The sequence below is a fragment of the Molossus molossus genome, unplaced genomic scaffold, assembly GCF_014108415.1.
Source record: "Molossus molossus isolate mMolMol1 unplaced genomic scaffold, mMolMol1.p scaffold_m16_p_12, whole genome shotgun sequence".
NCBI classification, from domain to species: domain Eukaryota; kingdom Metazoa; phylum Chordata; class Mammalia; order Chiroptera; family Molossidae; genus Molossus; species Molossus molossus.
The window spans coordinates 102,933,323-102,995,889 of NW_023425347.1; the positions used below are offsets into that span (position 1 = coordinate 102,933,323).

The window sequence follows — 62,567 nt, forward strand, 5'->3', positions numbered from 1 at the left end:
TCCTCTGAGGGCCACCTTCTGCCCCCTTGGGGGCTCCACTGGGCGGCCGTCCCTACTTGAGTTCCTGCCTGTTTCCTCCTACTGGGTTCTAGAGGGAAGAGGTGAGCCCTGAGCACCTCCCACTGTCACCTCCCTGAGAAGGTCTGACCCCAGAGGGGCGCTGCCCCTGCCGTGGTCTCTCCCCTGTGGCTCTCATCGCCGTGGTAGATTTACGTTTGTTTCTGAGATGATCCCACCAACCCTCGTCCCCGCCCCACCCCTGGACAAAGAGCACTAAAGAGGCCGGCCGGGCGTCTGGCTGGGGCTCACGGCCACCGCAACCCTAGGCCCAGCTCCTGCCGGGCAGTCGGGAGCGCAGCGACCTCGGTGAATGAGTCAGTGAGTGAATCTGAGAGAAAGCCACCTGCCGCCACGTGCGGAAGGAAACACTCAGATCGTAAGAAATCGGAAACGGGCAGATTTCAAGGGGCGGGGGTGCGTCTGGTAATGTCCCCCAAAGACACACACTTGAAGCTGAGTTGAGGTGTGAAGAGTGGATTTGCCAGGCAAAACGGGGGAGCAGGGGAGAAGGGTCTCCAGGCAGAGGGCACGGTGCGGGCAAGGTGGGAAGGAGCATGCCACCGCGTGGGGCTGAGTGGGCGTGGGGAGGGCGGTGGGGCCGGGGTGTCTGCGGGCGGGCTGGGGGGGCTCGCAGGGCCTTCTCTGCGAGCATTCACAACCCCCACGGAGCTCCTGCTCAGTGCAGGCACCGTGCCGCGCCCCACAGGGCTCATTGCATCGGCTGCTCTTGATTCTGGAGGCAGCGGGAAGCCCTGGGGAGGTTTAGCAGGGGTCAGGCCACCACCAGTCGTGACCCCAGGGGCCATGGGCACTCCTGCAGGAGACAGCTGTGAAGCTTTGCAGGGTAGAGTCAGCAGGAATGGCTGCCGACTGGAAGTGGGCAACGAGAGAGAGAGAGAGAGAGAGAGAGAGAGAGATCAAAGGAGCAGCTGGAAATAGCATTCAGGTAACTGGGGTGGGGAGGGGGTGAGCGGGGAGCAGAGCGGGGTGCGAACAGAGACCAGGAGGATGCCACACTCCGCACGGCCGAGCCAGGCCTGCTGGGCAGAGCCGAGTTTCTGTCCCTCGACACTGACCATAAACAGCTGTAGAGCCCGCGACTGTCCGCTGGCCACCGCGGCCTGGTTCCTGAGGACTCTGTGCTCTGGAGGCCCCCAAACGGAAGTCACTGAACCCAGCTGACAGGAAAGCAGTTTCAGTGCAGACGGGCTGGGTTGGGTGTTAACGCTGTACTGATTCTCCCCCAGCAGCTGGCAGTGCGTTCGCTCCTTTTCCAGCGGGTTTCCTGCCAGTCCACGTTCGTCTCCTTCCCCTTCTGCCCCGGGAAGTAGGGCGGGAAGCACAGGCCCCGGGAGGGGAGAGGGTGCCGCCGCCAAGTAGGCGACTGCGTGCGCATGTGTGCGTGTGCATGCGTGTGTGCGCGTGCATGTACACACGAAGACGGCATGTGCCCTCACTCACTGCCAAGTGACCCCAAGCAGGAGGGCTGGCAGATCCTTAAGTATCCTCACTTTTTCTGCACTGAAGAGGCGTCAGCTGTACTTGCAGGCTTCGGGGGGTCGTTCCAGGCGAGCCCGGGACGTTGATGCTTTCGGAGAGCCTGAATCACGCCCCTGCGCCCGACAGCGCGCAGAGGGGCCTCGCTCGAGCGGTCCGGGAGGCCACGGCACAGCCTGGCTCACTCCAGCCTGTGCAGCTCTAACGGAAAACCTAACACTCCTGACAAAACTGCCCGACTGAAATGTTCTCACCTGTGGGGGAAAAAGGCACGAAAAGGAAGCACCGTGCTCATTTATTTGCAAAGCACGTGGCTGGTCCCTGGAGCGGCAGCAGCCAGCCGGCGGCGGTCACAGGGAGCGGCTGTCCTTCAGCTTGTCTGGGCTCTGTCACCCCCTCCTAGGCACGTCCTAGAGCCCGGGGACTGGAGGCCTGGGGTGCTTCAGGGCAAGGCTGGGTAGCACCTCTGTGAAAGCCTGAAGTACAGAGAAACGGCCACCGCCCTGGGCTGCCCGGAGCCAGCACGTTGCCAGGGGCCACGGGAAGGGGGCTGTGTGGCTCCCCTGACCTGTTCTCACTGAGGGAGGGGAGGGACAAGGAGAGGGACGCAGGGGGAAGGGGTCAGGCCCCCTCCTCCCTCTAAAACATCCTGTCAACGGACCCTCTTTGAAAATGAAAAAGCTGCCCTGGCCAGTTTGGCGTCAGACGGGTCTGAAGGGTCAAGCATTGGGCTCCCGGTCAAGGACACCAAGGGCACAGAGTTGAGTCGCAAGTTCAGTCCCCACCCCGGCTGGGGTCATGCGGGAGGCAACTCCCGCCGTTTCTCTCTCTCTTTCCCTCCCTCTCTATCTAAAACCAGTGGAAGAATATCCCCGGTGAGAATTAACAAAAAATAATAATAGTAAGTAAAACAAAAACGGAAAAGCTGCCTGGCACATCGCATGCCTCAAACCTTGGGGGTGTTAAAACAGGCAAAATGACCTTTGCAGGGGCCTCCACTCACGCCCCGAAGGGTTTGCAAAGACGAGGCGGAGGCAGGCGTGCGCCCCGGGCGGTGGCTGGGGGCTGACGCGCGGCACCTGCAGGGAGGGGGGCGCCTTCCCTCTGCGGGGTCCCGGCCCCTCTGCCTTCTGCGCACCGCCGCCCTCGGCGCTCCCCGCTCCCGAGGAACAGCTCTTAGATCGCGAATAAATAAACGCCGCCTGTGTCTCACGTCCAAAGTCTTCTGGCTTTTAGGGCAACACCAGGCCGGCGCCAGGGACCGGGGGCTGCCGTCCTTCCCCTCGAGGGCAAAGAAAAGGAGCCAGGGCCGGGAACACTCCTGCAACCCCACTGGGGCCGGCCCGGGGCCCGCCCACAGGCCGCACGTGGGTGCAGCCGGCCCAGGGCCCAGGGCGACGAGCCGCTCTGGCCAAGTTCCACCGGCGAGACACGCAGAGCCGGGCTGGGCTCGCGTCCCGCCTACAGGAGGCGGCTGCAGCCGGCCCGAGGCCAGGCGGCTGCGGCACCGCTCACGGCGCACGGAAACGGGGGCCAGAGAGACCACCCGCCACTTCCCGCCCAACTCCAGAGACGTGGCCCAGGGACTGCAAGGGGCGCCCCTCACAAACATGGCCGCCGCCCCTCTTAAAGATGGCGGCTGCAGAGGCAGCGGTGGGAGTGCCCCTCACAAACATGGCCGCTGCCCCGCTTAAAGGTGGCGGCCGCAGAGGCAGCGGTGGGAGTGCCCCTCACAAACATGGCCGCTGCCCCGCTTAAAGGTGGCGGCCCCAGAGGCAGCGGTGGGAGTGCCCCTCACAAACATGGCCGCTGCCCCTCTTAAAGGTGGCGGCCCCAGAGGCAGCGGTGGGAGTGCCCCTCACAAACATGGCCGCCACCAGCCCGCTACGCACAGCGCCAGCTTTGTTGGGTCACGTGACTGCGGACCCCGCACTGCGATTGGCCAGTAGCCTGGTGACGTCAGACGCCACAGCGCGGGCCTAGGGCTGGAGGGTTGCTGCTGTGCTGTAGAGCGTTAGGCCGGAGCGAGGGTACTTGGCGGCGCTGCTGGGGGCGGCATTGCGCCTCTCATACTCATGAGGAGCCGGAAGGTGAGCGGCCGAGGCCGGGCGGGAGCTGTGTTGGGTGAGGGGCCGCCGGTTGCCTGGGGAGCTGAGGAGGGACGCCTCGGACCAAGGGGCGACCTCTAGTTGGTCCTGACCTCGCTACGCTTTCTGGCCTCCCAGACCCCACCCCCGGGAACGGAGCTCACAGGCCACGCCCCCAGGGAGGACCCTCACCAGCCACGCCCCCAGGAACTGGTCTCTCGGGCCACGCCCCCGGGGAGGACCCTCACCGGCCACGCCCCTGGGAATGGTGTGCACAGGCCACGCCCCCAGGAACTGGTCTCTCGGGCCACGCCCCCGGGAATGGTGCGCTCAGACCACGCCCCCAGGAACTGGTCTCTCCGGCCACGCCCCTGGGAGTGGTGCGCACAGGCCACGCCCCCGGGATAGGGGCCCTCAGGCTTCATTGAGGCTCCCTCTCCAGAGCTGGCCTGGACCCCAGGCTTTTCTCATGCTGCCAAACAAGGGGTTCATGTTTTCCTGTTGCCACCGCTCAAGTCCAGGTGACCTCAGCTTGGCCCCCGTTACCTCATGGACAAAGTGGGGTGATATGGAATCCACCCCAGAGGGGCATGAGGAGTGAGGGGTGCCAGTTCCTGGCACTTGGTGACTGGAGCGGTGTGTGCACTGAGGCAAGGGACAGGGACCCCAGCCACCCCTGACCCTGGTGGATCCAGGCTGGGGGTCCCTCCTGGGGAGCACCGGCTGCGCCTGGGCTCTGGGTTTGCCCCAGAACCGGGTTTGCTCGGGAGTGGACTCCAGCTCATTTTCCCTTGTGTGGCTTTGCACCTGAGGTGCCCCCTGTGGGCAGCACGCCCGGCGCGTCTCGTGGGCGATGGGGGGGGCTTCCAGGCTGACATCTCTGCCTCCGATTAAATTGTTTGACCCTTCGCATTTAATGTGATCGGGACAGTGGGGTGCGCAGTGCACTTTACTTTTGTGTTCTTTATATTGTCTCTGTTTTGTTCTGTTTCTCACCGAAATGGGTTAAAGCGAATGTTTTTTATGTACCGTTTTAATGATTTCTTTCACTAATTAAAAAAAAAAAGTCTTTTCCAGTGGTCGCTATAGGTTTAATAAATACGTCGCAACAGCAGAATCAGCTTCAGATTTGCACCAGCTGAATTCCAGAGATAGAGAAATGTTACTCCTGTATGGTTCTATTTCCTTTACCCAGTTTTTTGGCGTGTTGTTATAAATATTACACCTGTTGTTACAGGCCCAGTAACACACTTTCATGACTACTTGGCCATCTGTAGCCATTTCTCAGCCCACTGCAGCCTTGCTCCCACCCGCCTCCCCTGAGCTGTCATTGCAAAGAGAACATTCCTGTAAACACTGTGGACAGGTTACGGTATGTCATTGCCTCTCACATGGTGAAGAGAAGGAGATACCATTCGTTGAAACTGACTTCTGTCAGGACACGATTACATTAACTGGTGCTTTCCTTTATTCTTTGGATTTGAATTGCCATCTGGGATCACTTCCTTCCAGCCTAAAGAACTTTGTTCAGTATTTCTCTAAAGGGGTCTACTGGCAACAAGTTCTCTCAGTTCTTGTTTATCCGGAAGCCTCGTAAGGAAGGAGTCCTTTTACTCGATGCGTCTGTGGATCTCTTTACATGTATCCTACTTGGAATTCAGTTCTTAGAGATTCCTGGATGTGTAGGCGGTGTTCTTTAGTACATTTGGGGAGTTTTCAGCCATTAAATAATGACTCTGTTTCTCTCTGTCCTTTCTTTCTGGTACTCCCATTATACATATGTTGGTTCACTTGGTTCACTTAGTGATGTCCAACATTTGTCTTAAGATTTTTTCATTTTCTTCATTCTTTTTTCTCTCTGTTCTCAGGCGTGCATATCTATCAACCTGTCTTCAAGTTCACTTATTCTTACTCCCAGTTCTTATCTACTCTTGAGCCCCTCTAGTGAATGTTTTATTTTAGTCATCCTTTTCACACGTGGCTGCCACCCACACAATCCAACCAGGGCCGGGGACAAAATGCAACCGAGGTACATGCCCTTAGCGGGAACTGAACCCAGGTCTCTCCGGACAGGAGACAAACCGGCCAGGGCTATCATCCAATCTTTACTTCTTTAATCATGGTTTTTCTTATCTGTTTATAATGGCTACTTCAGAGTCTTTTTCTGAGAAATCAAAGATATGGTCACTCACAGGAAGTGTTGTCTGTATTTATTCCAGTGTCTGGGTCTGCTTTCTAGTTTCCTTGCATGCTTCATAATGTTTGTGTTGAGACTGGACATTTTAGATAATATAGCAATTCTGGGGACTGACCTCCCAGCCCTACCCCAGGGCTTGTTACTGTTAATATTCTGTTTATTTGTTTAGTGACTTGGTGGATTACTCTGTTCGAGTCTGTGTCCCCTCCCGGCAGCATTGGGTTTGCCCACAGGCACCGAGGGGTGGCTGTGCTTTCCCTGACCACACCCAGCTGATAAACTCCATTAATTGCCAGCAGATTGCTTATTGTTTTCAACCGTGACTGGGGCATAAGTTCCTCTGCAAACAAATCCAGTCACCTTCTGGCTTTTTTGAAGGATGAGTTTGTAAGGTCAGTGTGATACTGCTCTGACCGCAGGAGGCCTCTCAGCTGTGCTGCGCCCTGGTCCTCGTGCGGGGGAGCTGGCCCGCAGGACCCCAGCTGACTTTCCCCTTAAACCACTATTCCGGAGGGCCCCTTTGGCGTGGACATAGCGCTGTGCTGTGAATAAGGTCAGCTCCTTGGGAAAGGAAGTCACGGAAAAACTGTCGTCCAGGCTCACTGCTCGCTGCGACAGGCGCGCCGTGGTGGTCTGACGTCAGGCACGCCAGTGAAGCGTGCACGGGGACCTGCACCAAAACCTAAAGTTGTTCCCAAGTACAGTGATTTTAAGTTTTAGCGTTTTAACTAACTTCTCCCTTATTATTAGAATACTTTCTTCGGCATTGAGAGTAGAAGGAAGTAGACCCATTTCTTACTGTTGAGGTTTACCAGACAGACATTAGCTGCATTAAACTAGTAAACTGAGGATGACTGAAGCTGTCATTTGATGGAGGGCGCTGGAAGGGGGCTTGCTTCCCACGCTCCCTCTCACCCAGAGCTCGGACACCGCGGAAGTGACCCTTCTGAGGAAGGCTCGGTGCTGTGTGATGGGGATGAGTCACCAAGTCCCCGAGACAGAGGGGGGAGTGTCTAGCGTCCGCACACTGGGGCCGCAGGTGCCCTCCGTGCTGGTGGAAACGGGAGCAGGAGGGACCTCTTCGGGTTCCTGCCTAGTGAGGAGCCCACCTGCACGTCCACGTTCGGAGCAGCTCTGACGGCCTTGCCCGTCCATGTCCCCGTCAGCTCGCAGGGGGAGTGCGGTCTTCGGCGCGCCTGAGAGCCCGGAGCTGCGCGGCCAGGCTGACCTCTGCCCAGGAAGTCGGGAGTGCCACGTCCATCAGGACGGCATGTCAGGTGAGCCTCCGACGCAGACAGGACCTGGGCCCGGGCGTCGTGTCTGCATGGTGTTCTGAGTGTGCCGCGCTGGGACAGCAGCAGGTGGCAGTGCCCAGTGCCGCCCAGTCCAGGGCTATGTGTCCGACTGCCGCGGTGGGCGCGTGTCTCGGGCCCCGTCTCCCAAACGGCCTTTTCAGTGGTGGTGGCACAGCACCCTCTGTCCACCCCGAGGGCTTGAAGAGGAAGGCACAGTGCTGCGGAGGCCCCGTGCCCGTTGCGCGTGGGCGGTGGCTGCCGAGGGGTCCTCCCCACATGCCGCCAGGTCGGCCGCCTGAGGCTGGGACTCGGTCAGACGGCGCAGCCAGCAGTCTCGCTCCCCACGCGCGGCTTGTTGAACCGGCTGAGGTCGCAGACAGGCTTGCTGAGCCCTCCAGCTTCTGAATTCCTAGGAAACGGACAGCCTGGAGAGAGGGCAGGTGTGGGAGCGGGGTGGGTCGTCCGGGTTCTCCCCTGGCTGTCCCTGGGGCGGGGGTGGTGACCCGGCCCTGACCCCACCCCGAGGCCGGCTTCAGCATCTCCAAGGTTGTAGACGTGAGGAATGCGGGCCTCGTCGGGCCTCTGTGTTTGCCGTCCGCTTGGCAACCCTGCCTGTCCCTGACCCCCTTCTTCCGACAGACGTCCTCGTCACACAGAGCCACGGACAAGCGAACTTCCAAGAAGTTCAAGTGCGACAAAGGCCAACTTGTGAAGTCGGAATTACAGAAACTGCTGCCGCGGAGCGAGAGCGCGGCCCTGCCCGGAGCGCCGCCAGAAACCCCTGGTAAGGATGAGCCGCCGCGCGTGGCCACACACGGCCCGGCGCCCCCGGGGCCGGAGGTGGGCGTCGCGGCGCCGCGGGAGACCGCAGGCCTTCCCTTCGGGCACGGCCGGGTGGTGAGTGACGCCCGCGTGGCGAGGACCGACGGCCTGCCCGGTGCCCTCCCGGGAAGAGACTCGGACGGCGGCTCCGCCGTCGGGGCCGCGTCCCCCCTGGAGACGGAGCGGGTCCGGCTGCCCCCGCTGCAGATGGACAGCAGCGTCTTCCTGGACGACGACAGCAACCAGCCGATGCCGGTGAGCCGCTTCTTCGGCAACGTGGAGCTCATGCAGGTGAGTGCGCAGGCGCCGCCCCGCCCCGCCCCGCCCCGCCCCGCCCCGCCCCGCCCCGCCCAATCCGCGCAGCCGCGGGGGTGGTGCAGCTGCTCACTGGGCACGCCCACGTCCCCACCCACTCGGACGTGAGCACGCTGCTGCCGGTGTCCCGCGATGTCGGCGGGTGGTGCGGGCTGTGTGGCCTCCGGACCTCACTGCAGGGTCGTGAAATCGCGTGTCTTTGTGAGCAGCCAGCCCGCACTTGGGGGGCTTGTTCCTCGCTGGGGAGCAGAGCTGCGCTGTCCCCCGCTGTCCGCAGGAAGGGCTGCGCTGGGCAGGCCCAGGTGCTGCTGCAGGGGCAGTGGTGGCTGACGACGGCCTGCTCTTTCCCCCAAGGACCTCCCGCCAGCGTCGTCCTCGTGTCCTTCCGTGAGCAGACGCGAATTCAGGAAGATGCACTTCAGAGCCAAAGACGACGAGGAGGAGGAGGATGCAGAAATGTAGAAATAAAGACACGCGACGACTTCTTTGCATTTAGTGCTGTTAATAATTGAGTTTAGCAAATTACGGGACTTAAAGAACTTATCTTCAAGAGGACGTGTCCTTAACCAGACTTCCGGTGGGGAGGCTCCGGGCACAGCCGCCTGGGGGCCGAAGCTGCTGCGGCGGCGGGAGGGCGGCATCTGCCGAGTGTGCAGCAGGCCGGGGCCTGGGTGTGGGTGGGACGCCGGGTGGAGGGGCTCCCGTGCTGACCACCCGCAGGGGTGCGTTCCACGGTCGGGGTCCGCTCGCTCCGTGATCGGTTCAGTGACCGCTCTTAACCGGTTTCTGTAGGCGAAGCTAACGTGCGCCTGGAAACCTGAGACACACGTGGAAACAAATAAACTGTATTTTGAGAATGTTTTTAAGAAGTCTTATGTCCCTGACATACTTCTTTCTAAGATGTGTGGGAGCAACATGGAGAAGCGAGTCCTGCCCTACCTCATCAAAGGCTGGTCAGCCTCCACCCAGCGCCCGGCTGCGGACCTGAGGCCTGGCCCTCAGTCGGGCGGCCTGAGACGGGCTCCGCACTCTCACTGTGGTGGGGAGGCGCCCCCTTGTGTTTACAAGGTCTTCACCTAGGGGTCCCTGCTCAGGGCTCTGCACACCTCTGGAGTTTGTAGTGTTGAGTGTTGTCCTGTGAATGAGGTGACTTTGGGACCCCAAAGGTGGGGCTGGTTGCCCAGAGACCCCACCTTGAGGTTAAGAGGGTTGGAACACTCAGACCCACCCCGAGCCTCCAGGGGGGAGGGCTGGAGTTGACTCAGTCTCCAAGGGCCAGGGACTTAGCCAGTCGTGACTCGGGGGGCTGACAGCTCGCTGGCCTTTGTTGGGAGATCTTCCTTCTGGGCGGGTGAACAGGTGGAGGAGCGGAGAGCGTGGCGAGCCCGGATGGCACAAGCCCCGTGCCCAACCCCACCCCCTGTGCGTCTCCTCACTGAGCTGAGGCTAACCTTGTACAGCGAGCCGGGGACAGGTTTCTCTGCAGAGGCCAGCCATGCAGCGAGGGCTGTGTGAGGGCCGAGCTGTGACCAGGCACAGCTGCCCAGCTGCCCCCCTGCCTTGCAGACCGCTCCCCAGCCCCCCGGGCATCAAGAAGCACGTGGTGATGCATTCTTGCCAGTGCCCAGAAACACGCGAAGGTTGGTCTTTGTGAAATGACATCCAGTCACATGGAGCCCACTGGGGGAGGGCCGTCGCCCTGCGGGAACAGCAGCACGGTGGGCGGCGAGTCCCCCTGTGCTATGTTGGAGGAGAGTCCATCCATCCCAACTCCCCCAGGACCGCCTGCCGCCAGGCAAGCTCATCACACACCCTAGAGCTGTGCTTCCAGGACCGGGAAACCGAACCTCCGTCCCCCAGACCCGCCCTTAGAGCGGGAAGGACCCAGGCGGCTGCCGGCCGGCCCTCCGTGCCCTGGGCCTGGGCCGAGATGCAGGCAGCCCTGTCCGCGCAGCCTGACCAGATGGGCGAACCCCGCCAAGGTGAGGCTCCTAGCGGCCCACACACCACTGGCTCCGCCCACGCTGCTCCTACACACCAGCGGAGAAGAGGGAACCCTGTGGGTCAGCTTCTAAACATCACTGATCCCTTACTTAGCCCTCACTTCCATCATTTCAATGAGTCAAGTTTCTGAGACGTCTATTTACAGGAAATCTTTATTGTTCTTCATGATTCTACAATAAATGTGAAAATTCAAATGTTAAAAAAATATAAAAAATACATTTTTAAAATTACAGAATAAATGCTCATTTCAAAAACTTCAAGTATGGTCATTCCTCGGTACCGTGGGGGACTGGTCCCAGGACCCCCACCAATACCGAGCTCCGGAGACACTTGGGTCCCCACCACGCAGGGCGAAGAACCGCACGAGCAGCCGCCCCCCCCCCCCAAGGGCCCCACACCTCGGATGCAAACCCACGGGCGCGGGGCCAACTGTACTATGAAACGCACGACTTAGCAAGTTCGCCCTTTGCAGTCCAGTGGCACCCAGCCTGCCCCCAGGATTACAGCTCACAGACCTGCTGTCTGCACACTGAGGTGTGTTAGGCCACGTGCCTTGTGCACTGGGCGGGCAGCTTCCTGTCTCTATCCAAACACTTCAAACTGCCGCACGGCTGAGCCTCACGTACGCCAGGCGGAGCCGTGACGTCGGCACCTGACCATTTCTGTCCGACAACAAACAGCACTTCCATAGGCCCGCAGGCACCAGTCGCCGGCTGCTGTGGACAGGTCGTGGGAGGCCCTCTGCCGTCACGGATGGCACAGCAGTGAACATCCTGGGTGTTCCTTATGGAGGGTGAGCATTTCACCCCGAAAGGAGGAGACCGAGGACAGAGCTTCCGTTTCTGGGGAGTGAAGACCCGGCAGGGCTGACACGAAACAACCTGTCCCTGAGGCGAGTGGCTGGCCTGGGCCATGATGCTGGTGAGCATGGCGACTGTGCCACCCAAGCACACAAAGCAGGTCACGTCAGAACAGGGGGTCCCTGACCCCGCCACCTGGACACCAGGCCCCAGCGTCCCATGGGGCACCTGACTGTCCTCTCCCGTGGACCCTCAGGTTCAGGAAGCAGGTTCAGAGACGTGCTGAGATCAGAATCTGTCGGAAGCGTGTGTAAAAGTGTTTTTCAGGAGCTACGGCAGTGGCAAAAAGAAACAGCACCTGTGCCCGGCCGGCGTGGCTCAGTGGTTGAGTGTCGACCCTGCACCAAGAGGCCAAGAGGTCATCAGTTCGATTCCCGGTCAGGGCACACGCCCAGGTTGTGGGCCCGATCCCTAGTGGGGGGCATGCAGGAGGAAGCTAATCAATGTTCTCTCTCATTGATGTTTCTCTCTCTCCCTTCCTCTCTCTCTAAAATCAATAAAGAAAAAAAAATAATAACAGAACAGTACCACCTCTTTAAAAAAGAAAGTAGCACCTGTTCAAGTTCCAGACGTCACCAGGCCGGGCGCCACGTGGAGGGCACATGCCCGCGTCATGGGCGCTTGCGAGCAGCCCGCCCCCGCTTGGGCTTCGCCTGGGGCCTGTAGACCCTGCGTGGGTCACAGCGGAGTCCGTGGCTGGTCTTCTTGTGGCAGGCGATGTGCACCAGCTTGAGGTTCTCGGAGGTGAAGAGCAGGCTGTAGAAATACTCCCAGTCCACCTGCCTCCCGTCCTGCTCCTCGACCGCCTCCGCCAGCGTGGGGATGACCGTGCGCTTCTTCTCTATTCTGCAAAGTGAGGTTGGAGACCGTCATTGCCTGCTGTCGCCCCCCGCGGCACGGGCCCCTTAACCACAGCCACGGTGCCTGTGCAGTTTCTGCGCGGGTGTAGCTACAACAGAAAACAGCGTTTGTCCACGTGTAGGAAAAGACAAGTGGAAAACGTAACCTATCAAAAGAAACCACACCCGGCAACATGCCAGGAGTGGGGTGGCAAGGATAGGGTGAGGCTCCCCCACTCCAGCCACAGGGGGAGCAGAGAAGCTGCGGGAAGTCCTGGGCTTTGGGAGGAGGAAGGACCAGGTCAGTTACTGGTTGTTGCACAACCAGGCCCCAAATCTTCCTGTTTTCCGTGGGTTGGCCTGGCCACTCTGGCTGTGCTCTGCTGGAGGGTCTAGGGGCTGACCCTCCCCTGGGGCGTCCTTCCTCATCCGGGAGGCCAGGCCAGGCTACCTCAGTGGCGATGGCAGCCTTCGGAGAAGGCAGGCCCCTCACGCCCAGACATTTATCAGGACTCCACTGGCATCCTGTCTGCTGGGGCCCCGCAGCCAGGCTGAATCCGCGTCGGGGGCACCGGGACCCTCGGCCTACCTCTCAGGCCAGCGCATGTCATATGGGGCCCACAAGCAGTAAATTAACGCAGTTGTTTCAGAAGCAAGGAAAGCCCGTGAGTCCGGCAGAAACAACCACAGAACCACTCTGCAGGGACGCCCGTGGACGAGCCAGGGCACAGGGCACAGGCACACGAGCTAGGCAGGGGCGAGGGTGGGCCCGAGGACCCCCAGGCAGCGGCAAGCCCGGCAGCGGTGGCCCGGACGTGTTCTCCGGGACAGGCCCTCCTGCCGCCGCGGACTCACATGTGGTCCAGGTTCCAGGTGCTGAAGAGGACTCGGCTCTCCCTGTTCCCGTAGGGGTTGATGGAGTGTCTGGATGCGCAGTCGGCCATGTCGAAAGGACCCTGTGCCGAGAGAACGGGTGACCCCCACAGTGAGCCTCTCCCTGCTGTCTGGGCCCAGGAGGCGCCATCTTGGTCTCTCCCAGCTCCGCAGGCTGGCACTCGCCGAAGCCCCGTGTCACGAGCACTCGAGGCTGGACCAGGCCTGACGCGCCAGAAGGGAAGGCCGGGGAGGCAGTGGAGGAGCCCACCTGTCCTGCAGAGGGCGCCGGCTGCGGGCCCCAGAGGTGGTGGCACCTGGGGAGTGGTGTCCGGTGACTCGCTCAGGGGTCTGGGAGGAGCGGCAACATCCGCCTGCACTGCCCACCCAGGGGGTCCCAGAATGTCCCGGCAGACACAGAGCCTGCGGCCCCAGAGCTCTCTGTCACCCAGAGGGCTCCCAGGGGGACAGGGCGCCTGCTTCCAGAGGCTCCCGACGTCCTTCCGGGACCAGCCCACCCGCGGCAGCGCTGCCTCCCCTCACCAGGACGAGGACTCTGCTCGGGCGACAGTGTCTGCTCGCCACAGCAGGGAGGTCCCCAACCAGGAGTGTCACCTGGGAACATGTCAGAAATGCAGGTTCCCAGGCCGTGCAGACTCCAGCAGGAGCTCTGGGGGCCCCACACCCTTCCACAGCCTTGGAGTCCAAGGCCTGCGGGCCAGCCTTCCCTCCCAGTGAAGGGGGGCTGACCGGGGCCCAGGGCAGGCGTCCTCCCCCTCTCCGTGGCGGGCAGGCTCGGCACACGCCTGGGTGGCTCTGGGGCAAAGGGCATGCAGCTCACCTGGCAGGAGAACCAGCCTTCGGGCGTGCAGAGCCGGCCCGTGGCCTCCGCGCCCCTGTCGAAGTAGCTGCCGTTGTACCGCGCAGCCCTGAGCCTCTGGCCCAGGGCGTCCACGATCCGCCCGTACTCCTTCCGAGCCTGCGCGCCCACCAGCGGCGTGTGCGAGCTCACCTGCAGGACAGCAAGGACGGCGCTGAGCTAGCGCACGACGCCCTAAGCCGGCCGCCGGGCTCCCGGTCCATGCAAGGCCACAGCCCTCGGGGTCCTGGCACTTTGGACAGGCCGGGGCTGGCTGTCCAACCCCGGGGGTTTCTCTGCAGATGGGGCTTTGGTCACAGTCGGGCAGACAACAAACTCAGGCTCCAGGCACCCTGCCCATCTCCATGGCACTGCCGCTGCTGCCCGGGCAGACTCAGAGGAGGGGGCAGGTGAGGGGCAACCGCCACGCCCCGCCCCCACCCCGCCCGCCATGCTGCCCGCTCCGGTGCAGGCGGACACTGGTCTCCAGGGGTGCACGGGCCGTGCCGAGCACCGGGGGGCCCTTCCTGAGCTGCCCCAAGCCAGCGCTCTACTGTGTCCTTCTGTAAAGGTCTGCATGGGTGGCAGACCCCCGTGCGGCGAAGTGCTGGCCAGTCCCCGGGACCCCATCCTCCAGAGCAGGGACAAGCCCTCTCGGCAGGGCACCTGCGCTCCCCTCGGCTTCCTCTCTGCCCTCCGCCTGGGCTGCTGCCGTGTGGAAGGAAGAGCAGAGACCACACTGGCCTGGCCCGAGGGCTGATTCCCACTGGGGGCGCTGAAGCTGCAACCCCCAGCTGCCTCCCAGCTCCCAGAGGGTGTCCGCCAAGTCAGAGCTCGAACCACAGGTGCTCAGAGCTTCCGTTCCTCCAGCGCTCAGACAACCACGCCGCACCCGGAGAGAAAACGACCGCTCTGGGGACAGGGAGGCATCTCCCGCCCGTGTGGCGTCCATGAGCGCAAACCGGGGCAAGAACAGATGAGCTCATGTCCACACTGAACCGAATGACAGACAGAAAGGCCCATTCCACCCAGAGCTCGCAGGGAAGACGCCCAAGGAAGGGCTCCGGGGAGCTGTCTGCGGCCACGCGCTCCCGTGGGCCCTACCTCTCTGAGGTAGCTCCGGATCCTGCTCTCACAGCTGAATCTCAGGTAGCTGCGCTTGCTCCTGAACCGGGACTCCAGACCTGCAGGAGGGAGTTCAGACGAGACCCTGCTGTCCCTGCCGTCCTGGGTGGGGTGCGGGGTGGGGGCGGGAGTGGGGCCGGGGCTGCATCTGAGACGCTCTGCCAGCCTGTGCGCATGGCCCCGGTGACGCTTGTGTGTGTGTGTGTGTGGGGGGCTTTGGTTCCCCAGGGGCATCTCAGACACCACCCAGGGGCTCCTGCCTGCTGCTGCCTTTTCAAGATGCCTCGAGTCTCTCAGGGTTGCCTCCGACGGGCTTAACAGGCCAGTCTGAAAAGTGGAAGCCAGCCCAGTGTCCGCCCACGGATGAACGGACAGAGAAAACGTGGTCGTCCACGCAGCAGACTATTACACACCTACAGGGTGGGGGGACGCCGGGGAGGTGAGGCTCAGCGAAACCCGCCCGTTAGAGACGAACACTACGACTCCACTCTGCTTGCTGGAGTGGCCGCACCCGCAGACGCAGACCCCGGGGTGTGCCAGAGCGGCTGGGGCTGCAGTTAGTGTTCAGTGGGGACAGAGGTCCGGTCTGGGAAGATGGGAAGTTCCGGGGAGGCCAGTGGTGATGGCTGCACCACAGTGGGAATGTCCCCAGTGACCCTGCGCTGTGCCCTGAACGGTGGTCAGGATGGTGGACTGTACGTCACGTGGACTCGACCACAGTGGACATGAATGTCCCCAGTGACCCTGTGCTGTGCCCTGAACAGTGGTTAGGATGGTGGACTGCACACCACGTGGTACGTCACGTGGACTCGACCACAATGGGAATGTCCCCAGTGACCCTGTGCTGTGCCCTGAACGGTGGTCAGGATGGTGGACTGTACGTCACATGGACTCGACCACAGTGGACATGAATGTCCCCAGTGACCCTGTGCTGTGCCCTGAACGGTGGTCAGGATGGTGGACTGTACGTCACGTGGACTCGACCACAGTGGACATGAATGTCCCCAGTGACCCTGCGCTGTGCCCTGAATGGTGGTCAGGATGGTGGACTGTACGTCACGTGGACTCGACCAGAGTCCTAGGCTGCCTGGAATCCAGCCCACCATGAACAGAGAAGCTAGGCAGGCCCCTGGTTTGGGGAGCCCCACCTTGGGGAGCCCCTCACTTTGAGAACTGAGACAGAATCTGGCCTCTCCCAGGATGTCGGCTCTGGGGAAGCCCTCCCACGCCCAGCTCCCTCCAGGCCCTGCACAAGGCACCTTGGAACCAGGGTGGGTCCTCGGCCCTGGTCTCAGCCATGATGTTCTCGCTGATGGTGTGCAGGAGGTCGGCCAGGAGCTTCTGCCGCAGCGGGGCCTGCTCGTCGGACAGCAGCTGCCGGGCGGCCTGGATGACCCCGGCATGCGGCTTGTGGAACACGCTGAGGAAGCGACTGATGTCACTCACATCTGCCAGCAGAAGGGGGGACAGCAGCAAAGCCATTAGCCACCTTGGGGACACAGTGCTGACAGCCTCCGTGAGAAAGGGCTCCCCCGCCTACCGTCCACACTCGGGAAACTGCCCACCTCCGCGCTGCCCTGGGCCCGGCCCTCGACCGACCCCGACTAGCCCGGTCCTCTAGGCCTTCGGCCAGGTGCGCACTCCTCGGATGGGGCGAGGACAGGGAGGAAGGCGCGGGAAGGTGCTATGGAAAACGAAGGCCACCAAGCAGACTGCCACCTCCTCTCGCCCTCTCTTCTCCAAACAAAATCATCGTCTCCGGACCTCCCAGGAGACCTCGCTCTCCAGATCTCCAAGTCCCTTCACCGTCTCCTGGAGCCTTCCCAGGCGTGCAGAGCAGCGAGCCACCAGCAGCGTGCAGGGCCCAGCGAGCGGAGGTCTGCCGAGACCCTCACAACGCCGTCCAACAGCTCGGCGCACGCAGCTGTGAACCGCGGCCCAGCGGGGTCATCAGGGGCTGAGGCTGCTCAGTGTTTGAAAACAAATCACTGCGACCCACGCTTAACCAGCAAAGGAAGAGAAGTCACACAGTCACAACACCTGATGCCAACAGACGGAAAACCTTCGGGACCTACGGCTGGGTGAAAACTTCTCAGACGTCACACCAACGGCGGAAGCGTAAAAGAAGAAAGTGGCCCGGCCGGTGTGGCTCGCTGGTTGAGCGTCGGCCCTGCACCAGGAGGTGGCTGGTTTGGTTCTCGGTCAGGGCACTTGCCCAGGCTGTGGGCCCGGTCCCCAGTGGGGGGCATGCAGGAGGCGGCCAATCGATGTTCTCTCTCATTGATGTTTCTATCTCTCCCTCCCTCTCCCTTCCTCTTTCTCTAAAATCAATAAAGAAAAAATATTAGAGTAAAAAAAAAAGAAAGTGGACCAATTGGCCTTCATCAAAATTTACAACTCTGGCTCTGTGAAAGACCCTTCCTCTTTGTAGAACGAAAAGACACGATGCAGAGAATAATTACAAACCACCCATCTGGCAGAAGTCTCCAATCTAGTGTGTTAGGAAAAACTCTCAAAGCTCAACATTGAAAAATAAAAACTATTAGAAACTGACAAAAGACACAAGGGACGTGCCACCAAGGAGGACACAGCCGTCAGAGGCCGCGTGGAGGACAGCGGGGAGCCCACGTCCCGGCTGTGGGTTCCATCTGTGATGTTCGCACCAGGACAGATCGACAAGGACGCACTTCTCAGAAAGACCGTGGTAAGTGACCCGTGACTGTATTCAGATGGCAAATGGTCACAAGAAAAGAGGGTCAGCGTCTTTAGCCTTCGGCGAAATGCAAACGAAGACACGATTGGACTCGGCACACCCGTGGGAGCGGCTGAACTGGTGCACGAAGCCAGCAGCAGGCGCCGTGCGTGGGCGCGAGGCCGCAGCAGCCGCCCGGACAGGGTGCCGGTGTCGTCGCGTCTTCTTTTCCTTCACGACTGTACTGACGTGTAATTTCCAGTCCCTACACATTCACCCAGCAAAGCACAACTTGGGGGGCTTCAGTTATTCACAGAGCTGTGTCCACGTCCGATGTCAGAGCGTTCTCTCGCCTGCAAAGGCGATCCTGTCCCCTTGGCGACCGAGCACCCTCGCCCTCCACTCGCACCCCAGCCCCGAACAGCCCCGATCTCTTTTCTGGCTCTACTGACTTCTCGGTTCTGGACATCCCGCGAGGGTGCAATCACGTTCTGTGTGGTCTTCTGTGACGGGCTGCTCCCCCCAACGGGATGTTCCCAGGGACCATCCGCGTTCTAGCGTGAGTCAGGACTCTCCTTTCCACGGTGGGGGAGCATCCCTGCCTGACTACACCGCTTGTCCCGACGGGCACCGGGCCGCTTCCACCGTCTGGCCCGGCGAGTCGAGCTGCGAGGGCGTCCCTGCACGAGCAGAGCCGCGAGGGCGTCTGTCCCTGCGCGAGGAGAGCCGCGAGGGCGTCCGTCCCTGCGGGTAGAGCCGGGAGGGTGTCCCTGCGCGAGGAGAGCCCCGAGGGTGTCCGTCCCTGCGCGAGGAGAGCTGCAAGGGCGTCCCTGCGCGAGCGACGTGTTTTCACTTCTCGGGTACACACCGGGAGAGAGACTGCCGAGTCACCTGGTGACTGTTCCATGGTTTCAGGAGCCACCAGACTCTCTCCCACAGCGGCTGTGCCACTGGACACCTGTCAGCGGTGTGAGGTCCCGCTGTCTCGGCGTACTCACGAGCACTCAGCATCCCGGTGGCTCTGAGATGCCATCTCAGCCTGGGTTTCCCTTGCCTGTCCCTGATGGCTGATGACACCGAGCCTCTTTCCAGGGGCTCACGGACGACCTGAGTGTCCCCCCAGGAGGAACATGCACCGGCTCCTTTCCCTCAGCAGCCCCAGGGCCCCGCCCGCCTCCTCGTCACTCTCCAAGGGCCCCGCCACTTACAGCCCTGCCAGGTCTGGCCGGTGGTGAGCAGCACCAGCTCCGAGTTGTCGGGGACACTCCAGAAGTAATCTCCAGCCAGCTCCGTGCCGTCTTCATAGAGGCACAGGCGGGAGCCGGGCACGGGCACCTGGGAGGGGGGACAGAGGGCAGGACGCTTACTTGTCGGGCCTCAGGCGGGCCCACCTCAGAGGAGTAGCAGGAGGTCTGGCCCCTGCAGCCCTCACAAAGAACAAGAATGAACATGTGGCCCTGGCCGGTTTGGCTCAGCGGTTGGAGCGTCGGCCTGCGGTCCTGAGAGACCCGGGTTCGGTTCCCGCTAGGGGCGCGTACCTCGGTTGCAGTTTGTCCCCGGCCCTGGTCGGTTGTGCGGGTGGCAGCCCCTCGATGCGTCCCTTCACATCGATGTTTCTCTCTCTCTCTCTCTCTTCCTCTCTCTCCCTCCCGCTCTATCTGAACAAAAAATGGAAAAATGTCCTCGGGTGAGGATTAAAAAAAAAAAAAAAAGAATGAACATGTGAAAGAACCACGCTCGACGTGCCGTCCACACTACAGCGGAGCGGACACCTGAGACAAGCGCGTGAGTCTGAGAATGAGCCTGTCGGAATGCCGGCACCCGCTGCAGGTCGTCCTACAACACAGAGAGGCGCGTAAAGGCATACGCGGTGGTATGCCTGCGCGTAAAGGTGTACGCGGTGGTATACTGTGCATGACACAGACCCTTTCCACCTGCTCCTCGGGGGCACTTAAAATCCAAACCCGTTTCCAAAAAGGACGCATGGCTGCTGCCACTGAGCCAGTACATGCACCCCATGGATGAGGGCACACTGACTGACAGGTGCCAGGACCCACCAGCTTGGCATGCCCCATCAATTTAAGAGAACATCTCACTGAAAACGATGCAGGGCCTCCATACAGAAGCGTGGCCAGCACACAAGACCAAATTTTTAGAGCGACTCCGGTCCCACCTGTCCCTGCACATGTACACATCCCAGAGCTGGTCTAGGCCCAGCCCCAGAAACAAATCCAGGAGTAAGAGTAACAGCCCGACGAACCGCAGCGTTCATGCCGCAGAGCCTCCAGGGGCCTCGGAGCCCAACCCCTCCACTGTACACAGCGGAAACTGAGCCCCAGAGGGGCCACTGGCTGTGTGCTAACTCACAGTGAGTTAGCAGATGTGTACTGGAAACAGGGCCTGAACCTCAAGCCAGAGCAGGGTCAGCAGAGGGACAGTGGTGTCCCCACGCCCTCCACAGCCCCATGCTCTGCATGGGCGGGGGGGCTGGAGAAAGAAGTTTCTGACACTGGGTCTCAAGAAACAAGCGGTGAGGAAATGGTTTCCCCTGAAGTCCCTCCACCCTCTCCCCACCACACACACCCTGGAGAGCAACACCTCTGATCCTCCCAAATTTCTCCCCAGGGGTCAGCACCTGAGCACCTGGCAGAGGCTTCTCTAGCTCTCTGTGGAGACTGCACCAGGCACCCCGAGGTCCGAGGACCCAAATCCCACCCACTCTGCAGCACCCGGTGAGTCCTCCGAGGCCCCGCGAATCGCCTCATGCCCCTGAAACGAAGGCGTTTGCATCCGATTCACAGGGTTCTGACAAGGACCACAGACAGCCCAGGTGGGGGTCCAGACAGTACCGCCCCGGCGTCCACCGAGGACCTGCTCAGGTTCTCCATCTCGGGACGGGTGTGGACAGTCCCCGCCTCACGCGGCAGCTGTCAGGACTCTGCCAGTGCTGATGGTGAGAGGCAGGTCCTCCAGGACCTGCAGGCGGAGGCCCCCAGGACCTGATCCCCGCCCAGGCCACACCGCACCTGGAAGTGGAGGCACCTGATCCCCGACCCCGGCCCCGCCGCACCTGGAAGTGGAGGCACCTGACCCCCGCCCCGGCCCCGCCGCACCTGGAAGCGCAGGCACCTGACCCCCGACCCCGGCTCCGGCCCTGCCGCACCTGGAAGTGGAGGCACCTGACCCCCGGCCCCGGCCCCGCCGCGCCTGGAAGTGCAGGCACCTGACCCCCGACCCCGGCCCCGCCGCACCTGGAAGTGCAGGCAGCTGACCCCCGGCCCCGGCCCCGGCCCCGGCCCCGCCGCACCTGGAAGTGCAGGCACCTGACCCCCGACCCCGGCCCCGCCGCACCTGGAAGCGCAGGCACCTGACCCTCGACCCCGGCTCCGGCCCCGCCGCACCTGGAAGTGGAGGCACCTGACCCCCGGCCCCGGCCCCGGCCCCGGCCCCGCCGCACCTGGAAGTGCAGGCACCTGACCCCCGGCCCCGGCCCCGCCGCACCTGGAAGTGCAGGCAGCTGACCCCCGGCCCCGGCCCCGCCGCACCTGGAAGTGCAGGCAGCTGACCCCCGGCCCCGGCCCCGCCGCACCTGGAAGTGCAGGCACCCCTTCCGCAGGACCTCCTGGCAGCTCCTCCCCGCTACCCCAAACTTCTGCTGGCTGTGCAAGGCCCGCAGCTTGAACGTCTTGGGCTTCCGGGACACAGACATGCTCAGGGCCTCCGGCCCGCGGGCAGCACCTGCTTGGCCGCTGCTCTGGCGCGTGCTCGGCCAGGTCGCCTCCCAATGGCCTCCGCGGAGGGGAAGAAGGCCACGCACCGCCCCCCACCCCGGAAACTACACTACCCAGAAGGCCGGGGGAAAAAAGGTGCAGTCCCGCCTTGTGCGCATGCGCCATTTCCCGGACACTCCGTTACCCAGAAGGCCAGGGAAAGCGGAGACGCTGTCCCGTCTTGTGCGCAGCCGCGGCGCAGCGGGGCGGGGTCGCGCAGGCGCGGAGGCCGGGCCGGGCCGGGCCGGCTCTGGTTGTCATGAGAGCGGCGGCCGCGGCCCCGGCGCTAGGCACAGGCGGCCGGGGCTGCTCCTCGGCGGCCACCGCTACTGCGACTCGGGGGTGCGGGCGGGCCCGGCGCGGCGGAGGCGGCACTACCTGAGCGAAGGCGCGGCGCTGCCGGCGTGGGCGGAGGGCCCTGGGGGTCGTGCGGACGCCGAGGTCCGGAGGCTTTCCTTCCCGACGGGTACCGGGGCCGGGCGCGCACTGGGCCGCGGGGCGGCGGGCTGAGCCGGGTGCGGGGCGCCCCCTGCTGGAGGGGCGGCCGCTGGCGCGGGGCCCGCGGTGGCGCCGCCGCGCTCGGTTCCCTGGATCTAACTGCGCTCGGGTGTCCCGACCTGTCGGTGCTGGACGCACGGCGGACGGTGACCCAGAACTGCGGGACCTGCTGCCGGGCGTCAGGATGGGCTCTGCCCCGCGCGGGTTCCGTTCGCACCCCGCTGCTTAGTGGTGTTGTGTGTCCTCGATGTCACGTACTCTCAACCCTTCCGATCCCCTGAGCAGAAGTCACTTACCTGTGGAACGTTTGCGCGAAGGGAAAAGTGGAAGCGAGTTTTCCCTCCGGGCCGTGTAGCAGAACGTTCGGAAGTTGCTACAATGTTTCCATTTAACTTACAAACGTCAGTACTCCCGGTCCCCATTGAAAAGCAGACTTCAGGGAAGGAACCCGAGTCACTCTTTTTCTGGGGACACTAACTAGCGTGTGTAGTGAGGGAGCCTTGGGGACATGTGCAGTCTGGCGCTGGCTGGAGATCAGGGTCCCACACCAGGGCAGTCGGGGTCCCACGGGCTGATAACTGAGCACTCTGCGGTTCTCCTCGAAACGTAGTAGTGGTTTTCATAGAGCCTATTGGTAGCATCCTTTAGTGACTCCCCAATATCTCATGTAACTCTTGAAGGTTTACACGACCTAGGGACAAAGCAGAAGGGCTTTGGAAGGGGGTGGCCAAAACGGAGCTTTTCAGTTACCCAAATTGTGACTGTCGGTGCTGTGTCCAGGCGTTCCTCCCACCCGGTTCCCAAGGCCGGTGCGTGGTTTTGGGTTTTTCAAGGCAAGGTGGTAGTGGGCGCACCCTCCACATGGGCTTAAAGGTCTTGTTTTCAAGTCTTCTGCCGTAGTGGAGGATAGTGGAACATGATCACCTAGCAGCTAGGAACACACGCTGCCTGCTTGGCTTACCAGCTGGATGACCCTGGGCATGGGCCTCACTGTGCCTCAGTTTCCTTGTCTCTGAAGTTGGGGTGGGCACTGAACCTGGTCCGTTGTTATGAAGGTATGGACACGTGTCCGGTGCTAAGGACAGCCCCTGGCACACAGTGCTCTCGAGGCCACGCCCACAGCAGTCACAAGTGCTGGGTGAGGGAGTAAGTCTACACACAGGTTGGCCAACACGAGTAGGATTTCAAATCTGTGCAGATTTGTGCTCGCCAATCACATCCAGCTGAGAAGATGAAAAGATATGCTGTGTTCAAGGTGGGGAGGAAGTAACAGGTCCTGCTCTTTTTTTTTTTTTTTTTTTTAATGTTTTTTATTGGTGTTTTGAGAGAAAGAGGAAAGGAGAGGGAGAAACATCCCTTGATATGCGAGAGGAACATCACCAGCTGCCTCCTGCACGCCCCCTACCGGGGATTGAGCCCACAACCCTTGGCATGTGAGCTGACTGGGAATCAAACCGGGACCTCTCGGTCCATGGGACGAGGCTCCATACACTGAGCCACACCGGCCAGGCGCAGGTCCTGCTCTTACAGACGATGGAAGGACTTGGAGAATTCAGAGCAGAGGGAAGTAACTTTGATCTTTAGTAAGTTTGGCTGGATTTGAGAATTTGTGACAGAAAGTGAGGGCTGGAACTGCAGCTTCGGTTAGGACACGACTTGGCCCTGCAGCCCATGAAGGGTTCCTGAGTTAGGACATAGTTGGTAATGACCTTCGCTGGGCTTGAGGGTTCATCCAGGGGGAGCGTAGGAGAGGGCGGGGCAGTGCTCCAGGTAGGGAGACCTGGCTGTTGTCTAGAAAAGACTGCGACCGAGAAGAGGGGATGTTTTCAACCACCTTTCCAAAAGCAAGACCCAGGAGTGGGCCCCCAGTGAGTGGGGCGGGGGAGATGCAGAAATGGAGGGAGAGTAGGTGGGGGTGCTGAGGTCAAGGGGAAAGTAAGGCCCGCTGACAGCCTGAGCCCGTGGGAGGAGCTACGGGCTGTACGAGGAACAGGTCCATTCCTGGAAACAGGTGGGTTCTGCAGCACGTGGCAGGTTAAACTGCACGTGTCCATTGTGTGGCTGCTTTTCATTACTTTCCGGGTTAGCTTCGCTTCCCTCTGTGTTGTGACATCACACAGGGAGCTTTGCGTGAGAAATAGCTGGGGTCTTTAATAATGACATCTCTCTCTGCGTTTAGTGCTTTCTTCACACACCCCAAGAAACACGAGCAGGTGCCAGGCAGTAATTAATCCATTGCCGGGGCCTCTTCAGGGTCTCAGGGCAAGCAAGGGAAGGCCAGAACCATGCACCGAGCATGTTAACTAGGCGTGTTTCACGGGGATTCATTTCTGTGTTACCTCCTGGGATAATGTCCATTAGCAGTATGTCCGGCCCCAGAGGACTTTCTAGAGAATTCCTGATCCTCTGCTCTAACGAGGACTGTCTTGGTTACAGACACTTAAGCCTCACTCAGCCTTGCTCACTGGAGAGGGATTTGATGGGCTTAGTAGCTGGAACGTAACCAGGAGGCCATGAGCGGTTTGGGCTGTAAGTGCAGCTGGCCCCGAGGCCTGAAAGACGGCCTGGCTCAGCATGCTGCCCATGTTAGCCGCGCTCTGGCAGGACCTTCCCGCTGCCGGCCCCCAGCAGCTCCCACAGATGCTGTCCTGCAGCCCGTCATGGCGGGAAGGAAGCCTTTCTTTCCCAGTAGCCCCAGCAAAGTCCTGGGGTTGAGTGGCACTGATCAGTTTGGGCCCTGTTACCACGGAGGGGTGTGGGACTCACAGACCGGCCAAGTCCAGGAAACGGGCCGCTGTGGGCGGGCTGAGGAGTGCAGGGCCCACAGATCCAGGCGGGGGGGCAGGTCACTGAGGGAGACGGGCCACTGTGGGCAGGGGGCTAAGGAGTGCAGGGCCCCACAGATCCAGGCGGGGGGACAGGTCACGGAGGGAAACGGGCCGCTGTGGCGGGCTGAGGAGTGCAGGGCCCCACAGATCCAGGCGGGGGGGCAGGTCACTGAGGGAAATGGTGACTGAAGTGCTGTTTTCAGACCAGGACAGGACAGACGCCGACAGGCAGAAGGAGACACCGCACACCCCCTCTTAAAACTATGGTGCGTGACTGCGACCAAAGTCCAGTTGGTTAAAAAGACATGATGTGCCCTGGCCGGTTGGCTCAGCGGTTAGCGCATTGGCCCGCGGACCAGAGAGTCCTGGGTTCGGTTTCTGCCAAGGGCACGGACCTCGGTTGCAGTTTGTCCCCGGACTCGGTTGGCATCATGTGGGTGGCGGCCAGTCAGCATGTCTCTCTCCCATCGATGTTTCTCTCTCTCTTCCTCTGTCTCTCCCTCCCACTCTGTCTGAAGATGAATGCAAAAACGTCCTCGGGTGAGGATAAAAAAAGAAAAGAAAAAAAAAGGCGTGACGTGAAAACAGCATCAGCCCTCCTGCACGTAACTGTCTGCGGGACTCGGCTGCCCGCCGCGCCGCGTGCCTGTCCCTACGCGTGATGTTCTGTCCGTAGCTCTGCTCTGCTGTCTCTGGTCCTGCGTTTTCAGTCAGTGGTTACCATGCTGTTGATTGAAAAGTCCCCTTCCCTCATTTCTGTGTGCCTTACTGACATACTGGTAGTATTTTAATGAATGTAAAAAACTTTGTATCTTATCCAAAAACTTTGTTTTTGCCATAACCAAGCACCACAGACTGGTTGACAAAAGTTTATTCTGGGGACTAGGAGTCCGGAAGCAAGGTATTGGCAGGTCCCTGCTATCTCCAAAGGCTCGGGAGAGGCTTCCCTGCCTCCTGCAGCTTCCGGTGCCTCCCGGCAGCCCTTGGTGCTCCCAGCAGCCCTTGGTGCTCCCAGCAGCCCTTGGTGCTCCCAGCAGCCCTTGGTGCTCCTGGGCTGGTAGACAGTGCTCCAGGGGCCTCCCTGTGTCCCAGGGCCTTCGGTGTGTCTGCCGTCTGCCTCTTATAAGGACATCTGTCATCGCAGAGTGGAGTCACCCCACTCCAGTATGACTTTATTTTAATTTTCATTACATCTACAAATGCCCTATTTCTAAATAAGAGCACAGTTCATAGGAGGGCGCCAACATGTTTTGGGGGGACCCAGTTCAACCCACAACATTGGTCAAACTTTTTGGACATACATTTAGAAAAAGTGCAAATAACTTAAATGATACCTTAAGTAGAATTAGAGGCTCCTATAAAAAGTGCTTAACAAAAACACAGATCCTTTCAAAGTAACGGGAAAATGTCGGATACATTGTGAGTTACTTTGTGCACACGCAAGGCCTAAACTAGCAGTTTCACTGCATAGCACTGTTACAATCCGTTACTGAGTTCCTTCATTTTCAAGTGCTTCCTGCTCTCATCAACAGCCCCAGTGCACAGGATGCCCCACAAGATCGGATTCGTCGTCGTCAGCTCGTCTGGGCACGAAGACGGCTTCAGCGCCCGGGAACTAATGATCCACGCACCGACTGTCAGCGGGTGGAGGTCACCAAGGTGGGCTGCACGGGGACCTCAGGCTAGCAGGGCAGGCGGGCTCCTTTCATTCTCATTTTGTTGTCACTCAGACGCCGGAACCGCAGGGTTGGCAGCCGCAGCTGCAGCCTCACCTGTCTGGTTACCTGATGCGTTTTCTTCCTTCTACTTGTTTTTAAAGAAAATGTATTACACCCTCTTCCCTCGTAACATTAACCCATGTTCACTTAAGAAATATGCAAATACAGCCCTGGCTGGTTTGGCTCAGCGGTTAGAGTGTAGGCCTGCGGTCCAGAGAGACCCGGGTTCGGTTCCCGCTAAGGGCACGTACCTCGGTTGCTGTTTGCCCCCGGCCCTGATTGGGTCGTGCGGGTGGCAACCACTCAATGTGTCCCTTTCACATCGATGTTTCTCTTCCCCCCCCCCCACTCTATCTGAACAAAAAATGGAAAAATGTCCTCGGGTGAGGACAAAAAAAATAGCAGAAATATGCAAATACAAAAGAAGGGAAGGAAGACAGTGACCCCCTACCCCGACCCCAGGTATTGAAGTGTGCTCAGGCCTGGTCTGTTCTGAGCAAGGCCTCCGTATGCAGGTTTCTTTCGTCCACAGCTGCGCCCGGGGGTAGGTTTTGCACCTGATCACTTTTACGGGCCACCAGGCGTTAATGAGGAAGTCTCCCAGGTGTGCCCTGGGTGTCTGCGCACGGTGTGGACGTGCTCACTGCACGAGGAATGGGTGCTAGTTTGTTTTTCTGAACGTGAGTCTTTTCCTGCGAGGTCTTTGTTGCTCGACAGAGTCGCCGTCATTGTTCAGTGGCCTGAGTGTCTGGTCAGGCCCGCATGCCGCTGTCCCACCGGTCCCTCGCTGCCTCAGTGTCCCTTGCTCTGCACAGCTAGTCCCAGTCTGAGGGGAGGGGACTGTTCACTCCCTGCTCACACACGTGTGATGTGCGTCGCAGTCTAAACTCCACCACACACCTGAGACTCGCTTCTGTTCAGTTTCACTGCTGACAAGTTGAATGTAGGTTTCATTTAAAATGAAAATGTAGCCCTGGCCAATTTGGCTCAGCAGTTAGAGCGTTGGCCTGCGGTCCAGAGAGACCCGGGTTCGGTTTCCGCTAAGGGCACATACCTTAGTTGCAGTTTGTCCCCGGCCCTGCTTGGGTCGTGTGGGTGGTGACCATTCGATGTGTCCCTTTCACGTCAATGTTTCTCTCTCTCTCTCTTCCTCTCTCTCCCTCTCACTCTATCTGAACAAAAAACAAAAAAATGTCCTCGGGTGAGGATAGAAAGATGAATAAAATGAAAGTGTATTTCTTTTTTTGGCGGTTTTTGAGGGAAGCCAACAAACCAGACTCAGTTCCCTTATCGAGTTCTGGAAGAATTGGAGTGAAACGGAAGAGTAAAGCCGATGGGGACAAACAGGCCTTTAGTGACCGTGAGGCCGAAGCTGGGGAGCAAGGGCTTTATCCACAGGAAGTGAGCATCACGGACTGAGCTGGCCGCAGCCGCTGCGGGGCGGGAGGCACACTTGGTGGCTGAGGGTCACCACACTCCCGTCCCACAGTCCTGCCTCTCCCTGGGCCAGGGCCTGGGCTGGGGCCACAGTGCCACCCGACACTTTCTTTCCACAGAGACCCTCATGCTCCTTCCTTAGTGTTCGTGTGGGTTAAAGGTACTTACACACGTGTGGGTTAAAGGTACTTACACACATGGACAAGGTACTTTTTGGTACTGTGTACAAAAAGAACTGATACGGTTCTTCTGCGCACGGACGTGGCAGGACATTTCTTTCAGGGCAGTGAGCACTCAGACCGCGCCGTGGCAAGGAGCCACGTGCCCGCCGCCACCACGCCACTCCCACGGCTCGGGTGGGGGTCCAGTCCTGCCTGGGCACAGGGAGCTCCTCCCGTGTCCGTCTCCCGCCCAGGACCGTGAGGAGGCAGCTCTCCAGAGGGCCAGGTGCTTCTCCGAGACAGCAGGAAGCTGACACCCACGGCGAGAGCCTCTGGGCATGAAGCCTCATCGCTGAGTTGTGCTCAGAAAGAAAGCGAGAGCTGCCGGTTGTCCCGAGGAGGTAGAGGTGACCAGCTTTTCTGGCTGCTGCAGTTTGCGGTCAGCCTGGAAGATATTTCTGATCCATCTATAAACTCTAACCCACATTGGAGTCGCTAATCATAGACCCTTTTTTTTTAAGGATTTTTAAATTATACAACTTGAAAGTTTTGTCCGTAAGCAGTGTCGGAGGGCTTTGTAATAATGGAATTTTCTCTGCTACGGATCCTTACATCTGTCTAGAGCGATCTCACCACCAACTGCGCTTCAGCACAGGGACGTCCTTCACGGCGGCAGCGCCCGACTGTCACAGGCTGCGGGGGTCCCGGTTTTCTAGCTGCCCTGCTCCCCACGTGCACCCTCGTACCTTCGCTTCGTGGAAGCTCAGAGTCAGGAAGTGCCAGGCGAGATACCCCAGAAGTCCGTCCGCTTCACCCCATGGTCACCAAACCCACTTCTTGTCTCACCCTCCCCGTTCACCCTTTTACGTCCCTCAGTTCAACAGACAGTCGTCCCCCCGTCCAGAGTTTTGGTTGCTCACGGTTCCACCATGGAATGGAAATTTCTAACGGACAGTTTCGGAAATGAACAGTTCATACATTTTAAATTGCTTGCTCTCTGAGTCGTGTGATGAAATCTTGAGCTGTCCAGCGGGACGTGCATCATCCCTCTGTCCAGCGTCCCCACGCTACCGATGCTCCCCACCCGTCAGTCCCTTAGCGGCCCCTCGGGGATCAGATCTCAGTGTCTCGGGCTTGTGTTCAAGGCTCCCTGACTTCCCTCAGTGAGGGCCCGAGCGCAGGGGTGCAGATGCAGGCGGTGCCGGGTCCCTGACTTCCCTCAGCGAGGGCCCGAGCGCAGGGGTGCAGATGCAGGCGGTGCCGGCTCCCTGACTTCCCTCAGCGAGGACCCGAGCGCAGGGGTGCAGATGCAGGCGGTGCCGGTTCCCAGACTTCCCTCAGCGAGGGCCCGAGCGCAGGGGTGCAGATGCAGGCGGTGCTGGCTCCCTGACTTCCCTCAGCGAGGACCCGAGCACAGGGGTGCAGATGCAGGTCGTGCCGGTGTCTGTAAGTGAAGGGAGAAAGTTCTCGGCTTCATAAGGAAAGAAAACATCCTCGGCTGAGGTTGCTGAGCTCCGCGGTAAGAACAAATCTCCCACCCGTGAAATTGTGAAGAAGGAAGAGGAGTCCGTGCTCGGTCGCTGTCTCGCCTCGGCCCGCGGGGGTTCCGGCCCAGGGCTCAGCTGGAGGGAAGGCGTAGACCTGTGGGTGGCAGGCAGACAAGTTCTGATGGGCAGCAGCGTCTCCCAGAAAGCTCCGAGCCTCTGCGGGGACCTCGGCAGGGACCCAGAGACAGTGGCCACACTGATGTGACTTTGTTAAGCGGACTGTTGGAATAGTTCTGTTTTATTGCCCATTACTGTTCATCCCTCTTTGGGCCTAGTGTGTGCGTTACACTTCGTCGCAGATGTGAGGGTGCAGGCGAGACGCAGCAGCTGCAGGTCTGTGCCGTCCAGGACTGGGAAGGGAGCCCTGATTCCGTCCGGTCAGCCCGAGACTCCTTTCTGTCCCTCCCTCCTCTGTCCACCAAGGGGAAGCTCCCCGCAGCCTGGTGTGCAGCCCAGTGAGATGCAGGAGCTTGGTGCCTGGGGCGGGGGGCTTGGGGAGGGGCCCACGCATCCTGTCAGAGGCTTAAAGATCGGTTGGACCACTGTGTGGCGGTGCCACCGCTGAGGGGGGGAGCTGGGACAGGACGAGGGTCATGGTCACAGGCCTTTCAGACGTCTGATGGGGAATGGCAGGCCGCCCACGGGCCGCAGGAGGGCTCAGGTGACGTTCAGTTGCGGTTCCTTGATGAGCAGGAGGGTTTACAGCCATGGGCTGACGGGACCCCCCATAGTGATCATGGAAAGAGGGAGACTGGAACCCAGCTCAGGGCATAGTCGATCTCACAGGGAGGGACCCTGAGGTAGAAGGCCAGGAGGCGGCTCGTGTGGGCTGAGCAAGGTCGCACGTGGCATTGTGGAGGTCACTGGGCCTTCACAGGAGTGCCCTGTGCCAGTGGGGCGGAAGCCACCCTGCAGGACATGGGCATGAGGAGCTGTCAGGGTGACTGACACCACTCCTGCGTGACGTTGGCTGAAGGTGTTTTAAAACGGGGGGTTTCTAGAGTGTGTCTGTGCCCTGACGGGAACGCTGTGGGGGAGAGAGGCCAGCTGGTCCGACCCGGGGCCCCGCTCTGCTGCGGCCCAGCTGGTCCGACCCGGGGCCCCGCTCTGCTGCGGCCCAGCTGGTCCGACCCGGGGCCCCGCTCTGCTGCGGCCCAGCTGGTCCGACCCGGGGCCCCGCTCTGCTGCGGCCCAGCTGGTCCGACCCGGGGCCCCGCTCTGCTGCGGCCCAGCTGGTCCGACCCGGGGCCCCGCTCTGCTGCGGCCCAGCGGTCCGACCGGGGCCCCGCTCTGCTGCGGCCCAGCTGGTCCGACCGGGGCCCCGCTCTGCTGCGGCCCAGCTGGTCCGACCCGGGGGCCCCGCTCTGCTGCGGCCCAGCTGGTCCGACCGGGGCCCCGCTCTGCTGCGGCCCAGCTGGTCCGACCGGGGCCCCGCTCTGCTGCGGCCCAGCTGGTCCGACCCGGGGCCCCGCTCTGCTGCGGCCCAGCTGGTCCGACCGGGGCCCGCTCTGCTGCGGCCCAGCTGTCCGACCGGGCCCCGCTCTGCTGCGGCCCAGCTGGTCCGACCCGGGGCCCCGCTCTGCTGCGGCCCAGCTGGTCCGACCCGGGGCCCCGCTCTGCTGCGGCCCAGCTGGTCCGACCCGGGGCCCCGCCCTGCTGCGGCCCAGCTGGTCCGACCCGGGGCCCTGCTCTGCTGCGGCCCAGCTGGTCCGACCTGGGGCCCTGCTCTGCTGCGGCCCAGCTGGGCGAGTCGGGAGCAGGGCACCGGTGGCCGGGAGAATTGGACAGAAGCCCATCTGATTGCTCGGGTGGTGAAGAGAGGCTGCTGGGAGAGAGGGTGGGGTGTGAGGGACAGGGCTAGTATGGCCCGTGGGCAGGAACTCCAGCACAGTGTCAGGCAGTGGCAGGGCCTCGCCCAACTGTTCCGTCCTGCGGTGTGTCCCCTGCTCCAGATGCCCACAGTGCCCGCTGCGGTGTGAACCCAGTGCTGGCCAGCTCGGCTCCCGTGGTGTCTGCCCACGGTCTCGGGCACTGTGCTTTGTGGCCGTGGCCATGGCCACGTCCAGGCCCCTGCTGCGGCCTGTGCACCTCACTCGGATCACGTGCCCTGTCGCTTCCCGGAGGCTAGAAGCTGCCCAAAGCCGAAACCATCTTCCTTCCAGGTTCTGCCGGTTCCCACAGGAGATCGTCCTCCAGACGGCGGAGCGCTGCCGCATGAAGAAGCTGCAGCTGCTGGCTCACCAGTACATGATCCCCAGCAAGGTCGAGTTCTACGTCAGCGAGCGGCTGCCCGAGCCCTTCGCGCCGCCGCAGGCGGAGCGGTTCCGCAGGCTCGGGTAAGGAAGTGGCGGGAAGTGTAAGGAAGGGAGCCCTGGCCGGTTGCTCAGCGGTTAGAGCGTCGGCCCACAGACCAGACCGTCATGGGTTCAGTTCCGGTCAAGGGCACCTGCCTGGGTTGCAGGTTTCCCGGGCGACCAGGGCTTTGCGGGACCCAACCAATCGATGTGTCTTTCTTGACATTAATGTGTTCCTCTCTCTCTACCTCCCTCCTTCCAACTCTCTCTAAAAAATAAAATATCCATGGAAAAAAGATTAAAAACAAAAAAGAAAGTGTGAGTAAGGGCAATTGGCAGCAACTGCTCCCTGAAAGTCCCCACACTGTCCTGAGCCCCTCCTCCGGGTCCCCGCCCCACACTGTCCTGAGCCCCTCCTCCGGGTCCCCTCCCCACACTGTCCTGAGCCCCTCCTCCGGGTCCCCGCCCACACTGTCCTGAGCCCCTCCTCCGGGTCCCCTCCCCACACTGTCCTGAGCCCCTCCTCCGGGTCCCCTCCCACACTGTCCTGAGCCCCTCCTCTGGGTCCCTGCCCACACTTGTGTCTGGATGAGCTGGAGTGGCTCCTCACCCCCTCGCTGGCGGGCTGTCATCTTTGCCCTCTGTCTTCTTACCGGGGCAGCACTTGCCTTGAGGACACGTTAGGATTCACAGCCAGGTTTCTTCCTGGGGCTCTTCCTCCCTCGCCCAGCGAAGCCTGTCGCGCTGGCCCTGGCCGGTTTGGCTCAGCGGTGGGAGTGTCGGCCCGCGGACCAGAGCTTCAGGTCCCGCCAAGGGCACGTACTCGAGTGCAGTTTGTCCCCGGCCCCGGTTGGGGTCCTGTGGGTGGTAACCACTCGTGTCTCTCTCAGTCGGTGTGTCTCTCTCTTCCCCCCTCTCCCTCCCGCTCTATCTGAAGATAAATGCAACAATGTGCTTGGGTGAGGGGTAAGAAAAGTGGTAGGTAAACTGGAAGAGAACAGACCTGACGCCTGCGCGGGGAGGGCTGTGCTATGCCCACACTTCCTGTGCCCGCAGCTACGTCTCCCTCTGCGACAACGAGAAGACGGGCTGCAGGGCCCGGGAGCTGAAGTCGGTCTACGTGGACGCGGTGGGGCAGTTCCTGAAGCTGATTTTCCACCAAAACCACGCCAACAAGTACAACATCTATAATCAGGTGAGACGCGGCCGTCCCATGACAGCAGCTGGCTCCTCACAGGTCCCGTGTCCTGTGTCTTTTCCCAGAGGCCTTTTCCAAACCTCTGTCAGGCGGTATCTTTATGGAGGAACGTTACGCTCTCCTGGAGGGGTGATGCAGGAGGCGCCCCAAGACAGACAGCTGTCGGCGGGTCCCACAGCAGGCCCCCTGGAGCTGGAGGACGACCCCTCACCTTGTCCTTCCTCCACACCCCTCCCCCCGCGTTTTCACCCTTGACAGCCGGGTGGGCTCCTGTTCAGCTACAGCGATTCTCCAGGAGTCGGGGAGGGAGGGGCTCCTCCCCCTCAGGTGGAATCTGACTGAGCGAGCTGAGGGAACCCCAGTTCTGTCTCATCGTCCAATGTCCCAAGGTCAGGCTGTGTGGCCCACACCTAACCTTGAGCCATTGGTCCTGCTAGAGACTGTGTTAAACAAAGGTTCTTAGCTGTTACTGTTTTCACATCCTTTAAACGTTAAACTAGCCACTAGGTTTAACACTAGAATATTAACTTACACAACTTACAACAGCCGTTACTAGTAACTCTGCACCTTACCACCTTTCGCAATCCGCGTGCTTCGGGGAACCTGATCTCATTGGATGACAGATCGTCCCGAAGGGGTCGGTTACCACAAACCTTCTGCACTTAATCTCTGTTGGCTCAACTCTCTCAGGTCGCCCTGGTTGCGATCAACATCATCGGAGACCCTGCGGACTTGGGTGATGAGAGCAACATTGTAAGTTTGGGACGTTTCATTCCTGAAGAAGAGAATGTATTTCTAATAGGAGGGAAGTGTTTATTTTTGTCACAAACGGTGTCATCTTAAAACCTGTGTAAAATTGACTGGTGGGTAATTTTTTTTTTTTTTTTTGGTCCTCACTGGAGGACATTTTTGCATGTATCTTCAGATAGAGTGGGGGTGGGGGAGAGGGAGAGAAACATCGATGTGAGAGAGACACACCGAGTGGCTGCCACCCACACGACCCCAACTGGGGTGGGAACAAATTACAACCGAGGTACGTGCCCTTACCGGGAACCAAACCCAGGACTCTCCAGGCCACGGGCCGACGCTCTAATGCTGAGCCAAACCGGCCAGGGCGACTGGTGGGTAACTTAAAGTGTCTTTGACCCAAGAATCGTAGCTGTCCCTCCCGGAGACTGGGCTCGCTGATGCTCGCGGACACCTTGGCGTCGGCTCACCCTTAGCCAGGGTCGGTGCTGCTCCCCTTTCTCCTGAGACACTGAGCAGAGTTCCCGCCCCACAGGCCTCCAGAGAGAAGCTGATCGATCACTACCTGGGGCACAGCCTAGAGGACCCGGCTCTGGAAGGAAGCTGCAGTGGGTAAGGGCACCTGTCTCGGCCTGGGGACGAGCCGGGAGCTGTCCCAGCCTCCCCGGGGACTGTCTGAGCGCGCGTCACAGTTAGGGTCGCGGCTTGTCTAGACGTCTTCTCACGTTCAGTGCTGGGAAGTCTCGAGCGCTCAGAGGAAGGCCTGCCAGCTGTCGGCTGTGTTTCACTGGCACAGGCAGGGTCACAGGTGAAAATGTCAGGTGTTCACCGACCCAAATGACGCTCACTAGAGACGTCCCGCGGGTCCGCCCCGGAACCTGACTTAAGGCAGTGAGGACGGCACGTCAAGTCGGAGGTAGGGTCGCGGTCCTGCGGCTCCCCTCCGCAGTCTCCACACGCGCAGCCGTGGTACCGGTGTGTTCTGCTGCCTGCTTTACCGTAGGACTCTCAGAAGGTCAGAGTGAGGGCAGCTGAGGAGCCCAGGCGGCACGTCCCTTCCCTCCCTCTGCTCCCGGGCACCGTCAGCACCTCGGCACCTGCCCACCGTGTACTACAGCCAGGAGCCCCTGCGGTGGGCCGGTCCACAGAAAGGAGCTTGAGACCGCCCAGCCCCTCTGACAGCAGCTTCCGGCCAGGAAAGGAGGGCACCGTGTTAGCAGGGGCTCTGGCTCTGCAAGGCTCCTGGTGTAGCCCCGCCTCCCCTCACAGTGGAGCTGTGACACAGGGACTAGTGCTCCAGCCCACCACCTCTGTGCGCACAGATACGGGGAGCCCTGGCTTCACCCTGCGTGTGGGCAGAGGCCCCGTCCTCAGAAATAGATGAGAAGCTGCTCACTCACCCACACAGGCCCCACGTCTACCCAGACCCTCCCACACCTGCTGAGCCCCGAGGAGACCATCCTCTCGGGGGGACCGGGAACACTGGGAGAGCCCTGAAGTGAGGGCCTCCCTTCCTGGCCGCGTCCTCCCGGGGTGGCAGCGTCCTGCCGCAGGGACCCAGTTGGAGGACAGTGACAGCCAAGCTCACCCTTCGGCTTTGGCACCTCCCATGAAGTTCCTGGCATCGTTTTGGTGTCTCTACATCGGTTCTTTGCCGGGCAGCCAGAAGAGACGTCAGCCTGCACATTGCCGGTCCCGCCTCACGGCAGGGTTTTCAGAAGGCAAAGCAGGCCTGTGGAAAGGTCGCGTGGGCACTGGGGCCACGTACCACTGGACGTGCGACCCCTTGCTTGCGGTGAGGGGACGGTCTGCAGGAAGTGGAGAACCTGCCTGTGTCACTCTGGTGGCCCGGAGGCCTGCTCACGTGTCACGTGACATGTTTTCTTTGTAGGATTTTTGTAATGAGATGAAGTCTTTGTTTTCTCTCTAGTCTTCAAGGCAGAGCAACAGACTTACAAGTATAATCTGTATTTTGGTGAAGTAATTGAGTGATCTTGTAGGCACAGTAGAACATGTCACTGTCTAGTCTTCGCTGGGACACACTGACGTGGTTCAGAGCTACGAACTCGGTGGGGGTGCTTAGTCATTCAGACGGTGACATCCTCCCATGTCCTGTTTGAATTCATTTTTTTTTTTTTTTGGTACATGCCCCTAGCGGGAACCAAACCCCGGACTCTCTGGTCCACAGGCCTATGCTCCAACCGCTGAGCCAGACCGGCCAGGGCTGAATTCATTATTGTACCGATTTACCAACCAGTGCTTTTGATGACATGTAGCATTTTACCTAACATGTACCCACATGTAAGGATACCCAAGTCCAAGCCCCCAGGGTCACTCGAGCAGATGGGGAGATTCTGAACTGTCCTCCGGTGACCGTCTGCCATGCTGTTCCACTGGCTCCGTGACCTGTTAGACCCAGAAGGGTGCGGTCGCCTGCTAGGGGGACTGAGCAGAGATTGGAGGTGACAGTCAGCAGGGCTGCCGGCCAGCCAGGGGTCATGGATTCCTGGGGGTTGCTGGTCGCCTGCAGGACTTGACGGTTGCTGACAGTACCTGACACTGAGGTAGAAGCTCAGTAGAAGCAACTGTCCCCTTGAATGTTCATCAGTCACTGTGGTGCTGGTGTGAATCTGGATGCCTGGCTGCCCCCGCCCACCAGGCTCACGGTTCAGCGATGGGGCCTGGTCAGTGCTGGCCTGGATTTCTGCCGCCTGCAGACGATTCCCACGCGCGTCCCCTTGCCTGGAGCAGAGCCTGGCACGGTCTGGTCTGCACCGGGAGGAGCTGCGGGTGCCCGAGGACTGAGGCCCAGCTGCCCCGGCGTGCGCTTGGCTACGGGCCAGGGCGTGAGGGTGCAGCTCCATTGTGCAGCTGTGTGGCGGAGCCGGGCGTGCTGACGCCCCAGGCGGGGGTGGGGCATTCTCCTGAATGTGCTGGGCCAGCCCACAGGGCCCACCACCTTGCAGCCTCCACGGGTGCAATAGGCCCTGAAATGTTCATTCCTCTCCTCTAGGAAGTCCGACTACATCTCCCCACTGGATGACCTGGCCTTCGACATGTACCAGGACCCGGAAGTCGCGCAGATCATACGCAAGCTGGACGAGCGGAAACGCGAGGCGGCCCGGCAGGAGCGCTACGACGACGCCAAGAAGCTGAGACAAGCGCTTGCTGACCTGCAGAAGGTGCGCCTCTGGGCAGCGGGTGCCCTGCGCCCGCACTGGTCCGTGTTGGGTGCGCGCGGCCCGACCAGTGAGCGGGTCACGGGCTGGAGGGTGGGTGTGGGTTCAGCGATCCGGGCAGTAGTCATAAACCTGTCCCTGAAGCCCGTGGGCCCTCTCAGACATCATCCCAGGTGCCAGGCAGGAGAACACCCGGCCCGTCGGGCATGACCACGGACTCGTGGGGCGGACGCTGCCGCAGCCCCAGCAGCGGGAGCTCTGCAGGAGGTGTAGCCGGGCCTTCCCCACTCGGCCCGTCCCCACAGGGCCCGTGTGCGCCAGCACCCCGTCGTGAGCACGCCCGGAGCTGTGCGCGGAGGCGAGCTGACCGGGTCAGAAACTGCATTGTGCGCAGGTCGGCGAGCGGCTGGGGCGCTACGAGGTGGAGAAGCGCTGCGCCGTGGAGAAGGAGGACTACGACCTGGCCAAGCACAAGAAGCGGCAGATGGAGCAGTACCGCGCCTGGGCCTTCGAGCAGCTGCACAGCCTCGTGGACCGCGAGCTGGTGGGCACGGCTCGGGCCCCGGGAGGGCTGGGTGCCCGCGAGGCCGTCCGCGTGACCATTCTGTCCCATAGAGCCGGACAGACCTGTGCCCGGTGATGTCGGCAGCAGTGTGCCCACCACTGGCCCTCACAGTACTCACTGTAGAGCAGAAAGGGGTGCGACAGCAGGGCGGGGGTCTTGCTCACCAGTGTTTCCTTCTTGGTGAGAACAAGTTGCTGACAGACAGCCCCAGGCACCCCCCTGACCCCATGCCCCTGGGGGAGCTGGAGGAGAGTCACCCCAGCATTTCAGCTGGCTGAGGACACAGTCCATGAGAGGCACTGCCCTGCTCCTCTGCCCCCACACGGGCAGGGGTGCACTGATGTTACAGATTCAGAGACCGAGGCTGAGCCACAGACCACGTGGCTGAGAGTGCCAACGGCCCACTGCCTGGCTTAGACCACGTGGGTGAGAGTGTCAACGGCCCACTGCCTGGCTTAGACCACGTGACTGAGAGTGCAGGTGGCCCACTGCCTGGCTTAGACCACGTGGCTGAGTGCAGGTGGCCCACCGCCCGGCTTAGACCACGTGGCTGAGAGTGCAGGTGGCCCACCGCCCAGCTTAGACCACGTGGCTGAGAGTGCCGACGGCCCACCGCCCGGCTTAGACCACGTGGCTGAGAGTGCCGACGGCCCACCGCCCGGCTTAGACCACATGGCTGAGAGTGCCGACGGCCCACCGCCCGGCTTAGACCACGTGGCTGAGAGTGCAGGTGGCCCACTGCCTGGCTTAGACCACGTGGGTGAGAGTGCAGGTGGCCCACTGCCTGGCTTAGACCACGTGGCTGAGAGTGTGGGTGGCCCACCGCCCGGCTTAGACCACGTGGCTGAGAGTGCCGACGGCCCACCGCCCGGCTTAGACCACGTGGCTGAGAGTGCCGACGGCCCACCGCCCGGCTTAGACCACGTGGCTGAGAGTGCAGGTGGCCCACTGCCTGGCTTAGACCATGTGGCTGAGAGTGCCAACGGCCCACAGCCCGGCTTAGACCACGTGGCTGAGAGTGCAGGTGGCCCACTGCCTGGCTTAGACCACGTGGCTGAGAGTGCAGGTGGCCCACCGCCCGGCTTAGACCACGTGGCTGAGAGTGCCGACGGCCCACCGCCTCGCCACTCTGGCTGTGATCAGACTAGCTCCGGCCTGCGCTGCAGTCTCCCCACCACATTTCCAGGGCCAGTGGTGGACACTCGGTGGGTGAACTGTTCGAAGCACGGACCACCACGCCCGTGCACAGTGCTCGTGATGGCACAGGGTAAAGACAGTGCCAGGTGCAGGCCCCCCCCTCGGGCCTCCACCAGCACGTCGCAAGTGCTCATGGTCACACCGGGGTCGCCCTGTGCCCCTCACTGGGTGGTCCCCGCAGTGTTGCGCCAGCAGTGAGGGGTGGGCGGGCTGTGGCCATCCTCGGTGAAGACGGTCACTCTGCCTCCCTCAGCAGGTGCAGGTGCGCGGAGCTGGTGTGAGCGGCACTGAGAGTCACAGGTCCCTTCTCCCTAGGTGGGAAGGCCTCTCGATTTACCGCTCCAGCCCCTCGCTCCCTCAGGCAGCGCTTGCCACCGGCCGCCAGCGCTGCCACCACCGCAAGGAGGGACCGTGACAGAAAACCGGTTTGCAGACCAGTTCGTTCCGGAAAAGCCCCCATCGCATCCCCTGGACGTGGACCAGCCGCTGCCCCCCACGCACCCTCCTCTCAAGACCCAGGTAGGAGACTGAGGCCCGAGACGTGCCGTGTGCCCCGCAGACGCGCAGGGAGGGCCCGAGGGGGGCGGGTGCTGTGCGGGCACAGGCGCTGGTAGGGGAGGCGGCCACGCCCCTCCGGGCCCCTCCCGAGGGGAGGCAGACGCGGGACATGAGCGGCCAGCACAGTCATGCCTTCCCGGGCACAGGGCAGCACCTGTGTCTGTTGTTCCGGCAACACACACGGGCGCCTGCGCAGGGACCGCAGGAGGCTGAGACCGCGCAGTGTGAGCTCACCTCAGAGCATGTCGTGTGGCCACTACGCCTGGGTGGCCATGTGACGCGAGTGGCAGAACACCTGCCTCAGACGGGCATTGGCGCCCGTGACCAGGAGCCTGCGGTCCTGTGGGTGGCACTCAGCCCCGCGGTGGCACCGGGAGCCTGGTTGCTTCCTGTCTCTCAGCTGTTTCCTGCCACGTGGCCCCGGCACACTCTGAACGTGTTACCCTCCGAGGAGAGCGCGTCTCCTTCTAACCACAGGTCCCCAGGTCCACCTGCTCACGTTGGCCTGTCACACACCAGCCTCCGCGGCGTGACAAGGGCGGAGGGAAAAGGCCCGCGGGCTTGTCAGGACCTCCCTCCTGGGCTTCCACTGCACCGTGTGCCCGCAGCTCTGGGAGGAAGGGGTCGCCAGGTGGGCACGGGCAGGTGTCTGCCGCCCAGGGACCTGCGCAAGCGGGAGGCTCCCAGGGCACAGCTGAGTGTCCCCATCATCCCCCCAACATCTCATCACAGCTTAATTGTTAGTTCAGCTTCATACTTCCATTTAAAAGTGCTACTTTCTCCTTCCCTGGCACCTCTGTGCTTCGTTTCACACTAAGAGCAGCCATGGGAACGTGAGACCCTCCTGTTGCCTGTGTACACTCAGACCCCCAAGCGTTGGTATGAGGAACGCTTCGCTCAGTACCTGACACCCACCTCGGAACAGGTCGCGGGGACACTGTCTGCCTTCCCTTCATTACCTGACAGTTGGCTTCAGACCGACTTGTCTGTGTGTCTCCCCTGAGAGTGGCAGCCTGGGAGGGCGGGTCCTCCTGCTCCTGCTCCACATGGGGCACCGGGCCGGGGCCAGGGTCGGGCTCAGGCAGTCTGCCGAAGGCCCAGGGGTCGGACGGACAGACGGCTGCCTGTGCGGGAGAGGCTGGCGGGCGACCGTGAAAGGCTGCTGGGCAGTGAGCATGCTTGAAGTCGGGTTGGCGCTCACTTGCAGCGAAGAAAGTGGTCTCCCTGCACTGAAGGGCAGCGCTGCTGGCCCTGGCCAGGCGTCTGCACACAGACGGGGCTCGATGGGGCCTGGAGCAGCTCGATTGCACTGTGTCGGCCAGGCCCTGCTGCCTGTCCACGCGTCTGCCTGACAACACTGTGTCACAACCCTCATTCAGACCAGGGAGGCCAGAGCGGCTGGCCCACAGTGCAGATGGTGGGCGGGTGCCCACGCAGCTCTGCAGACCCCTCCCTCTCCTGCAGCTCGAGTCCCTGCCCTATGACGAGCGGCCCCTTCCTGCGGTCCACAAGCAGCCCAGGGCAGCGACTGTGGAGCCAGAAAAGAGCGACACGGACGTCAGTGAGGCGCCCAGGGGGGCAGCTGTGGGCGAGCCAGAGCCCCTGACAGAGAAGGCCCTCCGAGAAGCCGGCTCGGCCGTGGACGTGCTGGGAGAAAGCTTGGTAGGGGGCCGCCGTGGGGGTGCGCTGCGCGGCGCTCTGTGCGCGTCCCCAGTTCCCGGCCACGGGAGTTCTGGCAGAGCTCCGACCGCTCCCCATTGCAGCCAGGTCCCCAGGTCCCCATTGCAGCCAGGTCCCCGTTGCAGCCAGGTCCCCATTGCAGCCAGGTCCCCGTTGCAGCCAGGTCCCCAGGTCCCCATGCAGCCAGGTCCCCAGGTCCCCATTGCAGCCAGGTCCCCATTGCAGCCAGGTCCCCAGGTCCCCGTTGCAGCCAGGTCCCCGTTCGAGCCAGGTCCCCATGCGGCCAGGTCCCCATGCAGCCAGGTCCCTGTGGTGGCCAGGTCCCCGTTGCAGCCAGGTCCCCATGCGGCCAGGTCCCCGTTGCGGCCAGGTCCCCGTTGCAGCCAGGTCCCCATGCAGCCAGGTCCCTGTGGTGGCCAGGTCCCCGTTGCAGCCAGGTCCCGAAGCAGCCAGGTCCCCGTTGCAGCCAGGTCCCCGTTGCAGCCAAGTCCCCATGCAGCCAGGTCCCCGTTGCAGCCAGGTCCCCGTTGCGGCCAGGTCCCCGTTCTATCCAGGTCCCCGTTGCAGCCAGGTCCCCGTTGCAGCCAGGTCCCTGTGGTGGCCAGGTCCCCGTTGCAGCCAGGTCCCCGTTGCGGCCAGGTCCCCGTTGCGGCCAGGTCCCCATGCAGCCAGGTCCCCGTTGCAGCCAGGTCCCTGTGGTGGCCAGGTCCCCGTTGCAGCCAGGTCCCCATGCAGCCAGGTCCCCGTTGCAGCCAGGTCCCCGTTGCAGCCAGGTCCCCATGCAGCCAGGTCCCCGTTGCAGCCAGGTCCCCAGGTCCCCGTGTGGCCAGGTCCCCGTTGCAGCCAGGTCCCCAGGTCCCCGTTGCGGCCAGGTCCCCGTGGTGGCCAGGTCCCCGCGGCGGCCAGGTCCCCATGGTGGCCAGGTCCCCTTGCAGACAGGTGGCCTCTGTGTGTGCGCACTTGCACCCTGTGGCAGTCCCGGCATCTGAGCAGGCTCCGCAGCCAGTGCCGGGTGCGGTGATGGCGCGGATGCCACAGGGTAAGCAGCACTTGTGTGCAGGTGGCCGGGGCCTACTCAAAGTCGTGGTCATGCCGGGAGGACGCGCTGCTCACCCTGCACCGGCAGCTGATGGGCACGCCTGCCAGCACCCCCAGGGAAGACCTGAAGAGCGTGCTGAGGGCGGCTGTCTTTCTCCTGAGAAGGGCCATCCGGGACATCGTGACCCCGGTGAGTCCGCCAGCCGCAGCACCCCCGTGTCCCCAAAGAGAGGCTTCGTGGTCGCCGGAATGGCGGTCAGCTTCACCGCGGCGTCCCCAGCAATTAAGGAAGGGCATCGGTGAGGAGTCCGGGCATCTGTCTTTGCTCGTCATCTTCACTGGTCTTGAATGGTCTCCCCGCTTTCGTGCTCTTCAAAGCCACGGGGGCCTGGTCCCCAGACTCACGAATGTCCAGTCCTGTTTTTGTTTTCCATGAAGCCTGCGGCTTGGAGGTCACTGCTGAGTTTGCTAACTCCGAAAGGCCCCAGATGAGCGCCCCGGGGAGCGGGGCTCTGGGACACGCGGCGGCCGGAGCGCGGGGCACTCGCCCACCAGGGACTGGGAACATGTCCCTCCGCGAGGAGCTGGGCTGAGAGCCCCTCTCAGTTTGCCGCTTCCAGCCCTGCAGGCACGCAGGTTTCAGCAGGATGTCGTACTGCTGACAGCGCTCCCTGTCTGTCTGCGGGTCCCCGAGCGCAGCTCATCCACGCCCCCACTTTGCTCAGGTGTTCCTGGCGTCTTTGAAAGTGCTGAAGATGATAGTCACACAGTACATCCCGAAACACAAGCTGAGCAAGCTCGAGACGGCTCACTGCGTGGAGAGAACCATCCCCGTTCTGCTTGCGAGGACTGGAGACTCTTCTGCGCGTCTCCGGATTGTAGCTTCCAGTTTCATCCAGGTACGGTGTCCCGTCAGGTACCGACGGCGCGGTGGGCGTAGCCCTGGGGGCTGGACTGGGCGCAGACTCAGCAGGTCCGTGTCTGCTGGCACCCTGGCCCTCTGGCGTGGAGCCCCTGGCGCTCCTCGGGCTCTGACAGGTGCACCTGCCTGGGCGTGAACGCTGATGGGAAGGTGCCGCGGTGTTCCCGCGCTTCCTTCCAACATTCGCTGTTAATTTGTAAAATAAGTAGAAACACGGAAAACTACATCAGAATAGAAACTTCGGGGTTAGACAGCAGCAAAGGTGTCACTGTCTTGGTGAGAACGTTCGCCCTCTTCCGACGAGCGTGCGTGCTCCAGGCCAGGTGTTGGCGTGCGGAGCCGGGTGCCGGGGCAGCGGCTGCGCGTCTGCGTCGTCAGCTGGGGCCTCGGGCTGCAGAAGGTCTGCGCTCCCGGAGCTGCTCCAGTTGTGAGCTGCACATTCTTCACGGGAGGAGCCCGGAGCTTTTAGTTTCCCAAAGGGGCCACTTTCCTGGAGGGACTCAGTGTCACTCCACTCAGCAAACTCACCCCGTTGAAGTGAGGGCGACGCAGGAGAAGGGGCGGCAGGTTCCCCTAGGCGCGCAGTGTGCTCCTGTCCCTGCAGCGGAGCTGGGGCGCCTCGCAGAGGACGAGTCGCGATGAGAGCAGGGCCCTTGTTCTTTAAGCCATTCAACTTCCGAGGGCCGTGGCCCTGCTGGCGTCTCTGTTGGAGGCCCAGGGGCCACAGCCCCCTGACCGGCAGGTGGCTGCTGCTCTAAGTGCACAGCTCGGGGCTGCCTGTCGTCTGGGAGCTCACTGCTCACGCCGCTGTCCGCGGCCACTTCCTCAGCAGGACGTGAGCTGTGGGAGAGTGAGGTGATCGCGGGCGCTGGCCACAGACCTGCTGAGCACAGGTTCCTTCTGTGTTGTGACTTGTGCACCGTGTTTTTTCTTCTTTTTCTGTTTCTGGCTCAGTGATAATTATGTATCTTTCTGTAATCTTTTTTTTTATCCTCACCCAAGGACATTTTTGCATTCATTTTCAGGTAGAGTGGGAAGGAGAGAGGGAGGAAGAGAGAGAAGCATCGACGTGAAAGGGACACATCGAGTGGCTGCTTCCCACACAACCCCAACCAGGGCCGGGGACAAACTGCAACCGAGATACGTGCCCTTAGCAGGAACTGAACCCAGGACTCTGGTCCGCGGGCCGACGCTCTAACCGCTGAGCCAGACCAGCCAGGGAAATCTTTTTTTTTTTAATCCTCACCTGAGGCTCTTTTTCATTGATTTTTAGAGAGTAGAAGGTGAAAGAGAGGGACAGATCAATGTGAGAGAGACATCGCTTGGTTGCCTCCTGAACTCACCGCAGCCGGGCCTGGGCATCAACCCGAGACCCTCCGGTGCACAGGACAACGCTCCAACCACCGAGCCCCACCAGCCAGGCTCTTTGGTCAGTCTTGACGATAGGAACGTCGATTCGTCCAGAAATTTGAATTTGTGGTGGTGCTCACACCCTCATCTTGCCCGTCAGGAGTCTCCTCGGCCAGACCACGTGCACGGTTGCGCTCTGGGTTGGCAAACGGCCCTGGCCAGTTTTCTCAGTGGTTAGAGCGTCAGCCCTCGGACCAAAGAATCACGGGTTTGATTCCGGTCAAGGGCACGGACCTCGGTTGCAGTTCGGTCCCGGCCCTGTTCATGGACGTGCAGGAGGCAGCCAGTCAGTGTGTCTCTCTCACATCGATGTTTCTGTCTCGCCCTCTCTCCCTCACACTCTATCTGAAAATAAATGGAAAAATATCCTTGAGTGAGGATTTTAAAAAAATAAGTCCTGAAATTATTCACAAAATGAAGGTAATTTCTTTCAGGGTTTTAGAAATTAGAAAACCTTCTTCTTGAGGCTGAGAACTCTGAGGAGGGAAGCGTGAGGGGTTGGGTCCGTTGTCTCTTCGTCTGCATCAGCCTCCAGGCGGCTGTGGCTTCCCTCCCTCCCCTCCGGGTTTTGTTCTTGTTACTGTGCCTCGAACAGATGTGTGAGCCTGGTCAGTGTCCACCCTGCTGCCACTCATGTCTCACCGCCTGGTGCCCGGGCTCACGCGGAGGGCCCTGTGCCGTCGCACTGACTCGCCTCTGGCCTCTCCTAGGACAGAGGATTAACCATGTTGGTCCCCGTAGGAGATGGCCCTGTGCAAGGAGGTGAAGTCTCTCCAGCTGATTCCGTCTTACCTGGTTCAGCCACTGAAAGCCAACGCTTCGGCCCACCTGGCCATGAGTCAGATGGACCTCCTGGCCCGGCTGCTGGGGGATCTGGGCACCGACGGCACGGGCTTCACCGTGGATAACGTGATGAAGGTAAGCGCGTGTCCCGCTGGTGTGACGCGCACTGTGACGCGCACTGAAGGCGGTGCCTGGGGAGGGGTGTCCGTGCTGGTTGAGTGGGCGAGTGAGCGTCTCCAGGGAAGGCAGCGTCCTGTAGTCCTGGGGCACGTGGTGTGGACAGACGTGGTCCGAGGTGCTCAGCAAATGCAGAGAGCGCTGTGGGCAGGGACACGCCGTGTGGTGGAGGGTCCATGCGCCTGCGTGCGCTGCCCTGCTGCAGGCAGCCTGGTGGCACCTGGACGCTGTGGGGGGCTTGGCCCGATTAGGATCCCTTCCTCCTCAGTTGCCTGTGCCGAAGGGCAGCCCCGCCTGGTGCCCGTGACCTCCTGGTGGGAGGGGCGGGCGCGGCGGCCATGGGACTGGGGCCTGTCCTCCCCTCCAGCCCCACACGCTGTCGGCTCAGGACCCGGCCCCGACCTGACGGTGACTGTGCCAGGGTCACAGAGGCCTGTGTTTATCCCCTGTTCTGTCCACAGAGCTGTGACTCAGACACGGGATAAACACCCCTTTTGAGATACACTCTCCACCTGGCAGCCAGAAGGCCACGCGGCCCTGGCTTCCCCACCTTCCTGGTCCCGGTCCCTTTGCTGGTTCCCCCTCGTCGTCCTGACTCTTGTGTCTGGAGTCCCCAGGCCTCGCTCGTCCCCTTTCTGTACACATCGCCCTGGGGTGTCGTCCGCCCCTCCCCGTTGATGGAGACTTTCAGATGTCTGCCTGCGGGTTTGTGCCCTCCCTGAAGTTCTGACTCACCTGCCGCCGCCCACTCTGCATCTCCCACGGGTGTCAGGGAGCTGCACACAGCTGTGTCCACACCCAGCTCTGCCTCCCACTCCCACCCACACGCCCGGGCGTGGCCCCTCCCGGTGTCCAGCCAGCTTCAGCCATGCTGTGGGCTCGCCCCTCAGGTCGTGCAGAAGCCGGCCTGCCCCACACCCACGGCGGGCACCAGGCCCAGCCATCGCCCAGCCTGCGTCTCAGACTCGCGGGCGTCCCACTCGCCCTCGTCTCTGAACCCACGCTCAGTTCCCTGCCCCCACCGCAGAGGCGCCGAGCCCACCTCACATGCTGACGCTCTTGACCGGCAGCGCCCCACCCCTGGGTGCCAGTCGGAGCGTCCGTCACAGCCGGCCACGCGGCCGCTGCTCCCGGTGCCCCGGTGGAGGCGCACGTGTCTCGGTCCAGTGCAGCCCGCAGGGTGCGACGTCTCTCCGGTGTGCTGGCTCCACGTTCACGTCACCTGAGGCCACCCAGTGAAGGACACGACTGGAGGATGAGTGGCAGGTGTCTGTCAGCCAAGCCCCTCCCACCCCATGTCACTGAGTCCAAGGGGCCTGGGCCTTGTGAGTGACCACTCTGAGCAGAGAGCCCTGTGCTTGTCTGTGTGAACGCTGGGGACTGTCCAGGCGCAGGGAGGAGGAGGAGACGGGACACAAGCAGGAAACGGGGGTGATGGCTACCAAAGTGAAGTTCTCGAAGAGCCAGGGACAGGGCCCAGTAGACACAGAAGGTTGGCTCAGGAGCAGGGACAAGTCCTCGCCCCGACAGGAGCTCGGCAGCTTGAAGCCGAGGACGGGCGGTGGGTTGGTGGTCCGCGGACAGGAAGCGCTCAGCAGGACGTCAGGGAGCGTGGTGCCGGCCAGCCTACCGCGCGGCGCCAGGGACCTGTCCTCTGCGGGGCCAAAAGGCCAGCGCGCAGCCGGCCAGCGTGATCCCCAAGTCTGCTGCCACATCCCGCTTCATCCGGTGACTGCGGAGAGGAAGTGGGGTCCCGGGTTTTGAGGCTGCATGGGTGCCACCCCTGTGCATGATGGACCACACTCTCCAGGCTGGGCACGCAGGGCAGCGAGGACTGGAGGGAGCAGCCAGTCCGGACAGGGCGGAGGTCCCGATGGGGTGGAGGGATTGTCGGGGAGGTGGTACAGAAGGAATGAGCCAGCGGGGCAGGGGGCACCCGTAGGGTGGGACGCTTGAGGCGGCGCTTTTAGAGGTGGTGCCGCGGCTGGAAGGGACAGGTCCTGGTGACCCCCAGGAGTGCGCGGCGGGCAGATTCCGTGGGCGTGAGGAGGCCCCGGGGAGGCGGGCCCCACGGCACTGTTCCCAGGCACGGCGTCCGTCTAGATGGGGTCAGTGCGCTGTGATGCGTTTGTGGGACAGGACTGTGAAGCAGTAGGTGAAAGGGCCACGGGGAAGGACACACACAGGGTTCGAACGTGGCGCTGGTGGGGCGTGGCTGGGTGATGGGCACCGTGTGTTTCTTTTTCATCCTCACCCGAGCACATTTCTCCACTGATTTTCCTCTTCAGAGTGGAAGGGGAGGGGGAGGGAGAGAGACACACGAACGTGAGAGAGACATCGGTTGGTTGTCTCCCACACGACCCCCACCGGGGCCGGGGATCAAACCTGTGACTCTTTGGTCCACGGGCTGATGCCATACCACCAGGGCCACACAGTGTGGCGTGTGCTCACATGCAAGGATGTGCACTTGGCCGTGGAGGGAGCCTGGGAGCCAGCTGTCACACCGGGTCACCCAGACAGCTGCTGCAAGGAGCTGGCTCTGTCCCTTCCCTCTGCGCGGACGGCAGTCTGTGACCCTGACGCCCAGCACAGGGAAGGACATACCTAGAAAGGACTTGGGTGCCTAAGTGGACAGAAGCAGACGCTGTGTCCAGCCTGAGCGTGCCTGGGTCAGTGCGAGCCAGCGACCTGAGGAGGCTGTCCCGGCCGCTGGGCTCCGTGGGCACCCTCTTCGCCCTGCTTGCGGGTTTTCATGACGTGCCTGTTCGTTTACGCGGGAAACCCCTGTGCTCAGTTCGCAGTGCAGGCCCTGGAGCACAGGGTGCACGAGGTCCGGGAGACCGCCGTCAGGGTGATCCTGGACATGTACCGGCGGCACGGGGCCGTCGTCCTGGCCTACCTCCCTCCGGACGACAGCGCCACGCGCAAGAACGTCCTCTACAAGTCCATCTTCGAGGGATTTGCCAAAATAGACGGCAGACCGACAGCTGCTGAGGTCAGGGTGAGTGAGCTGTGCCGCCGTGGCCTGCTGCCTGTGGCAGAGCCGTCAGGCGGGAGCACGCGTGCTTGTTCGAGGGCCGCGTGTGCAGGAGACACCGCGCGCTGCGAGCTCGGGCCCCGGGCTGGACTCGGCTCCCACCTGTGCCGGGATAGCGTGAGGACACGTGCAGACTTGGCCGTCAGGAAGCCTTGCGCGTGGCCGTCACTGTGGTCCTGGTGCTGCCACCGCGTGTGCCGGGCAGGGTGATGCGTCTCCCGCCTCCGAGGCTGCCCTCCCCCTCTTCTGATAAAAGTTATTCTCACACCAGGCACAGAAGAAAGCGGCTACAGAAGAAGCAGAAAGACGGAAAAAAGAAGAAATTGAAGTTTTACAAGGGCAGCTGGCAGCGCTGAAAGAGATGCAGGCTGAAGTCCAGGTGGGCGGGGTCATGTGGGGCGGGGTCACGTGGGATGGTGGCAGGTGGGCCAGGGTCACATGTGAAGGGGGGGCAGTTGGGCCGGGGTCACGTGGAACAGGGTGCAGGTATTCACGTGTGGGCAGGGTCACGTGGGTGGGGGTGCAGGTGTTCACGTGTGGGCGGGGTCATGTGGGCCAGGGTGCAGGTATTCATGTGTGGGCGGGGTCACGTGGGCCGGGGTGCAGGTGTTCACGTGTGGGCGGGGTCACGTGGGCCGAGGTGCAGGTGTTCACGTGTGGGCGGGGTCACGTGGGCCGGGGTGCAGGTGTTCACGTGTGGGCGGGGTCACGTGGGCCGGGGTGCAGGTGTTCACGTGTGGGCGGGGTCACGTGGGCCGGCGTCACCTGGGACAGGGTCCAGGTAGGCTAGATGTCCACGTGGGGCCAGGGTCACCAGGTGCTGGGGTCCAGGTGGACTGAGTCCACATGTTCCACGCTGGGCTTTGGCGGGAGCCTGTGGCCGTGGGCTCCGTGTCGCAGGCGTCAGCTCACTTGTGCGGTTTTCACTGCCGTGTGCAAACGGGCGTCTCGTTTCTCGGTTTCGAGCTGCCTTGGGATGAAGGAAGGGACCCTCCTCAGCTCACTTGTGCGCAGCTTTTGTTCCTGGGGTGGGGTGAGCTGCTGCCGGTGCTGAGAGCGAACTCCAGGCGTGGGGCGGAGACTCGCGGAGGGACCCTGTCCTCTGCGCTCCCTAGCCTCTGTCAGCGGTCAATGGGAAAATAAGCTTGACCCTGAAGATCTGATTTCCATGCATTGAAAAGGTGCAGTTTGCCCGGCCGGTGTGGCTCAGTGGTTGAGCATGGACCGTGCACCAAGAGGTCGCCGGTTCGATTCCCAGTCAGGGTACATGCCCAGGTTGTGAGCCTGATCCCCAGTGGGGGGCGTGCAGGAGGCGGCCAGTAGGTGTTCTCTCTCATCGATGTTTCTCTCTCTCTCCCTCTTCCTTCCTCTCTCTAAAATCAATAAAGAAAAATTTTTTAAAAGGTGAGGTTTCATGGACACAGACAATACTATGAAGATGGGGGGCATGGGAGAAGGGAGGAGGGTGCCAATGGGGGAAAAAAGAGAAACATCTATAACAGAAATAAAGTAAGTTTAAAAAACTATTACCAAGGAAAAGGTGAGGTTTCCGGCAGACAGCCCCCTTGGGAAGCCCTCTGTCCTGAGTCTGCAAGGAGGCGAGACGGAGCGGGCGTCCCTGCCCGGCCCTGGGGTCTGGAGGAGCTTGCAGTGGTCTCTCTGATGGCTGCACAGGGAGGGACGTCCCTCAGGAGGGGCCGCGGGGAGGGTGGGGGCTTCTGGTGAAGGCGGCACCGAGTGCACACCTGGGCCCCGGCCAGGAGCAGGGACCTGGAGCATGCGGACATGGAGGTGGCAAGGAGCCCAGGGTAAATGAGCCCACAGGGTCTGCTGACCTGTCTGATGGAGGCTCTGGGGCGTGGGGAGCACCAGCTGCCCAGGTTTTACCACCTGCGGGACTGGATCACCACGAGCTCATGGAGGGGCAGGCGTGTGGAGCGGGAGGGCAGGCTGGGGACAGAGGGGCAGGTGACAGAGCCCCAGCAGGGGTGCTGAGCCAGCTGCAGGGCCCGGGCTGATGGCTTGTTGGTGGGGCTCCTTGCACGGACCAAGAGGACCCTGAGCCTGGGGCGGAGGGAGCCCACTGGAGGAGGCAGACAGCCCAGGGGGGCAGGCCTGGGCCAGGAAGGTGCAGCTGGGGAAGCAGGGGGAAGTGGGGTGCCCTGGGAGCCAGACTAGGAAGGGACTCGAGGAGAGGGGCTGAGGACTCGTGTGCTGCTCTGAGCCCCAGTGAGGGGGGACACTGATGTGAGCACTGGGAGGGTGGCCTTAACGAAGGTGATCTCTGCGGAGTTGGGGACAGGACCCGGGGGAGGGAGACCACAGGCCTTGAAGTCCCCTGTCCGAGACTGTGCATCGCCAGGCAGGACCGAGCCGCCGCTGTGGGTCTGCACCAAGCGCCGACAGACACCGGGGAGCCTTCCCGGACTGAGATGCATCGGGACAGACTCTCAGCCACTCGTCCTGATCGCTCTGCTTCTGTATCTCAGGAACACGAAGGCGAGGCTGTGGAGGCAGAGGCCCCAGGTAGGTCAAGAGGCCGCAGACTCCGCGCCACTCCCCGGGCTCCGCTCACCTGTGCATTTGGACACCCAGGCGGTGGTGACTGCCGCCACCTTGCTGACCTGCTTGTTTAACCCGTTCCACTCAAACGTACTAACTTTAAAAAACTGGTCATTAAATCTTTGAAAACAGTTCCCACAAGAAGTTATTTAAACTGCTTTCTCTCTCATTTCTCCAGACACCCTTGGAAGGAGCGCAGCCCCACCCGGTGCCCCCGGAGTTCCGGAGAGTCCCGGCCTGGAGAAGTGAGCACCCCCACCCCGAGGAGCCCCAGGGACCCCTGTCAGAGCTGCCCCGCTTCCGGGCTGTGTGAACCAGTCGGCTCTTCTCTGTCTTCTTTATTCTTGTTATTTTTTTAACAACCCCCCCCCCCGGATATTTTTCCATTGATTTTAGATAGAGTGGGAGGGAGGGAGGGAGGGAGGGAGAGAGAAACATTGATGTGAAAGACACATTGATTGGCTGCATTCCGCACAACCCCAACCAGAGCCAGGGATCGAGCCTGCAACCAACCAATGTGCCCTTGACTGGGAATCGAACCTGCAACCCTTCGGTCCACAGGCTCTGACCACTGAGCCAAACTGGCCAGGGTTTCAGTCATCCTTAGAGCTGGGGAAAGGCCGTCGCCAGCGGTCAGCAGGAACTCTGTTAGGCAGGCCCCTGCCCGGCCAGCCCAGAAGTGCGCGGCCTCCGTCCGGAGTGCCGGCCGGAGAGACCAGCAGCGCGCTGGCTCCGGGCCCGGGGACACCTGCCTGTGTCTCAGCACTGTGCCGGGCCCTCCTGACAAGCTAGACTGACGGGTCTCGGCAAGGGAGTCAGACACACCTGCTCGGCAAAGCTGCTTTCAGGGCAGTTTTAACAGGGCCGTCAGCCCCCACCCCCCACCCCCCACACCTCCCCCTCGAGGCCGGGGTGGAGACGGCCCCCAGGCCTGTGCTCACAGCCCCTTCCGTCCGCAGCCTGTGCATCTTCTGCGGGGAGCGGAGCGCGTCCTTCACGGAGGAGGGCCTGGACCTGCACTACTGGAAGCACTGCCTCATGCTGGCCAGATGCGGCCACTGCAGGCAGGTCAGCTGGCGCGGGCACTCGGCCTGCACAGGGAAGCGGTGGGAAAGGCGCAGCATGTCAGCCTGCTTGGGGGGGGGGGGCGGCGGCTGCTTGTTTATTGGGGTATTGCCCGTCACAGTCCAAGTGCCGTCCCAGGACAGACAGCTGTGTGTGACCGCCCTCTGGGCCAAGTCGCCTCCAAGTGCAAAGGCACCATCACGGTTTGAGTTTTATCTAAGTAGAGTCCTGCAGCGTGTGCCATCTGTGCGCATTTTGTTGCTTGGACTTACCCAGTGTCCATTTGGGGACTGGACCGTGTGCAGTTGGGGACTTGAGTGAGGCTGTGAGTGAGGCTGCTCCGATCTGCTCAACACGCGTGCTGGTGCCGGAGGCATGGCTCTGGTGCACGTGGGGCGTGCGGCCGCCGGGGCTCTGGCGCGCGTGGGGCGTGCGGCCGCCGGGGCTCTGGCTACACGTGGGGCGTGCGGCCGCCGGGGCTCTGGCGTGTGTGGGGCGTGCGGCCGCCGGGGCTCTGGTGCATGTGGGGCGTGCGGCCGCTGGGCCTGCGAGCTAGGTTGCCGTGTGACTCAGGTGTGCTCCAGGGACGCGTCCGCCCTCACACCGGGCCTGGGACCTGCGGCTCTTCCTGCAGGGTGCAGGGCTGCTTCACCTGCCGCCACCGTGGCCGTGCTCCACGCTGCCAGGTGTCCCTGGCGACGGCGGGCTGGGGCTACCTGGCTGCCCTTTTCTGTGAGGCACCTGCTAGCCTCTCGCATGTTTCTAAGTCGGATGCTGATTTTCTGTGCTGACTCAGCCGTTCTTTGTTCCTCGTTTAGACAAGAAGGGCCTTCAGGGTTTAGCAGTGTAGCTCAGGTTGCTCTGTCCGTCTGCACCTGCATGTGTGCCCCCGCCAGGCAGCCCAAAGAGCTCCCGTGGGGCGTGCCCGTCAGGCTGGCCCGTGTGCACAGCAGGAGGGCTCTGCACCTTCGTGGGGTTATTTTTAAGTTTGTTTTTTTTTTTTTAATTTTAGAGAGGAAGGGAGGGAGAGAGAGAAAAACATTGATGAGAGAGAACATCGATTGGCTGCCTCCTGCATGCCCCCCACTGGGGATCAGAGCCACAACCTGGGCATGTGCCCTGACCGGGAATCAAACCAGGACCTCTTGGTGCAGGGTCAACCACTGAGCCACACGGCCGGACCTTCATCACTCTTTATGCTCCTGGCCTGAGCCTTTTGCCGCGCACACTGGGCCTAGCGAACAAACTTCCCATCCGAGTGCTCTCCGTGGCCGTCTCGTGGTTAAGAAACCTTCTCCTACCCCAATTTTAATCCTTCTCTGGTGCAGTAGGCCCTTTTTTTCTTCTGAAGGTTTTTTTGTTTTGTGTTTTATGAAGGAGGACTCCCAGGAGAACGCCGCCCCGTGCCCTTGGGGCTGTGCCCAGCTTGATGGGCTGCGCTCACCGCAGCGAGCATGCCTGGCTCTGCCCGGGCGCAGGTCCCAGCGCGGAGCTCTGGGTGCGCACGAGCCCCTCCTGCCGAGCCTTGTGGCAGGGCACCTGTGCCAGGCTCTGTGCCCGTTCTCTGCCGCGGCTGGGACGTGTCACCTCCGAGCTGGTCTCCCCTAACGCACATGTCATGGAGCTGACTATCGCACCCCGTCCCAGCCCCAGCGGTGGTCTTGATGTAACGATGACGTGACCGTGTCCCTGATACTGGGGATGCTGAGAGGACATGGGGTCTCTGGCCGAGTAAATAAATGGCCACAGGAGCTCGGTGGGGTAGGAACCAGAGGCAACAGATGTGCGTGCCGACCCCCTCGAGCAACGGGGACTGGTGGTCACGGGCAGGGGGACAGGCACAGGTGGTGCTGGCCGGGCAGGACACCCACCGTGTCCCCTGCAGCAGGCTCTGCTCTGCATTTCGGATCTAGGTGGTGGAGATCTGCAGCCTGACCGAGCACCTGCTGACAGAATGCGACAAAAAGGATGAGTTTGGGAAGTGTCGTCGCTGCGGCGAGGCTGTTTTAAAGGAAGAGCTGCCTGTGCACCTTGAAACAAGAGTCTGTGCCCGTGAGTGGCCCGGGCCCCGCTGGGTGGGCTGTGAGGGCAGCGTCCACCGGGCGGCACAGGGCACGTCCGCTCCTCTGCCCCGCCCAAGTCCCACAGGACAGCTGAGTCTTGTCCCGCTGACACCATTGCAGCTGCCAAGCCAGAGAAGCTGGCCAGCCGGTGCCCGCTGTGCCACGAGGACTTCGCCCCAGGAGAGGAGGTGAGGCCCGGCGCGGGCACGGAGCAGCTCTCCCGGGCCATCCACAGGGCCTTGCACTTGTCCTGAGGCTCAGCCCTGGGGACCGGCGCCTGGAGGGGCCTGTTGTCCCCAGGCTATGCTTTCTCCTGAGCGTCGGGGCCCTCACTGGCCAACACGGCCACACTCAGCAGCACTCTGGTCCCCTTTGATGAACGAAAGTGAGCCCGGCCAGTCTGGTTTGGAAATTCTACTTCCAGTCCCATCCCAGGCCCTCCTCCCTTCCCGTGTGAGCCGCTGGGCCGCAGTGGCTGGGAGTGGGGTACGGGCCTTCCATCCCCCACCCCCACACCTGTCTGGTGTGGAGGGTGGGGCCAGAGGGCGGGAGCTGGGCCTGCCCTGAGGCTGGGGGGTGCCAGAGGGCGGGAGCTGGGCCTGCCCTGAGGCTGGGGGGCCAGAGGGCGGGAGCTGGGCCTGCCCTGAGGCTGGGGGGCCAGAGGGCGGGAGCTGGGCCTGCCTTGCTCAGCTCTTCCCTCCCAGCTCCTTAGCCACAGCCTCCCGACCACCTGCTGCTGCTCGGCCTCCTGTCCCAGCCTCGGGACCAGGTGCCAGCAAGTCAGCCGGGGCCACAGCATCTGCCGCTCCTCTCGGCCACGGGAGCTGGTGGAGCAGTGGGCACAGGCTGCCCAGCCGCTCTGAGCCTTCGCCTCTCCAGTTGCCTGGGCTCCTCCTTTCAGAAAGTGCCCGACGCCTAGCCGAGCATGCGGCAGGGCTGAGGGTACCTGCGGCACCCACAGTGCCTGTCACCTCCGCGTACCTGCCACCCGCCTGCCCAGGTGCTCTCTCCAGGTCCTGGGGAAGCTCCTCCGCTGGCACGTGGCCTCCGGTGCAGGCGGCCCCTGTGAGCCTCCTGGTAGCCACAGGGGCGCCCACGGGCTCTGCAGTGCTGTGGGCCGTGGCCTCGTGGGTCGGGGCGCATGGCCCAGACTGGTCCCATCTTAAGCTCCTGTGGTGAGCTGCTGCCCACTGTCCCCTTGGTGTCAGTGACCACGTCCCCTGCACAGTGCAGGGTGGGCTGTGGCCTGAGCAGACGCAGCCTCAGCCCCTCTCCAGGTGGTGTGCGGGACTAGGGTGGGCACCGCTGGCTTCCTGGGCGAGGTTAGGGGTGAGTGTCGCTGGCCATCCACAGGGAAGCCACTGACGGTGTGACGTGAGTGAGAGTTGACTCCTGGGCCAGGTCGTCAGCTTGGGGCTGCCACTGCGTCCCGGGCACCAGTGGGCTGGCTCCTGAGCAGAAGCTTCCCTCTGCCCTGGGGCTGCTGGGCTGCACTCCCACCAGAAGGCTAAGCGCACGTCCTCTCCCTGGGGACTGGTTTCTAGGTGACTGACCGGGTCGCTCGTGTGCCCCGGGGCAGCTCGCATGCTCAGTGTTGCCGTGTCCCTGCACCGTCAGGTCTGTCCTTGTGCCACCCTTCGCGGGCATGGCGGTCCCATCTCGCGCCCCTGGGGCCCTTCGAACGGCCTGACATTGCTGCTAGGAACCCAAGGGACACAGAGCTCCCTGGCCACGTGGGAGGGCTCCGAGCTGGTCAGCCCTTCCTCAAGGAGGCCTGTCCCCTCGGTGAGACTGGTACCTCAGGGCCACCATAGGCACCTCAGACGCTGAGCTCCTGGTCGGCCCGTCCTCTGTCTCAGTGGACAAAGCCAGGGAACATTCAGGCAGATGCAGTTTACAGCTGTGAGCACACGGGACAGAGTTTATTATTGTTTTTTAATCCTCACCCAAGGATATTTTTGCCACTGGATTTTAGAGAGAGTAGAAGGACGGGAGGGAGAGGGAGAAACATCAATGGGTTGCCTCTTGCAAGACCCAGACCAGGGCCAGGGATTGAACCTGCAACCCAGGTACCTGCCCTTGGCCAGGAATCAAACCTGCGACCCTTCAGTGCGCGGGCTGGCGCTCTGTCCACGGAGCCACACCAGCCAGGGCCAGAGTTTACGCTCGTGTCATCGTCTATCGTGTTAGGTTCCGTACGAGCACCTGTGACCCTGTGTTCACCCACCCTGTCCATCCGAAATCACACGTTTCGATCCTGAGTGAGCTGCAGGCTTTCTTTGGCCTCTTCCTTTCTCCCAGGAACCTCTCAGGGCAGGAGGGCAGGAGGGCAGGAGGGCAGGAGGGCTCAGGACGGTTTTCCAGCCCCTGGAGACGTTAGCGTTGCGACATCCCCAGTTCTTAGCTGGCCAGCCTGCTCTCCAGGCAGGGGCTCAGGGGGGCAGGGGGCTCAGGGGGGCAGGGCCAGCACTCCCACCGGGCGGGCAGCGGCAGGCCACCTGTGCCCAGGCCGGTCCTTGCCCCATCTTAGTGTGTGCCACCAGCTAGGGACACGTTTGGCTCATTTGTTTCATTTCCCATTCAGTTTTCAAGTGCTTAGTGAGACTAAGTCCCGTGATGAGCTAGCACAGGCGGACGACCCCGCCGGCTGTGAAGTGAGGCGCATTCCGAGAGGCCCGGGCACGGCTGCCGCCCCTGCTCTGCTCACTATCCCTAGAGGACACGTTTTCGTGGTCTCTCCTTTTCTTAAATAGCAGCAGCCTGGATGCACACGCGTTCCCTCTCCCTGTCGGTTTCCAGAGCCTTGGGCCCGTTTCTGTCATCGTCACCTTCACACTCGCCCGCTGGCTGCCAGTCCCATCTCGTGGTGGCTGTGCCCTCCTCCGAGCGGGCTCACGTCGGCTCCAGCTCCCGCCTTCCCGGACGTCCTGTCCTGCCTGCAGTGCCGCAGGCCGCTGCTGCCCCCCGCTCTGCACGCCTCGGTGTCTGCTGCGCAGATGCCCACACGCCGGGCGGCCCGTGTGCAGCCCCCGAGCTCGGCCTCTGCTGGGGCCCACGGCTGTGGCGGGTGTGGCGGGCGGGGAAGGCCCTCCGGAGCTCTTTCAGGGCTGGTGGGCTGTTCTCTTTGCCATCGTAGGGCGGGGCCCCTGCCGTCTCAGCTCCGAGAGGCCCCCCCAGGCCCCGCCCGTGTGCTCCCCGAATCTCACCCACCTGCACACCCTCAGTCTTCCTGTGCTGTGCTCCAGGGCACGAGAGCCCAGGTGCTGTCTGGGAGGGCTGTGGACGGCAGGCACTCGGCTGAGCCCAGAGGCGGTCGGCAGGAGGCGGGGGGCGAGGCCCTGCAGGCCCCCAGTGTGGCCGCTGCCACCGCAGCCCCAGCAGGGCCAGGGCGGTGAGAGCCGCCCTCCGCCCACACCGGCCTCTCGTTGCAGGCGTGGAAGGCTCACCTGATGGGCCCCGCGGGCTGCGCCATGAACCTGCGCCGGACGCACGTGCTGCTGAAGGCCCCGGCTGCGCTGCGGGGTGAGGATGCTGCCGGGCCGCCCCTTGAGTGGGACTGTCCCTTAGAACGAAAGCGTTCCCCCCGCAGGCCTGGGTGCACCTCTCAGGGCGCGAGCAAGGCGAGCTGCGAGCCAGAGAAGGGCACGGGGACGGGTGTGCCTGTCTGTCCCCAGTGCCCGGTGCCGGCCTGTAGAACAGGACACGAGGCCCACGGAGGGGCCGCCCAGGGTCGCTCAGCCAGGAAATGGAGCTCCCGTCACAGGGCTGCCCACGGTCCCCTTTCTGGAGCTGAATGTTTGAAGTTAATAGGCAGCTGGCTCGGTCTCTTTCCTCTGGGTCTCGGTCCCTCCTTTTCTGCCGCCACACGTGTACCTGCAGCCACCTGAGGGCTGGCGACCGCTGTGCTCTGCGGACCTTCCCCGTCGGGTCGGCTCCTGCACACGAGGGACAGGAGTGCCAAGGCCCTCAAGCGGCCTCCCCAGGGTCTGCTGACCCCTGCCCTCTGCCACGGCCCTCGCGCGGCCTCCCCAGGGTCTGCTGACCCCTGCCCTCTGCCCTCTGCCTCCCGTTGCTGTGTGCAGCTCGTGCACCAGCCTCCCTCCTAACCTGGCCTGTGCATCGTGTTTGTGTCCACCCAGGTAAAGGCCCCGCCACGGCCAAGTCCGGCACCTCGGCACCGAAGGCTGGAAGCAAGATTCCCACCCCAAAGGGGGGCCTGAGTAAAAGTTCTGGCAGGACCTACATGAAGCGGTGACACGACGGACCTGTCCCCTTGGTCTGCGAGCGTGGACCGAGCCGGTGTCCTGATCGTGAACATGTCTCCCAGAAGCCATCCTCAGCACGCAGCTCCGTGTGGGGCTGACCGAAGCACAGCCCCTGAGCTGGGACCTGCCCTCCCTCCTGCGGTTCCAGCCACGGGGTCTCTGACTTTCTCCAGCTCGGAGCCACAGTCCGAAACCGGGGCCCAGGAAGCTTACGGAACAGGTGCCGGGTCGGGTCCCTGTTGAGGGCGTCCCGTAAGCACAGCGCCCTGTAGGTGGCGCGGGCGATTTCCTGCAGGCTGCACTGCGCCTCTGCCTGGCGGTCCGTCCCGAGTCCCCTGTGGCCCAGCCAGGGTCAGGCACAGGAGGTGACGGTGTGCTCGGCTGCCTGCACCTTCTCTGCCGGCGGCAGCTGCAGAGCCCGTGTTTGCCCGACACAGAAATAAAGGTCAGAGAGCGGAAACCGTGGTTACCGAGAACTGGTCCCTGCAGCACTCGGTGTGGGCTCGCCTGTCCCGTCCCTGTCCAAGCCATGCTGGAATTGGAGCTATAAGATCACTTTTCTCAAACTCACCATATAATTCTCAAAACCAAAACATCACTTACAACGATGAAACCAAACCTCAAGTCCAGTCTCCTACCCAGCTGGCCAACTGCCCACCCCACCGAAGCAGCTCAACTTGCCTCGCCTCGGGGGGCCAGAGGGAGGCCATGCCTGGCGTCTTCCTATCCAGGCCTATGCTCCCCGGGTGCCCAGTCCACTGGAGCCTCCAGGAAGCTGGCGTCTGCTGTCTGCTTCCTCCTGAGCATCACGGGGCAGGCTGTCAGGATCCCGCTAGAAATACGCAGGATAGACGAAATCTGTAGCACACAATAGTGTATAAATATTTCCCATTCCTAGCCCTGCGCCCCGAGAATGTGTGCAGCTAACAGCTGTTTGAGCGGGGTGCTCCCCGGCCACGTCGGCAACCGTGCATTTGCACTAACCAGTCACCATTTTTAGTAAATTAATACCTTCTCGTGTGGTTGACTAGAAACACAGCAAGCCTGACCAACAGAATTACCTTAAATAGATACTAAAAGTAAACAAGTATGGGAGAAATAATGTCAAACTTTACTAGGCTGAGCAGAGTACAGATGCCTAGATAATCACAAAATAATCCTTTTTGGCTTCAAAAAGATGTTGGCCATTTTCTAAACCATGTTGAAGAACAGACAAAACACTTTTTAAACAGAACAATAATGAAAAAAATTAACCAAGAAGTTATTTTTTTTGCCAGTCAAAATTTTTAATAAATATATATAATGTTTTCTATATATTATGAGTTAAAAATATTTGTAAAACTGTTTACTTTTTAGCGGTTGACAAAATTGGGTGCATTTAAAACAGGTTAGTCTTGCCGGTTGCAGAAGCCGTGTGCGTTTGTGGTGACGTGGTCCGTGGCAGTGGTGGTGATAGGAGGTATATACTACTAAGGAACCGAGAACAAAGAATAACAACGTTGGCCATGAATTAATATCCGAATTTGGAACAGTAATGAATAGTTGAATTTTTATTCATGAATACGTTGTGGGTATTTAACAATATTTATTTCTATTATTTTCCTATTTCAGAATATTCTATCCATCTAATTTAAAAGAATTGTATCTATAAATTGGCATTAGAATACCAGTGTAAATCCTTTTAATGAAAATTTGCAACTTTTTAACAGAGTTTTCTATTCATCGTTATTTCAGGTACCAGCGTTATAAAATATCTAATATATTTTTGTTGCTGTTTCAGGACTTAGTTAATGCACCTTGAGTATATTCATATAATAAAAAGATCACTACCTATTTGTCACTTTTATTTCACGATCACAATTACAAAGCAGTTTGTAGGTACATCTCCCTGGGTGATGTGCGGTGTGGCTGGGCCAGCTGACCGGGGCGCTGAAGGGTGAGTCGCCAGGACAGAGTCTGGTCCCAGCATAAGTTATTTGTCAAAGTGGGTTAACTTCTAAAGAAGCTAAAAGATTTTAAGCTACATATATATGAATTGGAGAAAATGACCAGTTTTATCCTGTGAAGTCGGGGTGTTCTGTAGACGCCCTGATTGTGCCTGCGAGTCCAGTGTAGAACCTCCTCGCGTGTTCCTCCCCACAGAGGGTATTCCTACCGGCCACTGAGGCCGTGTTGCTCTTCAAATAAGTAAAAATGTAGCACTTTCTCTATAAATTTTCACTGTTTGTAAGCCTTTATCAGCTTGGATAATTTTATCAGTTTCTATTTTAAGTTACAACTTACACAATTAGGTATTAGCTTTCAACTTAGGGTATCATGGCTTCAAACAGAAAAATTATTTCAAATGCTTTATTTGGGGGGTGGGGGCAGGGGCAGGCGGGCACTGTGGTGGGCATGGGAGCCATGTGCTGCGTGATGACCTCATCAGGGACTGGGGGAGGCGGCCTGTCACCAGTGACATCACAGTGGACCATCAGAGCACTTCCATCCCTGCACATTGGTGGTGGTGCCACTGTGAAGGGGCCACCGCCCTGCACTGATGATGACAAAGGACGACGTTACTGGTTTATGTGTCCGCTATACTTTTCATCAGTTTTTAGAGTGTGCTCTCAGCACCTGTTTTTCAAAGTTCCTATAAACAGCAGCCATGCTATCCCGCAGCAGCCTCGCCCCGGCCCTGTTGACCGGGTCTCCTGATGGCATCCTCTTCTGGGCTTGGCTTAGCCTCGTGGTGTTTCGTACACAGTGTCCCCACGTGCTCAGTCATGTCCCAGGCCTCCACGCTCACCCCCGACTCACCCCGAGCCACGTCCAGTCCCACGAGCCCCTCAAGCCCTCGCAGGAAGAGCCCTGTCCAGGTGCCCACATTTCATCTTCTGTGCTGTGTTCTGCCTGCCTCTTCTGTTGCGTACGTGTGGGTACACCAGTGCCAACGGCTGTTACAGTTGGCTGAACATCCAGTGCAGTGAGGGTTTGGAGCAATGACCCTGGTCAGCTTGTCACCTGGGGCAGTGGGCCATACTGTCCAGGGGTCTGTGTGCACGCTGTCACACAGGGATGTCGCCTAATGACACTCAGAACGCATCCCTGGTTAAGTGGGTGACGGCACCTGCTCAGGCCGGGTTGGCACACACCCAGATAAGTCTGGGAACTGAGCTCTTTCAGCAAGGTGTACGTGGACGCCACTGCTCGTTTGCTCTTAGAAACCGACAAGTTCTAGAAACAAGAACCTGCTCCTGTAACTAATGCACGGCTCAGTCAGGTGACCACTGGGGCCCGCATGTCTGCAGCACACACCCCACCAGGGGAGGAAGGCAATGCTCAGGGCTTGGAGTGGGGACCCCATGACCTGCGGGAAGCACCTAGGCGAGCTCCCTGTGACCCCACCATGGGCATCTTTGAGAGGCTCTTGCCAGGCAGGTGGTGGTGTCCTCCCAGATGGGCAGGGAAATGGGCAAAGCAGCACCCAGAGGTGACCCCGTGTCCCCGCCTCTGCTGCCCTGCCCCCATGAGCCTGCTACCTGCAGAGCTAAGCTAGGGCGGGAAGGGCTGAGCCTGCAGGGAGGGGAGATGCTCCTGGATGGGGAAGCAGACAGCAGGGTTCAAGTGGGAGGCTCCTCCCAGCCCTAGGACCTATTCTAAAGGCTGTTCCCTCAGCTCCATGGACACTTCTCTTCTGGGTTCACAAAGCTTCCGCCCTCGTGTCCTGGAGGCAGAGCACGGCCCACAGCAGGCAGTGGCTCCCTCCCCCGTGCAGAGCAGCGGTGACCCACCAGCGTCGGCTGCCTGCTGTACGGCTTTCCTCCGTCATCCTGCCCCTCCCCCACTGAGCACAGCTTGTCCCACAGGGTGCAGCCCAGGACAGCAGCTTTGCCTCGCTAAACAGCACCTGGGAGTTCGCAGCTGCCTGTAGCCCCCACCCCGCCAGAGCTGAGCCCACACCGTGCACAGGCAGCTCCCAGGCACTACTCAGGCTTCAGAGAAACGAAACGGTGAATTCGGCCTTGCTTTTCAGGAATGACGTATCAACGCCCGATTGTCTTCACAGGCTTGTCACACACGAATGTATCCCGAAATAACACGGCCTTGAGTTGGACACGCTTTAAGCTGTGCGGACGAATCATCCAGCACATGTTCTGTGTGGTTTCCTTCCCTTCCCATCTGGATCAGCATTCACTGGGCGTGCAGCTCAGCTCTCATCCCCAACTGCTCACCCGTTTTAAGAAATGTCTTGCACCCTGGCCGGTTTGGCTCAGCGGTGAGAGCGCCGGCCTGCGGTCCAGAGAGACCCGGATTCGGTTCCCGCTAAGGGCATGTACCTCGGTTGTAGTTTGTCCCCGGTC

The 62,567-nt window shown here is 61.3% G+C and overlaps 3 protein-coding genes across 4 annotated transcripts; 2 read left to right on the top strand and 1 right to left on the bottom strand.

Moving 5' to 3' along the window:
- The first annotated feature begins 3,535 nt into the window (after positions 1-3,535).
- Positions 3,536-9,101, top strand: CUNH1orf174 (chromosome unknown C1orf174 homolog). The gene is made up of 4 exons (XM_036256712.1): positions 3,536-3,647; positions 7,008-7,118; positions 7,776-8,249; positions 8,628-9,101. The coding sequence occupies exons 1-4, from the start codon at positions 3,633-3,635 to the stop codon at positions 8,733-8,735; spliced, it is 708 nt and encodes a 235-aa protein (XP_036112605.1). The 5' UTR covers positions 3,536-3,632; the 3' UTR covers positions 8,736-9,101.
- A 2,647-nt stretch (positions 9,102-11,748) lies between these two features.
- Positions 11,749-21,298, bottom strand: DFFB (DNA fragmentation factor subunit beta). Its single transcript, XM_036256561.1, has 7 exons — positions 21,115-21,298; positions 18,734-18,860; positions 16,093-16,281; positions 14,813-14,892; positions 13,691-13,861; positions 12,832-12,932; positions 11,749-11,983 (listed from the first exon to the last, which is right to left on the bottom strand). Exons 1-7 carry the CDS (start codon positions 21,232-21,234, stop codon positions 11,749-11,751), a joined length of 1,023 nt encoding a protein of 340 aa, XP_036112454.1. The 5' UTR covers positions 21,235-21,298.
- On the top strand, positions 20,164-59,478 carry CEP104 (centrosomal protein 104). Of its 2 annotated transcripts, none has more exons than XM_036256560.1 (22): positions 20,164-20,257; positions 26,154-26,280; positions 31,647-31,820; positions 32,835-32,973; positions 33,667-33,729; positions 34,259-34,335; positions 36,737-36,905; positions 37,297-37,446; positions 38,980-39,183; positions 40,687-40,884; positions 41,963-42,130; positions 42,666-42,839; positions 45,014-45,190; positions 48,027-48,233; positions 48,541-48,648; positions 50,759-50,795; positions 51,010-51,076; positions 51,791-51,899; positions 53,810-53,948; positions 54,080-54,147; positions 57,391-57,481; positions 58,099-59,478. In XM_036256560.1, the coding sequence occupies exons 2-22, from the start codon at positions 26,168-26,170 to the stop codon at positions 58,212-58,214; spliced, it is 2,748 nt and encodes a 915-aa protein (XP_036112453.1). In that variant the 5' UTR covers positions 20,164-20,257; positions 26,154-26,167; the 3' UTR covers positions 58,215-59,478. The 2 variants fall into 2 exon arrangements, with proteins under 2 accessions (XP_036112453.1, XP_036112452.1); XM_036256559.1 differs by lacking the exon at positions 20,164-20,257 and adding an exon at positions 21,700-21,736.
- Positions 59,479-62,567: the final 3,089 nt, after the last annotated feature.

Coding starts and splice junctions, on each gene's coding strand:
- CUNH1orf174 (XM_036256712.1), top strand. Junction 7,119..7,775: donor CCATCAGGACGGCATGTCAG/GTGAGCCTCCGA, acceptor TTCTTCCGACAG/ACGTCCTCGTCACACAGAGC. Junction 8,250..8,627: donor GCAACGTGGAGCTCATGCAG/GTGAGTGCGCAG, acceptor CTTTCCCCCAAG/GACCTCCCGCCAGCGTCGTC.
- DFFB (XM_036256561.1), bottom strand. CDS start 21,234: ATGTCTGTGTCCCGGAAGCCCAAGACGTTCAAGCTGCGGGCCTTGCAC. Junction 14,893..16,092: donor GGACCCACCCTGGTTCCAAG/GTGCCTTGTGCA, acceptor TCCCTCCTGCAG/GTCTGGAGTCCCGGTTCAGG. Junction 12,933..13,690: donor AAGGCTGGTTCTCCTGCCAG/GTGAGCTGCATG, acceptor CTCTCGGCACAG/GGTCCTTTCGACATGGCCGA.
- CEP104 (XM_036256560.1), top strand. CDS start 26,168: ATGCCCCACAAGATCGGATTCGTCGTCGTCAGCTCGTCTGGGCACGAA. Junction 31,821..32,834: donor GAGCGGTTCCGCAGGCTCGG/GTAAGGAAGTGG, acceptor CTGTGCCCGCAG/CTACGTCTCCCTCTGCGACA. Junction 42,840..45,013: donor TAGCTTCCAGTTTCATCCAG/GTACGGTGTCCC, acceptor TGGTCCCCGTAG/GAGATGGCCCTGTGCAAGGA.